The sequence below is a fragment of the Crotalus tigris genome, unplaced genomic scaffold, assembly GCF_016545835.1.
Source record: "Crotalus tigris isolate CLP2741 ecotype Arizona unplaced genomic scaffold, ASM1654583v1 scf7180000018956.110367, whole genome shotgun sequence".
NCBI lineage: Eukaryota > Metazoa > Chordata > Lepidosauria > Squamata > Viperidae > Crotalus > Crotalus tigris.
This window is the reverse complement of record NW_024097295.1, coordinates 37,840-109,761: the sequence shown is the minus strand read 5'-3', so window position 1 is coordinate 109,761 and position 71,922 is coordinate 37,840. Positions and strand designations below refer to the sequence as shown.

The 71,922-nt window shown below is 42.6% G+C and overlaps 1 protein-coding gene across 3 annotated transcripts; it reads left to right on the top strand.

Annotated features, from left to right (window-relative positions):
- Positions 1–32,225: 32,225 nt before the first annotated feature.
- On the top strand, positions 32,226–61,363 carry LOC120314619 (testis-expressed protein 10 homolog). Of its 3 annotated transcripts, none has more exons than XM_039357893.1 (6): positions 32,226–32,346; positions 33,796–33,984; positions 45,988–46,697; positions 53,539–53,782; positions 55,806–55,918; positions 61,249–61,363. In XM_039357893.1, exons 1-6 carry the CDS (start codon positions 32,269–32,271, stop codon positions 61,346–61,348), a joined length of 1,434 nt encoding a protein of 477 aa, XP_039213827.1. In that variant the 5' UTR covers positions 32,226–32,268; the 3' UTR covers positions 61,349–61,363. The 3 variants fall into 3 exon arrangements, with proteins under 3 accessions (XP_039213827.1, XP_039213829.1, XP_039213830.1); XM_039357895.1 differs by having other exon boundaries at positions 32,265–32,350; XM_039357896.1 differs by lacking the exon at positions 32,226–32,346 and adding an exon at positions 32,668–32,818.
- Positions 61,364–71,922: the final 10,559 nt, after the last annotated feature.

Here is a 71,922-nt window from a genome sequence, read left to right as displayed (position 1 = left end):
ACTCCAACTGTAGCATTTTTACTTTAAAGGCTCCCCTGTGGGTCACAATGGTCTGAGCTATGGCAGCATCATTATCAACAGGCAGCTGTTGATATGCTTGAGCTAGGTCAAGCTTTGCAAAAACACGCCCCCCCTTGAGAGAGGCCAGGATGTGAATGACCACAGGAACAGGATAGGCATGTTGCTGCAATGCCTTATTGAGTGTGCATTTGTAATCAGCACAAATGCGAATGTCACCATTTGCCTTTAGAGGCGTGACAATGGGGGTCTCCCATGGGCTGGAATCAACAGGTTCTAGGATTCCTTGTTGGATTAGTTTGTCTAATTCAGTGTTCAAATTCCTTACTTTTTAAAGCAAAAAGGGGGGGGACCCCTTCTTGCTTTACTCCTTAATGGGAGAGCCAGTGACAGTGGGGGTTCTGCTTTTAGGGACACAGGTGGTCCTTGAATGTGCACCCAGCTGGGGCTGAAAACATCTGCAAATTCTGTGCAGACTTCCTGTAGGTCGAGTGTTTGTAAGCTATTGAGTCCTGTGACGTGTATCCCCAGGGCCTCAAACCAATCGAGTCCTATGGGACTCGTTCGTTCACCCCCTACTACTAATAAGTCTAGTGGACCTTCAAAACTCTTGTATTGCACGTTAAGGGTGGCCTCCCCCTTAACACACACTCTTGAGTTCTGAAAATCTGTTAATACAATATCAGAAGGCCTTAACTTTGCCTTAGACCCACTTCTGGAACAAATCTTCCTAAATGTATGCAATGAAATGATGGACAGGGCAGACCCTGTGTCTAGTTCCATAGATCATGGAACCCCTTGTAGCTTCACGTTGAGTGACAGCTTTTTCTTCATGGGCTTGTGTGTGCCTGTTCTACAGATGCTTCTTCGCGAAGCGCAAAACCCTACCCTATTCTGGCTGGGGAATCTGGTACCTTTCAGGCGTTCTTATTGGGGTTGTGCCTTTCGTCGGCTCAGACACACAGCTGCAATATGCCCTTGTTTGCCGCATGCCCGGCAGGTAGCGGAGCGGAACTTGCAGTCGGTTCTCCTGTGGCGACCTCCAACAACCGATGAACTTGGCGGAGCGAAGAGCTTCCCCTTCTGGTTATCTTCCTTCGCGGGGTGTAGACGGTCGGACTTCCTCGTCCGGATCCTCCCTCGGAGTTTCGCGGACGTTCTTCCTGGTGCACGGGACGCACCCTCTGGCACTGTTGTCTGATCGCTGCATATTTTGACGGCGCCGCCTGCTGCTCTTCTGCAGTGGACTTCCCTTAAGGGCGTCTTGGAAGGGATAAATTCTTCCTTTGCGAAAAGGTCTCTTTGTAGCTCTCGATGCCTTAACCGCCACCACGAATCGGTCCCTCATCGTTCCTCGAGGGCCTTGAACTCGCAGGGCTTGGCGGCCTTCCGTAACGCGGCGATGTATTCCTTGGCTGACTCACCGGACCGTTGATCCCTCTGTTCGAAGATGTGGCGCCATGAGATAACGGACACCTTGGGGTTGAAGTGCTCCTTCAGCAGCTTCTTCAGGTCTGCGTAGCTTACAGACTCTACTGGAACAGGTGCTGCAAGGGTTTCTGCGATTTCGAAGGCGTCTTGGCCGCAAACGCAAAGCAGGGTGGCGGCCTTCAAGCTATCTTCCCTCACTTGGTTTGCCTTGAAGTAGTTCTCCATTCTGGATACGTAGGACTCCCACCGCTCTGGCTGTGAGACGTCGAATTCCGAAAAAAGCCTTTCGATTTTGCCATCTCGGTCTTCAGGAAGACGGGTTATCAGGCAAGCATACCCCGGAATGGCACCGGATTGGCGGGCAAGCTGCCGAGGTGGACGCGTTCCTCTTTGCCGCTTCAGGACTCCTGGGTAAGCTTACAACTTCTTCCTTTTCAGGTAGAGCAAGGCATCCCACCTTCGTTCGGCCAGTGTTGAGTCCGTGCGGGGAAAACAGACACGAAAAAAGCTAGCTGGAGTTCTCAGTTTTCATGTATTCAGCGTTCAGCTACAGGGAGATGGCTTCAGCCTCGCCCAACCGCCTCGCAGCCTCTTATATAGGCAACTCCCGGGTAAATGGGTTACTTTTCCCGCGCCAGCACCCGCGCATGCGCACGGCGCTGGCGACAGCCTGTCTGGTCCCGGGCAGCTTTGCACCTGCCCGGGACTGCCTGCAAACGCCCGAGCCGTTTGCAAGGCTCGGGACATAACAGTTTTGTGACCTGAACTGGTCAAGACAGGCTAGTCCCATCAAGGCAGGATCCTCTTGTGCCATCTGCAACTGTGTAAGGAGAGATGAGAATTTCTTCAGCTGGGGAGGTTCGTTGATTCTTATTCTAGGGAATTTGTGAACACAATCCAGGAGTGAGGACTCTGTTAATGTAGGTGTCCCGTATTGCTTATTGAGTTCAAGCCACACTTTCTTAAGACCGATATCTGGATTGCTCAATGGGATGCGAAGATGTCCTTCACTGCGTTTGCGGATTCTGGTCCTAGCCAAGCTGTCAACTGCATGAGCTCCTCCACCGGCCCAACCCTTTATTTATTTATTTATTTATTTATGAGACTTATATACCGCTTTAAGTGCGAGCACTCTCTAAGCGGTGTACACCAGTAAGCAATGTATATACCGTATATTCTGGCATATAAGACGACTTTCTAAACACTTAAAATCTTCGCAAAAGTGGGGCGTCGTCTTATACGCCGGAAAAATATTACTCAGCAAGTTTTCTCTTCCCCCCCCTCTCTCTCTCACTCAAAAAGAGTCCTAGGGTTATTATTAAAATCAGCCGATCAACTAAAGATATCTCTGAGAGTATGATAGGCATTATCTGGCTGTTGTGACGGTAAGATTTCCTGGAGGTTTAATCCCCATTCTATAATGCTACATTGCAAACCGTCTCCTCTCTTCTTCCTTCCCTTTTGCATCCCAATTCCTTGCCCACCCCTCCAGAACTGCGGATTGGTAGTGGCCATCCCCTGATTAATTCATTCAAAGGAAGTAGAAAGGGATGGCCCATGTAATGGGGAAGGGGGGAAAAGAATTGTAACCTAAGCATCTGCGTCCATTCGAGGCACTTCTCAGTGCTTCTTCATGCAAGCTTTTCAGCGTTTACCTCTCACTGCCGGTGAGAGTAGCTTGGGGGAGGCGGAGCTTATGGGTCTGGAAGGGGAGGGGTGTCATCTAAATTCCTCTCGGAGTTAAGAAGCAGGAATGGAGTGGGGACAGAAAACAGCTACACAATCCTTTTGCCCGAGCTTATGCAAGCAGTTTCTCCCCCCCCCGCCTAAATAAACTTGCATGGTGCATTTGTGGTGTTATTTATGACAGATCCTGGCTGGTCAATCTGGCTTCCATCTATAAGTACTGTAGTGCACTGAGTTTCAATAACAAATTAAAAGGAAAGCATTTACTCCCCCCCACCATTACCTGAAAAGGGGGGAACTTATCACATTTATGGAAATGCAAGTTTTCGAAAGGCGAATGCCTTTCTTACTTAGTTTATTAACTGCTTCCTTTCCTTCTTCCCTAAACATTCTGGCTGTCTCCAATTTCATACTTGGTAGTGTTGCTTTAAAAAACTGCTGAGAAGTCCTTTTGCAGGCAGGGCAATTTTCCTCAAGGTGTGTGTGCAATTGATAAGGCAGAGCCTTTGACAAACAGGCAGGCTTTCTGCTCACTCAGCTTGGAGAGGCTGTGGAGGATTCGCAGGGTGGAAGACTGAGAGGAGGAGATCCCTGTGTGCAGCCTGCTTGCTCCAAGCCAAAGCTTGCTCCTGGGGGGAGGGCAATGGAAGGGACCCAGGGAGTCACACGCATGCCTACATGTGCACGCACACACCCTGAGCTACTCATTTGGACTTACAGGTGGCCAATGAGAACTCAGAAACTGTGCTCCCTTTCCCCCTCCCTCATGGAATTAGCTTGTCCATTTTTTCCCTAGGGCCTATACAGGAGTAGGCAACCTTGGCTCTTTTATGACTCATGGACTTCAACTCCCAGAATTCCTGAGCCAGCATAGCTGGCTCAGGAATTCTGGAAGTTGAAGTCCATGAGTCATAAAAGAGCCAAGGTTGCCTACCCCTGGCCTATAAGATGACAGGAAGGGTTGGGCAGGCAGGGAGAGCTGATCCACCCAATCCAAGCAGGCTTTGTATACAACAACCAGCTAAGGTTCATCGCTTGCTGTGATTGGCTGGTTGTTGTATACTGGGTACATACAGTACAGCACCAGTATCTGTACCAGTTCATACAGTACAGCACCAATACATACAGTACAGTATACAAATGTCCAATAGTCAAGACCCCATCATGGCTCCACCAGCAAGAAGAAAGAAATATGAAGCCAGTTTCAAACTTAAAGTTGTAAACTTTGCCATGGAACATAATAACTGCGCTGCTGCAAGACAATATGGAGTAACAGAAAAGATGGTTCGGGACTGGAAAGCAAATGAAAAAGCATTAAAGAGTATGCCAAGGGGTAAGTGTGCATTAAGAAGAGGCACCCCACATTGGCCAGAACTTGAAAAACATGTAGCAGACATGGTGAATGAGCATCGCCAAAACGGTTATGTAGTGACATGAAATAAAATACGTTTGTTTGCACTTCAGTGGGCCAAATCTAACCCAGATCACAGCAACAGATTTAAGGCCACTGCATCCTGGTGTACTAGATTCTTGGAAAGGCATAATATGGTACTGAGGCAAAAGACGAAAATTGCACAAAAATTACCTGCAGATCTTGATAGCAAAGTAATTAGTTTCCATCAATACATAATACAACAGCGCATTAAACATGGCTATGCATTAAGTAGTATTGGAAATATGGATGAAACTCCAATGAATTTTGATATGGTTGGAAATAAAACTGTCCATCAAAAAGGTGAAAAAACAATTTTAATTAAAACAACAGGACATGAGAAGTCCAGTTTTACAGTGGTACTAGCATGCACAGCTGATGGTGCCAAACTGAGACCAATGATTATTTTTAAAAGAAAAACAATGCCAAAACTCAAGTTCCCTGTTGGTTGTTTTGTACATGTGAATGAAAAAGGCTGGATGGATGAAGAAGGGGTAAAGCTATGGCTTGATAATGTATGGAGCAGGCGACCAGGTGGACTTATTCAAAAACGTAGTCTACTGGTGTGGGATATGTTCAGGGCTCATTTAACTCCCAGCACCAAGCAAAAGCTTGCAAGACTAAACACAGATGTGGCAGTTATTCCTGCAGGATTAACATCGTTAGTACAGCCACTGGATGTATGCCTAAACAAGCCATTTAAAGATCGCATTCGAGAACAGTGGAATGAATGGATGGTTAGTGGCGAAAAGTCATTCACAAAAGGAGGAAACATGCGTGCTCCACAATTGGATGTTTTGTGCAAGTTTGTCATAAAAGCCTGGAATGATATTGATGCAGAAACAATAATCAAGTCTTTCAAGAAGTGTGGCATATCAAATTCATTAGATGGTATGGAGGACGACTACTTGTGGCAAGATGAAGAGGAAGCCGAAGCTGAGACCACACATCTGATACGGAATTCGATCCATACGATGACTGCCTTGCAAATGTATCACAAGATGTCATTGATATTTTTATGATATCAGATGATGAACAGGATGATTTTAAAGGCTTTTAAAGGGAAAGTATCATGCCAGCAACACCTATAAAAATAGCTTGCAGTTATGATGGGCGTTGCTGACTCGCCAGGGACTTGCCCGGCACTTGCTCTCTCTATTGTTTGTTATCTTCCTCCTATCATCATCAGTTCCAGTTTGGTTGACAGCTTAGAAAACAAATAGCATGGCAGCTCCCATGGGTTTATTGTCTTATCCTTCCTTTCAGCTTTAGAGTGAATTAGGAAAAGTTTAATCACTTGCACTGTTTTATGTTTACATGTTTGATGACAAACAGCCTTATGTTTATAAGTGACAGTTTTCCTGCTAAGTACCTTTATGTCATAAGCATTTGAATTAAAATTACCATATTGAAATCAAATCTGATGTTTTTTAATTTTTATTTGGTGTGCGTTGAAAGAGGGGTAGTCTTATACGGCGAGTATAGCCCAAACTCTATATTTTAACTGGAAAAGTTGGGGGTCGTCTTATACGCCCAGTCGTCTTATACGCCGGAATATACGGTATATATTTACATTGCCCCCAACAATCTGGGTCCTCATTTTACCTACCCTGGAAGGATGGAAGGCTGAGTCAACCTTGAGCCGGTGAGATTTGAACCGCTGACCTGCTGAACACGGTCAGCTAAAGTGGCCTGCAGTACTGCACCCTAACTGCTGCACCACCTCGGCTCATTGAGGATAGCGCGTTTGAAGATGTACTTCCACAATAAGTACTCTCCCCGATTTGTCGGAGAATTTCTGCACGCCTCTGGCTGCCATGTCCACCCATCTTCCAATGAATGCTGGAGGATGCATCAGTCCCATATGTGGGCTGTAGTTAGGCTGAGGTGATGCATTGCTACCAAGAGTGGGGGCATGTGCCAACTCTGGCTGGTTACTTTCTCCAGCGTGTTGTCCGTGGAGGGTGTTTTCCCATGGCACTTACAAGGGAAATTGTGAGTTTGGTCTGAACTCCTCTGCCCTTGCGTTGAGCTGGGGGGACCTGACATCTTGTGTGCTTACTTGTTGGAGGGTCTCTTGTCTTTCAGGGTGGTGCGTTGCTGGCTCCCTGGTAGGCTGGTGGTCAAGATTCTCCTCCGTGGTCAGATCTGGTAGCGGTGTCTTGGGATGCTGTCTCCTGTTGACGCAGTAGGGACTCTAGTGTGGGTCGAGTTCTTGTAATCTCATATCCAAGCGGCAGCTGTTCCTTCTGTGGGGGCGTCACTGTTGCAGGTGAACCTATTCAACGGGTCAACGATATAGCAATGTGGGAAGACCTTGTGATCTGGGTGTAGCGATGTCAACTCTCTGGCAGTTCAACACCTCTGGTTGTTGGGATTCATCTCCTCACCTACTCAGTCTTGGGGGGCTTGCAGATAACTGGCACTCGTACCTGCTCACTTTGAAATGCGCTTTGGTTGTCCACGTATGCCTGCACATGGCTGCGTCAGTCTTCATTCTCCCGTTCCTAATTGGGCAAGAGGGTGGTATGTTGGAGAGTTCTCTGAAAGCCTTTCGCTCTTACCGTTTTGTCTGCCACTTCACGTTGGCTTCGTATGAACTCGAGCTTGTCTTGAGCAGCTTTCATTCTGGCCTCCATTTGAGCTGCTTCGGCCTCTTGTTTGGCCTCCATTTCAGCTGTTTCAGCCTTTTATCTGGCCTCCTCGGCCTATCATCTGGCCTCTATCTGCGCTGCTTCGGCCTTCTGTTTGGCCTCCTTGGCCTGTCATCTGGCCTCTATCTGTGCTGCTTTGGCCTTCTGTTTGGCCTCCTCGGCATGTCATCTAGCCTCTATCTGCGCTACTTCAGCCTTCTATTTGGCCCTCATTTGAACTATGTCAGCCTGTATCTTTGCCAATTCCTCCTTTTGCAGTTGCTCCTCTTCTAACATGTGAAAGACTGCGTTGGCAGTCTCAGCATTGATGTGTGCTTGCTCTGCTTTTGAAACTTGGGATGCTTGGCTATGATGAGAAGACGCTTTTGAATGGTGGGAGGCGCCTGTAACGTGAGATTGTTGTGACATGCTGGAATGCGCCTTGGATATATGGTGAAAGAATGAGGCTTTTCCAGAGGCATGAGATGGACCACATATGACCGCTGGGATGGTGCTTGTGAAAGGCAGGAAACTTCAGACTCAGCCCTCTTGACTGGTCTGCTCTCTAGAAACTAGAAACTTATTACGCTCTCTAGAAACTTATTACGCTCCTTGTTTTTTAATTTGAGGCTTTGCATCTTGCTATCGACTGTTGGGTCTCCGAATTGCGTCTGAATCTCTTTGAGACTGCGTGCGAAGTCTGTCCATTGTCAGAAAGCATCTTCCCTATCCTCTTCTAATGAGGGCGCACATTCAGGAGGAAACCCCTCTTCGGGCATTTGGTAGAATTCCTGTAATCTCTTTCAGACTTTCTTGGGGTCGTAGAACGACTGCCATCTGTCTGTCAGATACAACTGCATGGCTTCTGTAGGCTTTCTTTGTTGCCTCAGGTCATAGGACACCTGAAACATCTTTGGCCTCACTGAGGCTTCTGTGTATAGGTCAAGGTTGGTTGTTTGCAGCATTTCTCCTTGGCCGACTGGTTGGTGTGTCTCATCTAGCTGGTTGGTTGAACCCCTTCTTCTAAATCAATGAGACACTCTGTCATGGCTAGGACAGGTTCAGTAAACTTCCTAGTTATTTTGAAGTGAATTCAATGAACTTCACTCTTTGACCACTAGGGGTCGCTACTTGCAGATCAGCTACTGGGGTGCTGTCTGGGTACATTCTTCTGTGTGCGTGGATACTTCAGCAAAGTTCACCCTTTGTCCACTAGGGGTCACTGCTTGCAGGTTAGTCACCAGGCTGCTCTTCCTTCAAGGTTCACCCTTTGTCCACTAGAGGGCTTTCTCTGCATGTGATTAAAGGCTTGCATGGAGTTTCTCCTCTTTTTTTTAACAAATTTTATTGATTTTTTAACTTTTACAACAGAAGACACACCATGGTGGTTAGGTGATCAATCATCCAAAAAAAATCATATCATAGCTCAAGTAAATACATTAAATGTTCTCTATTTCCTTCAAATAATATAACCTATTTAACATAATCCATTTCTACATTACATATCTATAAATCCTAATCCTGTTTTGAACTTTATTATTTACAGTTACCATAGTCCAATTTAATCTTAGATAAACATATTATCACTTCAGGTATCCCTTCTAAAATACTAATCCAAATATATTCTAATTCATAATCTCATAAATCATTAATTTTATCACAAATCTCTCTTATCTCTTCAGATAGCATTTACATCTCATTTAAATAATTATCATGTCTAAAAAAAACCCACACCTGTTATTACACAAAACATCATCTTACTAACTTAACACACTCAATTAGTTGTTAAAGCAATCCGAATTTCTAAAAACCTCTTTCATATTCTTATTCTCATTCCATTACAAAATAATTTTCATACAAATAAATATATTATTCCAAAAAATACATTCTTACTCTGTTTAACATATATATTCTAATAATCACAAATTTTCTACTCTAAATCTTAGTCCTTAAATCAATCCATATTTCTCAAAACCTTTTTAATCCATTACATATAATTTTAAATTTCTCTTTTTAGTCTTATTCTGGCTTTCTTTTTATGCTAAGCAGGTTTCCATAACAAAGCCTCTATTTCAGCAAATAGATCTCCCGTTATTGCTTGTAATGTCATTTGGGTCAGTAAAACACCTCCCATCCTCTGTTTTTGACACCTGGCTCCTGTCTGCTGGATAAAACACTCGATCATGTCCAATTTTATAATTAGTAGATGATTATCAAAGTTGTCATAATTCTCCAACAGTTGTAATTTCAAATCCATTTCTGTTAGTTTTGCAACTGTAGATAGTTTAGTTACAAACATTTTCTGGTCATCCAAAGTCTCCATAGGTTGTATTTAAATTAATTCCTCTTATATTGCTTTTTGGTCTGTAGAATGATCAAATATAGTCTGAAGATCAGTTTGTAAGTTCACAGTACAATTTCTGTTTATTATTTCTGCACTTCTCTTTCTTATTTGGGAACATATTTCCTCAGTAGCTTCATAAATTTTTTCCAGTATGAGTTTACATTGAGTTGTGAAAATGGTTTCTCCATTTCAGTAGTAACACAAACAAGAAACGGTTGCAGTTAAATTTATCCACAAGATGTCCTCAGTAAACTATGAAAGTCTCTTCCAGACACCAAGAATGAGATTAGCAAAGTCAAACAGCTATGAAATCTCTTTTCCGGCTTCTCATAGAATTGTTTTTTTTTCCAACAATAAAGATTTATCCCTTTAAAAAATAAGTCCAAGACATAAGAAAACAATATTCTCCAGCTTAGAAGATATAATAATAAAGTTTTATGATAAGGACTTTTCCAGGGCCCCCAAATAACCAAAAATAAAAATAGTCAATAAAAAGTTTTTTCCTTTGTTATGGAAGGCTCTTTTCCCCAGATAAACAAAGGCAGCTCTTTCAAAGCAGGGAAGTAATTCCAAAAGGTTTTTAGCAGGAGAGTAGTTAGGCAAAAAGAGAGAGGGAAAAGTCTCACTGGGATCATCCACGATGGTTTCTTAATGCTTAGATGTTCTTTTGACTTTTGGCTGGAGCAGCTAAATGATCATCCATGTTACTGGCTGATTTTTTTCTCCGTCAGCCCTGAGGAGCTGCCTCGGACTGCAGAGGGAGCTGCCTCCTCCCCCCGCAATCAACAAGAGTCCTCCTCATCGGTAGTCACCCTGGAGGACCCAATTACTGGCAGAGGAAAAGCAGATAATGAAGAGAGAAGCCTCTTCATGTACCTGCAGCCACTGCAACCCAAAACCAGAAGTCACATGGAGTTTCTCCTTTAACCACTAGGGGGCGCTTGGAGAAAGGTTAGCTAAATTATTTCTTCTGAAAATCACGTTGCACATCTGTGACCACTGGGAGAATGCTGAGCTTCTACTAGCTCCCATAAACTCCCACCTGGTCATTAGGTTGCAAGCTGGGAACTGCTTGGGAAATTACTGAGCTTCATCTAGCTCTCTAATATCCATTTGGTCATCAGCTTTGTGATAATAAGCAAGGTTAATTGCTGCCTTTTCTTCTCCTTAATTTGCCCTCAGCATAGTCACCTCTAGAGGTAACTGCTTGCGTGAGTGATTACTTTGGGTGAAGTTCACTCTGTGCCCTCTAGGGGGTGTTGGTAGCTTTGGGTGAATTCAAGGAACTTCCTGTTTAACTATCAAAGATTCACTCTGCATAGTTAGAAAATTTCGGTGAAGTGCCTTCTTTCCCCTCTAGGGAGTGATCTTAAGTTGGGTTGGTGCAAGCCTGCCACTTGGTAACCAGTTGCCACAGTGTGTGTGTGGGGGGGGGCTTTTCTTTCAGCAGGGCTAAAATTGCTGAATAAGTGTAGTGTGCAGATTGGCCACCAGGGGATGCTGCTGCACTGCTATTGGAGTTGGTTGAACCCCTGCAGACCCCTTTCTTTCCATTGAAATTGCTGGAATTCCAAGGGGAGGGGGTGAATTAATCTTCCTTCACCAATGGTTGGGAGATAAGAAGATTAATTACTTTATTGCTAGCTTTATTGTACTGGGGCCCCTTCTGGGGTGTGGAATTCCAAGCAACATGCAGACAAAGAAAATGTGATTTGAAATCTTTTGCACAAGGCATGCAAATATGCCACCAAATAGCTCTCAAACTATCTATTGCTAGAATCCTCTTAAATATGGTTTTGTAAAAAAGGAATCAGCCTTCTTTGGCTAGCAGCTTTGTAAACTCTTCAAGCATAAAGACTCAACCTATTTCTAGACCAGCGGTTCTCAACCTATGGGTTGCGACCCCATTTGGGGTCGATCGACCATTTCACGGGGGTCGCCAAACCACGCTGTCCACCATTTTTTTCCCTTTTCCCTAGCTGTTCTACTCCCTCTTATTGGCTTTCAAAAGTACCATTCCTGCCTCCCTCCTCTTTGCACATGCGCAGCTTTTTTCTATATAAAGTTAGGAAGTTTCAGTTTCAGAGCACGTGGCGGAAAGCGAGAGAGAAACAACCAAAAGCGGTAAGTTTCCTCTCTGGGGGAAAGGGGTTAGCAAAAGGGTGCCACAAGCTTAAAAGAAATCGCAATAAAGAGGACGACGAGCATGCATACCGTCCACCCAAACACACACCAAGTCTTGTTGCAGCAACATTAAGCCACGACTTACACGCCTTCTTTTAGTCTGCTTGTTCAAATGCCTTCGCGATAAGGCAGCAGAATCAAAACTCCCTCTCTCTCTGGCGGCATTGAACCCACAGCAATGGTGTGTGTGTGTGTGTGTGTGTGTGTGTGTGTGTGTGTGTGTGTTTAAACAGCAGCAACAAACAATAAAAAGTATGTGTGTGGGGGGAGAGGGGAGATAATGATAAAGGTGACAGACCGGGTTTTCAAGCCGATCTCTTTCGCGGTGTATCCAGCCTGACCCCATTCAGAAGAAAGGCAGGCTGCAGCCGGAAAGAAACGGGGGAAAGACATCTGCACCTTTTGTTACACTCCCTGCACCCCCCCTCCCGTTTCTGAGTGGCCTCTCGCGCAGATCTGGTCAGGGAGCCACACAATTCCGGGAGGCGAAAAGGAGTACAGGGATATTTCCAGAAACGAGCAAATCCAGTACACACAGCGACGCCCATATTCTCCCCGGCAGATTCTACCTCTCGCTGCAAGAAAATGCATTTAAAGTTTCTCTGCCCCTTTAAACCCAAGACCTGCCTCGTTTGCATACTAGAGCGCTTCCCTGATTAGCCCAGCTTAAAACCTTAAAGCTCCAGCATCCCTCAAAAGCCGCTTCTCCTGAAGCCAGGATCAAAGAGAAAGCTGTTTAAACTTCACCTATTATTTTCCCCCACTTCGGAAGGTAACTTAGGTTCCTCCATATCGCGTTCACCCAAGCCAAGCCACCATCTGAAAATGGGCCTTGGGTTGGGCATTGATTGCGCCTGCAGTGAGGGGGGGGAGCAGGGACCCTGCGCGCCCCCACTTTCTTTGCTGGTTTTCCCTCCCCCCCCATCCACCAGCTCGAGTACGTTCGCATTCCCTGAACCAAAAAAGCCGCACTCAATATATTCAGCCGAGCGGGAGGTCTGGGATCAGCGACGGGGCTGGGAGGCTGGCCATTCCCTTCTTTTCCGTGCTTCCTTTTTGGTGATTTGTACAGCAGGAAATATTATCTTTCTAATTTTATTTAGGGTAAGTTTCCAGAATCTGGCATCTGCTTTTCTGATTTAATTGCATAGTGGCTCTTTCTGTGCACGTTGTTGACTGAGTCCTAGGCCCACTCCACTTGGGGCTTTATAAATAAGAGCCCTTGATCTTTTTTACCCGTCACTAATGTTCGGATCTCATCTTCAAAATGTCTTTCCCTGCAGCGAATGAAATTGATTAGCATGATGTCCTTGCTGTGATTATAGCATGGATATATGACTTTTCAGAGGTAACCAATCAACTGTGTGTAAACTTCCTCTTCATGGTCTGGATCTGGTTTTCCTTTAGGGAACATTATAGTGGCTAAATGAATGAAAACGGAGAAATATCTTCTACTCAACTTTGCATAAAAAGTTAAATAATCTTATGCTTGTAATATTGATGTCCTAAATGGCAATTACACTGATAGAATGTTTTATTTTCAACACTTTTTTAAAAATGTTAACAATTTTAATCATATTGTTAAACATTACTTCACTGAAATTTGCATTGAAATAATATATTGTATCAATAATTATAATAAAAGGGGGAGGAGCAAAAAATTACCATCCCATACATTCAGTGAGAAGAAGTGTTCCCCTGCAGTGGCTAAAGAGCCTGGGGTATTATGATTTGATTCACCCAGCATCCAAAGCAAACCAACAAATCTTATCTTGGTTTTGTGGTTGTTAAACCATGATTTACTGTGGAAGCTGCTGTTATGGTTTATTCAGCTAATAGAGTTCATCAGGTGCCTGGTTCGGCATAAAGGGGAGCCCTTTGCAAGCAGCAGTGATATAGTATTACTAATGGATTTTTGTTTTTTAAGCATAGTGATAAAATCCTTTCTGGTCTGAAGGCTTGTTTTAAAGGGCTTTCTTTTTTTTTGACTTTGTTCTCTTCCAAAAGAAGCTTGTGGTGCATGGTTTACACTTGGCAACTTTTTCATCAGTAAATCTTGGCTTAGGTTGAAACTCTTTTGACTATTTTAAAAGTAATTCCAGTCACCGTTGTAGTTTTCCTAGAAACATCCAGAGAAATGGTTTTTTTTTAATTACAACCCGTGTCATTTGGGGGTGGCCATGTCCACCAGATACAGAGCTGCAGATGCCCAGAATTGGTTCTGCAACCTTCCATTGTCTCCCACTGACTCAGATCCACTTAAAAATATTCCTCTACTCTGCTTTTTTCCAAGTACAAACAAATGCTCAAAGAAATTAGCTTGGACTTTGGAAGGAGGTAGCATCAGTATGTTGATGGCATTTTGCTTGCCTTGTGTTTGGCCCAGAATCAGTGTCTGAGATCAGTAAGGGGTTGGGAGGGAGCCAGTCAACTACTGAGCTGATTGTGCAGTCAAATGGTGTCAGTCTGCTTTCCTTTCCTCCTGAATGAATCTTCTTCACCTGGATGCCCTCTTGATGTGTGGATTAGAATTTGCCTCAACTGATGCTATCAACTGGTGATCTGGAGATACAGATCTTTGATACAGTTTTGGTAACTTCTGCAATGTATTGCCTATGACTTCTGGTTTGTGAGTTGGTGATCTCTGTGTTTTCTTGCAGATGTTTCATTACCAAACTAGGTAACATCAAACTAGGAAATACCATATTTTCCGGCCTATAAGACGACCCCCAACTTTTGAGAAGATTTTCAGGGTTTAGAATCTTCTCAAAAGTTGGGGGTCATCTTATATGCCGGAAAATACGGTATTCCATTTCTAGTTTAAGTTTCTGTTACCACTAAATCTGTTTTAAGACTTTATCAATTTACAATTTCCATAATCAAATATTGTTTTACTTCAACAGATTATCACTTCAATTATCTCTTCCAGATATGTTCAAGTTCTTAATCTCTCTCATCCCTCTTTTAATCATCAGTCTCATTTATATCTTCTTCCAATAATAACTAACTTAGTTAAAAAAAGAAACAATGTTAAACCTTACTTCATTTCAATTCATTACACAAATTTCAAATCACATCCAAATAATTATTTACATTGCCATTCAGAACAGTAGCAAAATTACAGTTATGAAATAGAAACTAAAATAATTTTATGGTTGGGGGTCACCACAATATGGTGGCCACGCCCACTTGGTGGCCACACCCACTTGGTGGCCACGCCCACTTGGTGGCCATGCCCACTTGGTGGCCACACCCACTTGGTGGCCACACCCACTTGGCCAAGCCCCTGGGGGTCACCACAACATGGGGAACTGTATTATGGGTTCACGGCATTAGAAAGGTTGAGAACCACTGTTCTAATCACTTAAACACAGTTCTATTCATTTTAAATCTGCGATTTGCATCAGGCAAGCTAAGGAGAACGTTCTGTGGTTCTTCCCTTTTTAAGCAGTTGTTAATTGCCTGCCTCTTGGCTTCTGACGACAGAAAGGAGGAGAGGAGGGGGGGTGGCTGCTTCAGTTCGAAGAATCTTTAAACAAAGTTTCTCGCAACTAAATAACATTTTCTTTCTCTTCTTTTCAAATGCGAAGTGACAAAAGATGGGGGCTAAGTTGCATTCCATCTCTTCCTTTGGCTTGCGTAAAGACACAGCTTCAGTGTTTCACTCCATTCTTTCTTTACTTTAACAAAGAGAGATGCATGCAGATGAAATTGGTGCTTAGGGAAAGTGAAAACTTTTCCTCTTCTGCTTTAAACCTTGGTTGGCAGACAGAAAATGCTGGCAAGGGTGCAGTCTCACAGTATTATTCTTTGCCAGCAGATGCTTGGAGAAAAGGCAACGTCCTCTTTATTTCAAGGAAGAGAGATACACACAATTCCTCATTTCATGCAACAAAGACACAAAGCTCTTTATAACTATTACTTATAGCGAATGAAACAGGCAGATGAACTTTAGCAATGCAGACAGATGGAGACTTCTTGTAAAAGAGGAAGATTAGCCTTATCAGGCAGATCAACTCAATAAGAATGATTTTAAAACAGACATTTTATTCAGAGATACTTGCAGTTGTGGTTGTTGCTTCTGGATAATACACATCTGTTCATTCTTATAGGTAAGAAATTAATACTTCCTCCACACCAACTTCTAACATGGAAAGAGGCCATCTGAGTCCTCCGGTGGTTCCATGCTTAACTCAGATAAAGGCATTCCAAACTGGCACATGGCCAGGATATGCTGTGATGAACTTTAGTGGCTCCTCCCACAGATCTGATAACATGGGATTGCTGACTAGCTAAACTACATTACCCATAAGCCATCCCTTAAGGAGACAGCACTTAACCCAATAAATGACAAACATTCTGACATACAGATCTACATGCTCTAGTCAGGGTTACACGATCCAGAACACCCTCAAATACTGGACTACTGCTATCATGTCACCCCTATTTCTTCTTTTCTTTAGACTAGTCAAACCCAAGTCCTGTAGCCATTCTTCATTTGTTTTAGTCTCCAGGCCTTTGATTATTTTAGTTGCTCTTCTCTGAACTCTCTCCAAGGTCACAACATCTTTTTTGTAGTATGGTGACCAAAATTGGTTGCAGTATTCCAGGTATGGTCTTAATAGGGTTTTATAAAGCAATACTAATACTTTGCATGATCTTGATTCTATGCCTGTGTTTATACAACCAGGATTGTATTAGCTTTTTTGGCTGCTGCTACACACTTCTGGATCATAGTCAAGTGATCATCCACTAAGACTCCAAAGTCCCTCTCACAGTTACTGTTTTTGAGCCAGGTCTCACCTAATCTGTACCTTTACCTTTCATTTTTCCTGCCTAAATGTAAATTGAGGGCATTTGCTGATGATCTGATTATAGTCATCTAACTCATTAATGAAGATATTGAAGAGTACTGGGCCTAAGATCGAACCTTTTGGTACTCCACTACTTACTTCTCTCCATGTGGATATAGTACCTTTGAGGACTACTTGTTAGGTACAATTTGTCACCCAGCTACAGATCTATCTGATGGTGTTATTGTCTATGCCGCTTTTTTCTTACTAAGCAGCAGGTTGTCAAATGCCTTACTGAAGTCTAAGTATACTATGTCCACAGTGTTTCGCTGGTCTACTAATTTAATCACTTTATCAAACAATGAAATAAGATTGGTTTGGCATGATCTGTTTTTGACAAACCTGTGCTGGCTGCTGGCTATAACTTTGTTTGCTTCTAGTTTTTCAAGATCTGTTTTTTGATTATCTTTTCCAAGATCTTCCCAGGTATTGATGTTAGACTGATTGGTCTGTAGTTTCCTGGGTCTGTTTCCCCCCCCCTTTCTTAAAGATGGGAACTACATCAGCCCTTTTTCAATCATTAGGTACTTCTCCAGTACTCCAGAATTTTTGAAAGATATGGTACAATGGTTCTGAAATAAATCTGCTAGCTCCTTCAGAACTCTGGGATGTAATATGTCAGGTCCCGATGATTTATATTCATCAAGATCGGATAGATGTTCTCTTACCATTTTCTTGCTTATTTTAATTTTTGTTTCTGGTTTGTCTTTTGTAGTAGTTTTTTTTTTTTTTGTATGTTGGGCTATAATTCCTTTTTGTGTGAAGACTGATGCAAAGAATGAGTTAAGCAATTCTGCTTTCTCCCTACTGCCTGTTATTTCCTTGCCATCTTTTCTCTTTAGTGGACCTAAAGTTTCTTTGACTTTTTTTGTTATTAATATGTTAAAATAAACTTTTTTTATTGTCCTTGCAAGTCTTCATTCATTCTGAGCCTTTGCTTTCCTGACTTCTTCTTTGCATGTTTTGGCTGTCTGCTGATAATCAGCTTTAGTTATGTGTCCCTCTTTCCATTTTTTGTACTTATCCTTTTTGTCTTTCAGTTTGTCAGAGAGAGCTTCCATGGATTTTCATCATGGAATCTTTCCTAAGTTTGAGTTTTGCCATATATGGCCTCTTTGACTCCTTTTTCAAATCAGCGGTTCTCTCTGTCCAAAATATGGATGTTGTTGTCTTCAAAAGAGTGGCCTTTGTCTTTTACATGCAGAAGGACTGCTTAATCTTGTCCTGATGGATTTGTTCTCCTATGTTGTGCCATAGGAGTTGTTTTGTTTCCCCAGTATACAGATCTGCACATGTCTCACTGCATTGTACTACATATACCACATTGCTCAGTTTGTGTCTGGATGTTTTATCCTTGGTTTCTTCTTGCACTTATTTGCAGTTAACCAGGGACATGGTTTTATTTCTAATAGAAGTTTCCTTTCTCTCATTAAGTTATATTATTGATATGTCCAGTTTTTATTGTTTATTGAAACCCAGTTAAAAAAATCATTACAAGTGTGCTGCTACATTGGGCCAAAGCTTTACTACAGCATTCTGCATTGCATAGCAAATGTCTCTGAGAAGTTTGAAAACATGATATAAGGATGAAACTGTTCATTTATTCCCTAGCAACTGGGATTTTTATTCCTAGTAACAGATTAAAAATAATCTAGTGATACTATTCTTCCAAGCGTTGGGGGGAGTAATTTGACTCCTGGAAATTAGCTTTTTCAATTGCTCTCTTGTCTAAGGATTATTGGCTTAAGATGAATCTTACTTTCATCCTGACTGTGAGAAATAAAGAAATTTAAAAACAAAAGATTTCAATTGTTTAACAATTAAGGGATTAGTCAAGCTGAAATTGCACATAGATGCTAAATCCCAGGAGGCTTGGCTATCCACGAACAATTGATCCTTAAAGAGGAACAGTAAACAAAAAAAAAGGGTGGGGAGAAATTTGAATCAATATAACCAATCAAAGGTAAAGTGAGAGTGGACTCCTGAATATGAGTTTCCCTACCTCCGTGAGGAGATTGGCTAGAAAAGGAGGAAGCAACTTGTTGAAGTGTAAGATGGTCTCACTGGGTTGGTAAGGATAAGAGAACCAGACAGTAACCACTGATGGGCAATAGACCTTCAAAGAGGCCACAAAAGGATCAAAGAGGGGACTCCCAAGGCCAGGGACAAGGAGATAAAGATATGGGAAAGGGAAATAATGTTTTCATCCCTCCTCACAGTCTCCTGGGGAAGATCCTGGCTGGATGGAATCATCCTTCTTATAGTAGAATGGCAAAAGATTTAGATAAAGACCTGATGATTCAATATTGTTATTTTATTTGGGGACAAAAACAAATAGATGAGGGAACTCAGTGGCCATGGTTAGGTAGTTTTAATTACTTCATTTGAGGGCAAGATTGGTAGGATAAATTATATAGTTGAGGTAAAAGTAAAAGTATTATGATAAAGTATTGCTGTTTTAAATACTAGGAGGATGGGATGGATTCATCTGGAAAATACATCTGGGATAAGAGTAAAGGTACCATGACTCAATATTGTTATTTTGAGTGGCCAAGAAATCATATTAAAAGCACTAGTGCATTTTGCTCAAAATATGGAAGTTTTAAAAATTGGCTATGTCAAGCACTAAACATATAGGTTAATAAAAGAAGTTTATATGCCTGTTGGATCCCATGCAATATATAGTCCATTTTTGTTAGAGGAGTATGGAGGTAGTGTATGTGTGTCTGTCTGTGTTATGTCTAATAATAATAATAATAATAATAATAATAATAATGCCTTATTTACAAAAAAGAAGGAGCCCATTAGCTTGTGAACAGCTCCTTGAAATTATAATAATAGTTATTGGTTTGTCAGGAGAAAGTATGAAATGAAATATCTATATGTGAAAGTGTTTATGCAAGCAGTATGAATGGAAGTGAATGTGTGGATATGCTGATCGTGTGTGTGTGTGTGTGTGTGTGTGTGAGTTTCTCCCTCACCCCAGAATGTGAAAGAAACAGTAAACTGCAGATTTGTTGTTGTTTGTTGTTGCTGCTGTAAAAGTGAAATGGAAAGGCAATAGCTAGTGTTTGCATGGGAAGAGTCCCATGGAAGATATGTGAGAGACTTCATGGAAAATGCATGTGAATGAGAGAAAACTATTTTGTTAGTGGTGAATTTTTTGTGTAATTTCTTCTTTTTTTTCCTGTCTCCTTTTTTTTGTTGGCTGTATTACTTTAAGAGTGAGAGAGACAGAAAGGAAAAGGGGGGCTGCTTGTTTTAACTATTTTTTTTCTCTGCTTAGAATTCCGGTTTGAGAAAGGTGGGATGGATGTGAAATTTAATGCCCATTTTTGCCATTTCAGCTTGCAATGTTTTTTCTGGAAAGAGGAGACAGTAATTGTTGGACAATCTTTTTTGGAAATCTTTGAATTTTAGTTAAACCATATATTCATCAACCAAAAGAGATAACTCTCAATTGTTTTGCTTAGGTTTGTAAATGTTTTAATCTTCTTAATGGAAATTTGTTTCCATCTGAATGGAACCTGATTAAATTGGAATTTGACTAAATTTATATTGAAAGCAAAGAGTTGATACTACAATTTGATACAAAACTATTTCAGTAACTCAGAATATCTTATTAAGCTTGTTTGTTTATTTTTTGTGGAGTTGCTTTTTGTTGTTGTTTTATTTTTTATGTTTTTATGTCTGTGTGCAGGACACACTGATAGAAAACAATACCTAAGAGAATTGAAGGAATTGTAATTCAACCCTTGTTTAAAACAAAAGAGTTGAGAAAATTTTGGGGATTATAAATGAGCTATGTTGTTTTGAATAAAGATTTGTATGCAAACAAACTCAAGCAGAGTTTGGTGAGTGCTCCTTTGTTGGCTCTTTGCTAACCAATTTGTTTGTAAATACAGACAAAGGAATGGCTAGGAGGGGGGGTTTAACCCAGAAGTGGGGGGGAAGAGGTAGCTAGTGGCATTTCTGTCTAAAATTGACATTTGGGGAAGTTTTGGTAGTTAGGATTTGTTATCAAGTGTGAGTAATTTTAAATCAGAAAGCTGAAAGGAAGTAAACACTTGTTCATAGCAAAGTAGTTGGGGAGAAAAAGAGAGACATAATGAAAATGAGAAGTAGAAGAATGTGGGAAGTGAATGTTGCCAAATGGGAGATGGATATTGAATAAAGCAATAGCTAGGACATAGAAGCAGCCACTGAAGGGAGGGATGGTTGATACTTTTTTATGGTTAATATATGGTTGGTTAATATATGATATGTAAATAAAAAGCTCTATAACATCTAATGGTGAGGCTATTTCAAGGCATTCAAATTGATTTTAAATTACCTCAAGTGGGAAATTTCACAATATGAAACTAATGACATATTTATAAAGAATTAAATAGTGGGGCTGTGTTCTGCTTTGTCTTTTCTCAGGAAACAAGAATTGCTGGCACAAACACCACTCTTGGAGTTTCCTGTCTGTAGATTCCAGATCTATTCCAAGTGCTGCTAAAATCCGAAACAGCAGTATGAATGGCGGAGAAAGGCTGGACCCACTATACCCATGTGAAAAGACCATTAGAAGCTCCACCGAGTGAAGAAGTGTGCCTCAACCTGATCCTTTGAAGTTGATAATAAGAAAAAACAAAATATAGAAATATTAGTAAGAAGGGAGAGTTTAAATGTGTTGGTTTTGTGACTGTAAATGTTGGTGTAATTGTTATTGTTGTACCCATTGCTCAGACTGTGCACCGATACATGGAGACTGCAGAGAGGAGTGTGATATAGTGATCATTGAAGACTAGTGTCCCGAGTACTGATCTCCGCCCCTGCTGCAGACGGTGGTGTAAAAAGGTGGAAGGGAGGAAGTACCTTTCCAGGGTTGGACAGAATTGGAATAATATTTAACTTCAATATGACCTTGGTTACAGGAGTAATTAAAATATGGATTATAATGGGAGTAGTAGGGTTCGGGAGCATATGCAAAGGCCAAAGTACAAATAACTCTGGTAACTGCAATGCCTGCATTAAAACCACTAAAATGGGTAATAAGATAACCAAAACTCTGACATATCATACTCAGATGAACTGCAAGAAGGTGGTGGGAACCTGTGTTCATAATACCACCCGATTTTTCCTGTGTAATGAAACAGGAAGGGTTACATGTGTTGACCCCTCTAGTGTGAAATATCAAATAACCATTCAGGTATTTACCTTTCAAAGTGGAAAGAATCTAATGCTATTATTATTAGGACAGAACACCAGTACCTCTGCTAATCACAAGAGTAGAATCTGCTTCGATGCTGCTATGCAATGAAGTCCTTGGACCACCTGTGGGGGCCTGAGTTGGCAGCGGAGTTACCTCACACAAAGGATATACGTTTACAATCAACAACAGAGAGGAAGCTTCTACAGGGCTTCCCAGACATATTGGTACTCCAATGGTAGAGGCCTACCCAGAGTGTGGGCAGAGAAGAGCAGTTTAATTTAACCAAGGGTGTCAGGCAATCTGATTGTTTAGAAGACCATTGTATTCCCACATACTTGCATTTTGTGGATTCCGACGAAGGATCACCGGAATACGGATTGGGAATTGAGAATACGCGAAAGGACCCAAGCACCCGCATCATCATTAAAGTAACCAGGAAAAATCTGACCCCAATAGAAAGAACATTATTCCACTCCTTTTATGAGGAGCTTGAAAAGGCCGATCACCCTGATACCTACGGACTCACCTTTCTCACCAAAAATCTATTTATAGATCTGGGTGAAAAAATAGCTACCACCCTGGGAGTAAAGAATTGTTATGTATATGGTGGAACAAATATGGGGGAACAATGGCCTTGGGAAGCTAAAGAAATTGATATCCAAGACACTAATATTATATCTATTTGGACTACTAAATTAACAAAGAAAAATGAGCTTTAACTACATCCATTATAGTTCACTTTTGCTTTCAGAGAAACTGCTCCGAAAACCAGGAGGAAGTAGGAACCATGATATTCGAGGGCCAGATATCTTACAGGGGCTCAAGTATTCAGAATTGGGGAACCATGCATAATATTAAACAAAATCCTTTTAATAACACAGTTTTACAGGGGCTTTGAAACAAAGCATCCCAAGAATGGTTCACCCCACAAGGATTCTATTGGATATGTGGACAATTTGCATATACCAGCCTACTTAGTAATGGGTGTGGTTCATGTGTATTGGGAAATATAAAACCTAGTTTTTTCCTACTTCCCATTCCTCAAGGGGAAAAAATTGAAGTAGCAGTATACGGGGATAAGGGAGTTAGGAGAAAACGACCATTGGAAATTGGAAGGATAATGAATGGCCACCTGAATGCATAATACAGGTGTATGGACCTGCTACTTGGGCTGAGGATGGATCATGGGGATATAGGACTCCAATTTATATGCTGAATCACATTATTAGATTACAAGCAGTCCTGGAGATTGTTACTAATGAAACAATGGTAGCATTGAATAAGTTGGTTAAACAGAATATCCAAATGAGGACTGCAATTTACCAAAATAGGCTAGTATTGGATTATTTATTGGCAGAAGAAGGAAGGGTCTGTGGAAAGTTTAATTTAACTAACTGTTGCCTACAAATAGATGATGAAGGGAAGACCATTGAGGAAATAACAAACAGAATGAGGAAAATAGCCCATCTACCAGTCCAAACCTGGACTGAAATACTGAATGATGGGGGATTCTTGGGAGGAATTTTTAGGAATTGGAAACAAGCTTTATTTATGTTAGCAGTGGTATTTTTAGGGTTAATGTGCTTACCCTGCTTGATCCCTGTAATAAGAAGTATTGTACGAAACACGGTGGAGGGAATGGTACTGTAAGGACCTACCCCACTTTGCATCTTAAGAAGACAGAACTCTTGGAATATTTCTTCCAACAGGCATCTTTATTAAGAGAAAATAGTTGCAGGCGTTCTAGACAGAACTTGGGGGCCAAGCCCTATGGTTCAAGGTTTTAAGGGGTTCTCAGCAACCCCACCCCACCCCACCATTCTTCTAGTGATAATCCCAGGCATTACATTTCCACCCCCTTTTTCCTCCCTGCCGGCGTAAGGGAGACTTCAGAGGGGAGTAGATGAAAGCTGATGGCCCCATTGTTATGATTAGTCCTTTTGGCGGTATCCACATTCAGTCCCTTTTGAAGATGTGCCAAAAGAAGTGAGGGCCATAAAACCCCTTTGTTCACCCCCTTTCCCCTTCATCGTATGACAGAATCCAGAGAGGGCAGGAATGGGGTTTTCCATAGTCGATAACTAGAAATGAAATATAATTGGATTCTGACATCCTGCCCTCTTAAAAATATGGGTTCGACTTTGATCTCTAATTTGTTTTAACAAATTCTCATCCTCTCTAAGCAAGCCCACATTATAATCTATTTTCCACCTTTCCAATAGTTGTCTATACTGAAACCATGAATAAATAATATTTTCTTGTGCTAATTCATCCATAGATTTTAATTGCCAATTTACCAATTTTTTTAAGTAATTGTGTATAAGAAATAGTATCCATCTTAACTCCTCTTCTTATTCCTTCTATTGCATGCCATGGAATAGCCCATAATGGAATTCTTGAATCACTTTTATAATATTTCTTCCAAACCCAAAGTAAAGAAATTCTTAAGATATGAGATCTAAAAACCCTATCAACCTTTTTATTATAAATTAAATAGGCATGCCATCCAAAAAGTAAATCCCATCCCTCCAAAAGGAGTATATCTACATTTGTTAGGTTAACCCAATCACTAATTGATGTTAAGACCACAGCATCATAATACAATTTCAAATTCGGTACCTTAAGTCCACCTCTCTCTCGTATATCTTGTAAAATTTTAAGTTTTACTCTTGGTTTTTTCCCTGCCCAGATAAATTTATTGATACCTTTCTGCCACTCATCTAAATTTGCTTCTTTCTTTAAAATAGGTATCATTTGAAATAAAAAAAGAAATTTTGGCAGAACATTCATTTTAATCGCTGCTATTCTCCCCAAAAGGGACAATTGCAGCTTTTTCCAATTGTCCAAATCCTTTTGTATTCTAACCCACAGCATTTCATAATTATTTTTATACAGTTTTGCATTGGAAGCAGATAAAATAATACCCAAATATTTTACCTTATTAACGACCTCAAAGCCTGTCAATCTAACCAAAGTCTCCTTATCCAAGTTGGTCATGTTCTTAGGCAATATTTTAGTCTTATTATTATTAATTTTAAAACGTGAAACTTGTCCATACTGATTTATCAATGATAACAACTCCGTTACGGAATGAATTGGTTGAGATAAAGTAACAACCAGATCATCTGCAAAGGCCCTTAGTTTATATTCTTTTTTATTAATTTCTATTCCTTTTATTTTCGATGATTCCCGAATTTTGATCAATAAAATTTCCAAAGTTAAAACAAACAGCAATGGGGACAATGGACAACCCTGTCTGGTCCCCTTTTCAATTGAGAATACCTCTGATAAACCTCCATTAACTATAAGTTGTGCCGTTTGTTTTTGATAAATGGCTCAAAGAGCCTGTAAAATTTTATCTCCAAAGTTCATTTCTTCAACCAATCTTAACATAAATTGCCAATTTAATTGATCAAAAGCTTTTTCAGCATCTAAAAATATCAAACCTGCAGAGATTTGGTTGTTCTTATCCAGATATTCTATTAAGTTAATAATTTGTCTAACATTATTTTCATATACCTTCCAGTTATAAAGCCAGTTTGATTCATATGTACTAGTTGATTCAACACTATCATAAATCTATTAGCTAAAATTTTCGAAAAAATCTTATAATCTACATTCAAAAGAGATATAGGTCTATAATTCTTTGGTAGAGTAAGATCTTGGTCTTCTTTTGGGATCAAAGATATAAAAGCTCTACCCCAAGACAAGGGGGTCTCTAAACCCTGTAATATATTATTAAAAAGTTCCCTTAAAGGTTCTATCAACTCATCTATCAAAGTCTTATAATAAATTGATGTCAATCCATCAGTACCAGGTGCTTTACCTAACTTTAATTCTTTAATTGCTGTCATCATTTCCTCTATAGTAATCAATCCATTAATTTCTTGTTTCTGATCTTCTGTTAATTTAGGAAAATGAGCATCTTGTAAATATTTATCTATATTTGAAACCTGTACTTTCCTGCCCATATATAATTTCTTATAATAATCTAAAAAAGATTTCTTAATCAATTCCTTCTGGAATACCAATTTACCATTATAATTTATTTTTTCTATAATTCTCGACTTCTGTTTCTTTCGCAGTTGATAAGCCAGCCATCTCCCTGGCTTATTAGCGTTACAAAATGTATTATGTTTCATATACAATAAATTAGTTGCAGTCTGATCTGCCATTAACATATTAAATTGCGATTTAAGCAATTTTATGGATTCCATAACCTTCTCATCTGTAGGATTCGAAATTAAAACTTTTTCTTTTAATTTAATCTCATCTTCCAACTCCTTACGTTTCTGCACCTGTTTCTGTCTATAAGTCTTATTCATTTGTATCAAAACCCCACGCATGTAAGCTTTACTTGCATCCCATACCATTGACATTGAAGTTCCCTTATGCATATTTAAAACAAAATATTCCTTTAAGTGCTCTTTAAGTTTCTGAACATTCTTTTCTTGTCTAAACAAATTTTCATTCAACCTCCAAGATCTCCTCTCCTCTTTTTCAGTGTCCAATTCCATCCACACTGGACTATGATCTGTCAATGTCCTTGGAAATATCTTTACATTCTTTACCCTAAAATATAAATCCGTTGTGATCAGAAAAAAGTCAATTCTTGAAAAAGATTGATGTCTGTCCAAAAAAAAGGTGAAATCTCTCTCTTCCAAATTATGTTCTCGCCAATAGTCTCGCAACTCCCAGTCCTCTTTCAAATCAAAAAAGGCCTTAGGTAATTTGGCCTGTTTAAAAGAAGTAGAAAGTCCTTTTTTATCTCTATATGTATCTAAAACTCCATTCCAATCTCCCATTAATATAACAGATCTATAATCCAGTAAAATCACTTTTTGATGTAGCAACCTATAAAATTGTTCCTGTTGTTGATTTGGTGCATACAAACCTACTATTAAGTATTTTCTTACCGTACAATCCCACTTCAATCATAACATATCTCCCTTGAGGATCAGAATCTACTAAACGAGCTGATAAATTTTGCTTAACATAGATAACTACACCCCCTTTTTTCCCAAGAGCAGAAGATACAAAGTGAGATCTCAATCGAGCATTAACTAAATATTTTTGATCCTTAGAGATAATATGCGTTTCCTGCAAACAAATAATGTCATTATTATGTTGCTTCAAATAGTGAAATATTTTCTTTCTCTTCTGAGGGGAATTAAGGCCATTAGCATTCCATGTCAGGAGCTTTACCATCTCCCTCATCCAAAAGCCTGGAGAAGACTGCTTGAAGATCTGCCATTGAAGATTGTACCGAAGATCTCTTAGGTCTTGCTCCTCCCACAGGCTCAGAAACAAATTCTTGTGGAACTTCTTTAACATCTTTCTTCTGTTGTTCCTTTTCCTTACGTCTATGCGCTGCCCGAGTCATTCTTTGCTCTTTCATCTCAGCTTGTTGAAACCACTCAGCCTGTGATTTTCCAGCTTTCATCAATACAGCTTCTTCAGACTGCTGTTCAACCTCTTTCCCATCCAAGACTTTAGACATTATAGGTGGTGATGAGCGTGCTCCCAGGACTGAAATATAAAAGTCCTTTGCTTTAAAAACAGTATTAAGTCTATAACGTGTCCCCGCATGGCTCACCACGATTCCAATCGGAATATCCCATCTGAATGGCATCAGCCTTTTTTTAAGTTTGTCTGCTAAAAAAGCAAACTTTTTTCTTCTTCTTAAAATTTTAGATGGGATCTCCTTTAAAATTATAACATCTTGTGCAGCAATCTGAAACCTCTTATTGTAAAAAGCTTGTATGATTTCATTGCGCAGAGATCTTTTCCCAAAGTAAATTACCACATCTCTTGGTAGGTTTCTTTGCTTTGCAACCCAGGAGTTAACTCTAAATATTTTTTCAACTTCTCTAGATATTTCCTCTTTTTCTCTGCCCAAAATCACAGCAAAGTCATTTACTACCATCTCTTTCATGTCCTCTCTCAAGCCTCTGATTCTTAAAGCAAATTCCATCTCTCTATATTGAGACATAACAATTTCATCTTGAGAAATTTCAACCTTTTTTTCCATTCCTTCAAATTTTTCCTCCAACACCTCCACTTTATCTTCAACTTCTTCAACTCGAGAGTCCAATTTTTCAACCACAGAAGCAAGTCCTTTTAAAGCCAGAACTATATCTTGCCTCAAAATACTATTATTCTCCGCTAAAAGCTCTTTCACTTCCCCTCTAATTTGAGATATAGCTTTTCCCATTATATCTTGCATATCTTTTACCGTTATTGGTTGCAGAGGAGGAGAAGATGGTGGTGTAGCTTTAGGTTGTTGTGCTGGTAATATTGCAGGAGAAGAGGCCACCTTGGGTACTGTAGAAGTCACTTGACGCTTTGAAGCCATCTTCAAAGATTTATTTCTTCTTTCCTCCTTCTTGAAAAAAAAACAGAAAAATACAAAAAAAAAATCCCTTAAAAAAGTGACAAAAAAAAGTTAAACAGAGAGGGAAAATACTCCTCCTAAAACCCAGATCCACCTTCAAAAAATCATTATAAATAATCAAATCCGTTCCGTTCCAATCACTTAAAAAAAACAACCTACTGATCGCCATTTTACTTTCCCTCTCAGCAAAAGAGAAAAAAAGGGAATAAAAATAAATCTTTAAACTTAAAGTCCCCAAAAAATAAAATAAAAGTAAAATCCTCTATTCAACTCTGTCCGCTTTTAAGATAACTCACCAGATCACTTTAACAGCGGAGGTGGGAGCGGCGTCTTGCTTTGTCCCTAGAGACAAAGACAGCTGAGAAGCGGAGACAATCTGAACTCTGTGGGAGCACTCTTTTCTCCCCCCGCCCCAAATTCTTTGGGGGATTTCAGAGGCTCTACCACTATTCAGATGATACTCACTATATTTGCCCGGGAAGGAGGTTTTGAACCGCAGAACAGCTGATGCCTGCTGTTCTCAGCGGTTCTAACACTTTCTCAGGAGGACGGATACAAAGTATCCGCCATCGCCAGCGCAAATCCACCGGAAGTCCTTGGCGTGTGCTTTGTATGCCTGCCTAGGCATACAAAGCACAAGCCAAAATGAAGGGAGCATCCTCAATAAAACCTAGCTAGCCACTAATATGGACAATGGAGTGCCAAGCAGCGTTTGAGAGATTAAAGAGACTTTTTTCTGCTGAACCAGTACTGAGGTACCCAAACATGGATAAACCCTTCGTAATACAGGCAAAGGCAAGTGATGTGGCAGTGGAGGCTGTACTATTACAAAAAAACGATGAAGGAGTATTGCAACTCTGTGTGTATACATCCAAGAAACTAACGGAAATGGAACAGCGCTGGCCCGTATGGGAGAAAAAGGCATACGGGATACGTTGGTCATTATTCACGTGGTGCTAGTTCCTTGAAGGCAACAAAATCCCTTTCCAGGTGTGGACTGACCACAAAAATTTGGAAGCCCTGAAAACACCCAGGAAGCTCAACCCCAAGCAAGCCCGCTGGTCCCAGCATTTTCACCAGTTCCAATTTACGCTCAACCATTTGCTGGGGGGAAAGAACTTCCTGGCAGATGCACATGCCCCAATAAAACAGCACGCGAGCCATAGACTCTAAACCGATGATGGTAGAATCATAACTGGCAGCGTCAGTAACCACCAGAGCCCAAGCTATATTAAAACCACAGCTGGGTAGCCAAACCAAAATTGAATTGTGGAAAAGTTTGGAAACAGATGAATAGTTCCAGAAAAATAAACACATGTGCACAATGAAAGATGGGCTGCCTTGGGTGGGGGGAAAGTTATATATACCAACAACACAAAGAGTCACATTCATGCAGCTTTGCCACGACACAAAATCAGCAGGGCATTTTGGATTTGTAAAAATGTTACACTTAATTAAATGGCAATTTTGGTGGCCATCCATAAAAAAGGACATAGAAAGTTACGTGGCCAGCTGCCCAAAGTGTGCAACTGCAAAGAGGTTGCAAGGGAAATTGCCCGGACTGTTACAAACAGTGGCAAATCCCTCAGCCTCCTGGAGGGAAATAGCCATGGATTTTATATTGGAATTACCAGAAAGCAATGGGAATACTGTTGTCTGGACGGTCATGGACTTGTTTTCCAAACAGATGCACTTTATCCCTTGCCAAAAGATTCTCACTGCAAAAGCCTTAGCGAAACTTCATCCAGCACATTTACAGATTGCATGGGGCACCCCAACGCCTCTGGGCAAAGGAGGGGATAAATTGGTGGTAAAAGTTTGGAAAGCCCAGGAAACTTTGCAGTTGCTTTCTTGTGCAGGGTGGTGTCCATTCTAATACTGCTCTGCCCTTCTCAGGGTCCATTTAAATGCCCTGTGGGGATACGCAATAACCTAGGTAGTCTATCCTTTCCTGGTGGAATTCGCATTTCGAGAGTTTGGCATATAGGTGGGTGGCTCGCAGTTTCTTTAAGACTGCTCTGACTAGGTTGACATGTTCCTCTTTTGATTCGGTGAAGATAAGAATGTCGTCTAAGTAAACCAGGACCCCCTTAAATAGGTGCTCCCTTAGAACGTCATTAATTGCATGGGCCCCCTTGTAATCCAAATGGCAAGACTTTGAATTGGTAGCACCCCGTGGGACAGTTAAATGCGGTCTTCCATTCATCCCCTTCCTTAATTCTCACGTGATAGTAAGCTTCCCTTAGGTCTAGTTTAGAAAAAAAATTTCTCTCGGTGTGACAACATGTCTTTCATGAGGGACAGAGGATATAGGTTGCTTTCACTGATTGCATTCAGGGTCCTATAATGTAGTAATCAGTGCTCAGTCATTGCAGGGTGCCAAAAATGGCTACTCCCTACGCAGCTTTTATTATTTATATACAGTTTACAAGAAGCAAAAGTTTCTACATGAGAATAACATTTCATTGGTTAAGCTCCTAACCAATCCTCAAGAATATAGAAGCCAGAGGCCAGAAACAGGGAATAGTAATGGCAATAACATCTTGTTTATGCGAGCTAGCTATTATCAGACTGGCAAGGTCAAACAGAGCTGCTGTCAGAATCCAATTATATTTCATCTTTAGTTATCAAATATAGAAAACCCCAATTCTGCCTTCTCTGGATTCTGCCATAAGAGGGAGAGAAGGGGGAGAACAAAGGGGCTTTATGGCCCTCACTTCCTTCAGTATACTTCTAAGGAACTGAATGTGTGTATTGCAAAAGAACTAACCATAAGAATGGGGCCATTTTCCTTTCATGTAGTTTCTTTGAAGTCTCCATCCAGCCGGGCAATAATGAGAAGGGGGTGGAAGTGTAATGCCTGAGACTGTCGCTGAAAGAGGGGATTGATTGGGTGGGGCTACTGGGGAAACCCTTAAAACCTTGAATTGGAGAGCTTGGACCCCAAGTCCTGTCTAGCACGCCTGCAACCACTTTTTCTTAATAAAGGATTCCTGTTGGAAGAATTATTCCAAGAGTTCTGTCTTCTTAAGATGCAAAGTGGGGTGGGTCCTTACAGCTGCACACTTTCACATCGCCATGTTGATGTGAAGGGGGAAGATAGATCTAGAGAAGAAGAAGCACACAGGCGTTGGAGGGGCAGTTTTCCACACAGGACCTTTGCCCGGCCCCCACCTCTACATCACAAGTCAATTAGACAAGATGCAGACAATAGTATGATACTCCTGTTATGTATCAGACATCAGTGTTAACATTTCTTTCCAACTGAATTGTTATTCTACTCAGTTATGAAATATGAAGATCTCACCAATTATACTGCAATGAAAATGGCGTTGTAAGTTTCATTTTCCATCACTTTTAGAACTTTATTTTATCAGCCAACATATTCCTATATAATCTAGTCAGTTTCTTAACATGAATATATGTCTTGACTTCTTGTTTAAATAAGATTAACAACATCCCACAAAGCAGAACTATAGAACCATTGCCTTGAAAAACATTGTGTCAGTAAAAAGATTTTTTTTTGTATTTGTCTTTATCCCTGATGTGACATATTGTGCAGTTTCTGCTTTCTTCTAAATCCACTATGAAAATTAAATGCCACTTACATATTTTACATCACAATGGCACAAGCACAAACCTGTATGAATCTTTTTGCTTGTTCTGTAATTTGAGAATGATAGTCTGAAATTTATTTCAGATGAAACCTATTTAAAAATCATGTTACATTTTAGTTGACCAAAGACCCATGATTGTTATGGCTGTAAGCACACACACTATGTTCTTTGAGGTTGGTTTCATGTGAAACCATTAGATCCTTATGTAGCCTTATTACATTCTTGAATGAGGTTATGAAGAAACCGTTTCCTTAGATTAATATTAACAATAGCTTTGGTATAACTGTACACTTCCCACGTAAATTATACTACTATTCTTCTGTTCCTGCTGATGGAACCCGAAGAAACTGGTATGCCGCTTGTTCCCTGTTCCTTTCCGCCCAATCGCAAGAACATGCAGTTTCGACAATACAATCATTGACTGCTGCGATCAGCAGTAATGAGAAAACATTACAGTGACTTCCGGAAAACATGACCGGATGCGGGATTTCGACTCGGAAGGAATCTTCGAAGCCAGCTATCGTTGCCGCGTAGATTGTTTCATCGATCGGAATAGGGTAGGTGAGTAGCTTTGCGCGTGGTTCGGAAAGGAGGAAAACTAGACGAGGATCAAACTTTCCTTGGTAGATAAGAACATTTATCTTTTTTCGTGTTTAGGAGTTCCAAAGGTTTTTCTGACTGAGATCCTGTTGAGGCTCTTCCTCTATACCAGGGGTAGGCAACCTTGGCTCTTTTATGACTCGTGGACTTCAACTCCCAGAATTCCTGAGCCAGCCATGCTGAGTGGAAAGGGAGAGGTTTTCAAGCTGAGCCATGCTGGCTCAGGAATTCTGGGAATTGAAGTCCATGAGTCATAAAAGAGCCAAGGTTGCCTATCCCTGCTCTATCCCATACCCCGTTTCCTGTTTTATTTGCCTGCCGCCGAGTGGAACTTCCTTTCCTTTGAAAGGAGGTTGTTCTGAAAGTAGCTTTACAAAAGAATAAATCTTTGGATTCTTGAGATACACGAGGTCTCTGCTAACCGTTTAGGTATGTTTTTGGCGGTAGGCCACGGCTACTCAGTCCTATTGGAGTATTTAAACATGGTGGATATTTAGCCAATGCGGAGAATTTCTGTAACTGAGTTTAAATTTAGATTTTTCATCAGGTTATCTTTAGGCTGATTTAGGCTATTCCTGTTGATTCGGGGGAGTGCTCCTTGGACTCAAACTTTTTAACCTAAAATGAATTTGATAATAATTTTTCCATTCATGCAGAAAAATAGAAGCTAGAATACCATTTCAATAAAGTGTTTACTATTTCCAATAGATAAGCCTTTAAAATATCATCTATAATATGTATGTTAAACAGGTCAGTTTTAACCATGACATTGTACATTGTCAGTGTTTTTTAAGCAGTTAAAAACTGATTCTAGGTTTGAATAAAATATTAGAATAAGAAAATGAGTTAGACATAGATCTTCTATTCAATTCTATTATATTTGTAAATTAACACTGATAGTGAATATATCTTTTCAATTCTTTCTTTCAACCATCTTTTAGTTCCATTTTATGGAGTAGTGTTCAACCAGACATCATTAAAATTAGTACCTCTGTACCTTTTATATCTTGTTGTGTAGCTTGGATTTTATATTATTTTATGATTTTAATATAATTTTTTAGAGGTTTGCATTGAATTAGTTATGTATATAAATGTAATATAAATTTGTTATGGTAATGTAAAATTATTTTTTAATTGTCTGGTGTTTTTCCTGCTAGAATCTCTAGTATGACACCCAAATGCAATGTATTTTAACTCTCAGGGTAGCCTTGTTAGTGGATATTCAGATAACTTATGTTGGGGATTGGGTAAGAGACAATAAAACTGTCCTTAATTTAGATTTGATATGAACTAAGAGATTTGGCTATTCAGTTTTAAATGCAATATCTCAATGAATTTTTTACTTTATCAGTGCAATTGGAAGTATTTTTTCTCTCTAAGAATGTTCACATTTTTTTTTTTTGCAGAATTTCAAAATGACTAAAAAGAGACAACATCAAGAAGATTTTCATAAACTCAAATTAAAAGTTGGGAAAAAGAAGTCTCGACTAGAAAATACAACTGACACAAATTTCAGAACAAAGACTATACATCTTCCTGAGCAGCTGCAACAGGGTAGTATACTTCCAACAAATAATAGGAAGCTTAATATAAAGGTAAAAATAAAAGTTTGAGTTCTCAGACTATTGTTGTAGTTAGTTTTAGACCAATTTTATCAGAAAATTAACTTTTGTAAAACTAAGCATTTTACCAGACATGGAAAAGAACATTTTTCCATATATACAATAGGGAGAAACTTATTTGATCCCCTGCTGATTTTGTATATTTGCCTGCTGACAAAGAAATGATCAGTGTATAATTTTAATGGTAGGTTTATTTTAACAGTGAGAGATAGAATAACAACAACAAAAAAATCCAGAAAAATGCATTTCAAAAAAGTTATAAATTGATCTGCATTTTAACGAGTGAAATAAATATTTACCCTGTTGCAAAACATGACTTAGTACTTGGTGGCAAAATCCTTGTTGGCAATCACAGAGGTCAGACATTTCTTGCAGTTGGCCACCAGGTTTGTACATATCTCAGAAGGGATTTTGTCCCACTCTTTGCAGATCCTCTACAAGTTATTAAGGTTTTGAGGCTGATGTTTGGCAGCTCAAACCTTCAGCTCCCTCCACAGATTTTCTATGGGATTAAGGTCTGGAGACTGGCTAGGTCACTCCAGGACCTTAATGTTCTTCTTCAGCCACTCCTTTGTTGCATTGACTGTGTGTTTTGGGTCATTGTCGTGCTGTAATACCCATTCAATGCCCTGGCTGAAGGAAGGAGATTCTCACCCAAGATTTGATGGTACGTGGCCCCATCCATCATCTCTTTGATGTGGTGAAGTTGTCCTGTCCGCTTAGCAGAAAAACATCCCCCAAAGGATATTTCCACCTCTATGTTTGATGGTAGGGATGGTATTTTGGGGGTCACAGGCAGTTAAATTGATGCCAAAGAGTTCGATTTTGATCTCACCTGACCACAATTTCACCCAGTTCTTCTCTGAATTATTCAGATATTCATTGGCAAACTTCAGATGGGCCTCTACATGTGCTTTCTTTTCTTTTTTCTTTTTGTACAAGTTTTATTAGTTTTTCAAGTTTTTACATCCAGGTGCTTAGGAAGCAGAGTGGTGATAGGGTAATCAATAGTCCAATAACAAAATCATTCATGTATATCTCAGGTTACATCAATAAGGATTCCCTCTCTGGTTCCCTTAAATCACGGATAGGCAACCTTGACTCAGGAATTCTGGGAGTTGAAGTCCATGAGTCATAAAAGAGCCAAGGTTGCCTACCTCTGCCTTAAATATTATATCATGTTCATATTAATACATTTCTAACTACAGTTCAGTCAATCAAAACATTTATCAATAAGATTTTACTTATACATATCCAAGTCCTGTTTTTAAGTTTTGCTTGATTCCAATTCCATGTTTCAATTTAGCCTTTTATAACCAATATTTAAATTTTGGATAACCTTAATTTCCCTCATTTCATTATAAGATACTTAACTTAACTAAAATAGACATGTTAATCCAAAATTTGCCTTCTTACTTAGGTTGTTCACAAATATATTCTATTTCATTTACTAACAAAAATCTTCCCTTATCACAAATGTATTTCCATCTGACAATCAATACTATAATCTAACAATTAATTTTAATTTCCCTTGTTAGCCTTAATCCTGGATATTAAACCAATCACTCCAAAGAGCTACTTAGCCCATTAAGTGAATTTTTAAATCCCATTTTTAAATCCAACTCTGGCTTTCTTTTTGTGCTAGGCAGGCTCCCATACCAGTGATTCTGAATCCACTGATATGTCTTCCTTCATTCCCACACATGTTGTTTGAACCAAGGGAGAATATACAGTTATCAATTTTTCAAAGGAACTGGCCACTTTGTTGTAAGTAGGTTGTTGCCCTAATAGTTCAAATCTTTGTTCTTCTTCCAGTTTTGTCTGAGTAAAGTAAAAGATCATATCCAGTGTTGTAGTTATTGTTTGATTAGCTAAATTGAGTTCTCAATGTGGTATGTTTGTTGATCAGTTCCTGTTGCCTTTGGAGTTGTAGATACTGTAGTTAAAGTCAGTGTTGGATTACCAAAGTTCTTAATAGGTTGTGGATATTATTGTTCCTCTTCTGTTTTTTGGCTTGTAGGTTGATCATCTGAAGTCTGGGGTTTGCTTTGTAGTATTGTGAAAATATCCTCAGCTTTCACTTTTGACTTGATTAGCTCAGTAGCTTTAAGAATTTTTTCAAGGATAACTTTGTAGTTAAGTTGTGGGTAGAGTTCCTCCGTTTCCATGGTGATTAGAGATAGTCCTTTGGTGGAGGCTATATTTAATAAGAGTCAGCCAATGTTCACCTCTGCACTTTTTAGAAGTTGTTTTCACCAGCCAGCTGTTTCCAATTATTATCTTTTGGGTAATACGAAGGACAAATCAAGGGAGTCAACTGCCACAATTGAGAAAATAAATAAATAAATTCAATTGCTATGCCAGGTTTCTCCACAAGATGTCCTCAGCAGACCACAAAATCTTTTCCCAAATGCCAATTAGCTTTTTTATTTTTCATTAAAGAAAACGGAGAAAAAGATATTTTCCAAAAATAATAGTTTAGGTCAGTGATGGCAAACTTTTTAAAGATCGAGTGCCCAAGCTGCAACCCAAACCCCACTTATTTATTGTCGGGTGCCGGATGGACATGGCCCACTGGGTGGGTGTGGTCCACTGGATGGGTGTGGCCTACTGGGTGGGCATGGCTGATATGGGCGTGGCCTACTGGGTGGGTGTGACCAGCTTGCCATCACTCGTGTCAGGGGCACTTGTGCGGACCTGGGCAGAACTGGGCCAGATCTGAGTATCTCCGGCAGAGCGGGGTGGGACTGGAGCGAGCACCGAGGCATGGTCCATTGGAGGAGCCTCATTGAGCCTCAGGCAATGCAGGGGGCCCATGGACAGTGGCACGGACTGCCTGGAACCCTGGGCAGTAGAGCTCAAGCACCCAGCTTGGCCCTTGAGCTCCCATGGCACCAGGACCCCACAGCCCTGCCTACCCTAGGTGCACTTCCCTGAGGGGGTGCCCAGCTGCGCTTACGTCCTCAAGGATATTGCTTCTGTGCTCGCTCTCCTTAGCCAAGTTGCTCATGGTGAGTGCAGAAGGGCAAATTGTATGGGTCAGAGGGAGGCCCACTCCCTCTCCATGTGAGGAGACCTGGCTTTGTAACCAAAGCATCCTCAGCAATAGGATGAGAGACCACCAGGGGATGGCAAAAGGGCCACAGGGCTGCTGGTGGCCAAGTGCTAAGGCAGGACTTTCCTTAGGCCCTCCCTCTCATTCCAATCTCCCTGCCTCCCTCCCTCCTTCCATTCTTCCTACCCCCTTTTCATTCCCATCTCCTTCCTTCCTCTCTCCCTCCCTCCTTTCCCTCTCTCTCTCTCCTCGCTCTCTCTCTTTCTCTCCCTTTCTCCAAAGTCCAAACGTGTGTGCTACTTTCCTCGCTCGCCCTGTTCATGCTGTGCATGCCCACAGAAAAGGCTCTGTGATAGAAGATTAAACAGCTGGGTGATTTTGGGCCAGTCATTCTTTCTCAGCCCAATCCACCTCCTAGGTGTGTTGTGAGGAAAATAGGAGGAGAAAGGTATGTTGGATATGTTTGTTGCCTTGAGCTATTTATAAAAATAGTATAGACCAGATATAAATAAAAATAAAATTCAATAATTCATTAAATAAATACTGGATTTCAGGACCTGTACTGATTTTCTAGACATGTAGGGAAATCAATCCAAAGTAAGCAGCAGGTTGCCTAGAACAGTGATCCTCAACCTTTCTAATGAGGTGACGGCATAATACAGTTCCCCATGTTGTGGTGACCCCCAAGTGGGTGTGGCCACCAATAAGAGGGAGTAGGACAGCTAGGGAAAAGGGAAAAAAATGGCGGACAGCATGGTTTGGCGACCCCCGTGAAATGGTCATTCGACCCCAAATGGGGTCCCGATCCATAGGTTGAGAACCACTGGCCTAGAAGAAGACTCCACTTTACAAAAGATGAGAGAGAGAGAGAGAGAGAGAGAGAGAGAGAGAGAGAGAGAGAGAGAGAGAGAGAGAGAGAGAGAGAGAGAGAGAGAGGAGATTCCAAGTGCTCATCTGTATGGAAATTCATCTTTTCCATCTCCAAATGTAGTGATGCAAATATGAAAGTTGGATTAATTGAATGAATAGGAAATTAAAATGTAGATTCATTATAAGAAGCTACTTTGCTTTATTTACTGATAATTCATTTGTATTGAATTTAATTTGGCCTGTACCGTAGGACCAATGGAGATGGATATTAATTTTAAATTAAAGAAAAATCCATCTCCATTGGTCCTTCAGTACAGGCCCAATCATTGTTTCCTGTTCTGCAATAAATAACAATATGCATAAACTTGTACATATAAGGCTAGCTTAAGTGGCATCTGGTTTTTTAAGCAGTGTGTGCAAGGTAATGGGACACTGATCCCTTTGCTGGTCTTGGGAATCTTGGCAAGCACCTAATCTTGAATTTACTGTTCCTATTTGGTTCTTGGGCTGCCCATGTCCCATCACTATGTGGTAGTACTGATCTTCCAGCAGAAAAGATTAATATATTCCTAAGGATGCAGCCAAAAACTGGTCTCAGAAAGTGCTACTTTTGATTTTGTATGAACAGATTGGATTTGTTTGAATAGAACACAATTAGTTCCTGCTCCTTTATCACTTCTTGAAAATAGAAGGCAATAAGAAATTGCACAAGCAACAGTCCATGGGCCAACAAACAGATTCTTTTTGAAGACTACCGGTACTAAAACAAGTCATGTCTTAATTACAGACTCTAGATTTAAACAGTCTTCCAAAGAGGTTCGCCATCTTAGACATCTTGAAGGCACCACTGCCAATCAAACGATTGTACAATTTATTGCACACCTGCTTTTGGTGTCTTATATCCCACCACTTCTCCACAGCAGCCATAGATCTGTCCTCCTCTTGAGGGTTACTCTGTGGGAATAATGATTATATTCCCAAAATGCAAAAAAAAAAAAAAAAAATTGTGGAAACCTTCCTGGTTTGTCTTATACAACTCCCACAGCTCCCAGACCAGGTTGGGAATTGCAGGCCATGCTTAAAGGGCTGCCTTTAAACAAGGCCTGGCCAGTTTGTGGATTGTAGGAACCAGTGGAAACAGGGTCGGTCTAGCATTGCCAAAGCGAGTGCTTAGCCCAGTCTACAGGACAAGATGCACCAGGTACATAAACAATCTTCCCTCTCAGCAGGATCTACCGACTCCGGTTTGCGCTGAGTTCTGCATATAAAATCCCTGGAGTTTTGCAGCTGAGAGTCGAAGTCCACTCAGCATGGGGTCCCTGAACTGCTCGGCTCCTGCCGCAACAAGTAGGGAAGCCAAAGATGCCAGCCACAGTGCCGATGGCGACTGCTGCTTTAGCGCTGTCAGCAAGTTTGCATGGGAGTGGACCAGCAAGGAGCACATGGCAAGGCTAGTGCTCCCTCTGCCATCGGCCAGCCCTTAGCAAGCACTGAGCAGAGAACAGACTTGCAGCAAGACAACCCCCACGGCTTTGACAAGACACTGAATATGTCTCTGCAGAGGAGAGACATATTTCAGGGCTTCTAAATTTTTGTGATCGGTCCACACCTGGAAGGGGATTTTGTTGCCTTCCAGGAACTGTCGCCACGTGAGTAATGCCCAACGTATCCCATAAGCCTCCTTCTCCCATACGGGCCAGCGCTGTTCTGTTTCCGTGAGTTTCTTGGATGTATATGCACAGGGTTGCAATACTGCATCATTATTTTCTTGTAATAGCACAGCCCCCACTGCCACATCACTTGCATCTGCCTGTATTACGAAGGGCTTGTCCATGTCTGGGTGCCTTAGTACTGGTTCGGCAGAAAAAAGTATCTTTAGTCTCTCAAACGCTGCTTGGCACTCCATTGTCCATGTTAGTGGCTGGCTAGGTTTTACTGAGGATGCTCCCTTCGTTTTTAGTAAGTTAGTGAGGGGCAAGGCTATCTGGGCAAATGAGGGGATGAATTGGCGGTAAAAGTTTGCAAAGCCAGGAAACTTTGTAGTTGCTTTCTTGTGCGGGGTGGCGCCCAATCTAATACTGCTTTGACCTTCTCTGGGTCCATTTCAATGCCCTGTGGGGATATGCGATAGCCTAGGTAGTCTATCCTTTCTTGGTGGAATTCGCATTTTGAGAGTTTGGCATATAGGTCGGCGGCTCGCAGCTTCTTTAAAACCGCTCTGACAAGGTTGACGTGTTCCTCTTTTGTTTCAGTAAAGATAAGAATGTCGTCCAAGTAAACAAGGACCCCCTTAAACAGGTGCTCCCTTAGAACATCATTGATTAATTGCATAAAGACTGCAGGGCCCCCTTGTAATCCAAATGGCAAGACTTTGAATTGATAGCACCCCATGGGGCAGTTAAATGCAGTCTTCCATTCGTCCCCTTCCTTAATTCTTACGCGATAGTAAGCTTCCCTTAGGTCTAGTTTAGAAAAAAATTTCCCTTTCGATAGGTGTGACAGCATGTCTTTCATGAGGGGCAGCGGGTATAGGTTGCTTTCACTGATTGTATTCAGGGCCCTATAATCCACGCATAAACGTAAAGAGCCATCCTTCTTCTCTCTAAAAAGGACCGGGGCAGCCACTTTAGGCTTGGCTGGCTCAATGAAACCTCTCTCCAGGTTTTTTTTTATAAATCTTTCCATTTCCTCCTTCTCCTTTGGGCTCATGGAGTATAATCTGGGCTTCGGGAGTTTTGCCCCAGGCTTGAATTCAATGGTACAGTCTGTGGGTCGGTGGGGGGGAAGCTCATTCGCCCTCTCCTCACTGAAGACTTCAGCAAGGTCCCTATATTCCTCTGGTATTTCTGTTAATCTTTTTTCCTCTCCTATGGATGCTTTTTCTATTCTTGATTCTGGTAGCCTCCCTTGGGGTTTTAAGTCCATAGGGTCCCCCTTCGGGAATTTGATTTCTGTCGTCCTCCAATTTACCCAGGGGTTCCATTTTTTCAACCATTCCATCCCTAGGATCATTGGGCATTCCATACCTGGGGTCACCACAAACGTTATGTCCTCTTCATGTTGCCCAGGGAGAGGTGTATTGGTAGAGTGGCTAGGGTAGCTGGCACCCCCCCTGCTATGGATCCATCTAACTGGCCAAATGAGATTGGTTGTTCCAGTCTCCTGGATGGATGCCCAGATTCCCCACTAGTGTTGGGCTAATGAGGCAGCGGGTGCAGCCAGAGTCTATTAAGGCTTTCACCTTCACAGCTTCGGGATGGGGGGGATTAATATAGTCACTGTTTTGAAGATGGGTGTGATGCATCCACTTACCAGGGGTTCGCCCTCCGAGCTGTCATCTGAGGCATCCACCGGCCCTGTGGTGTAGGCTGGAGTTCTTTCCCCTTGGTGAGCAGAAGGTGGGGGTTTCTGCAATTTCCATCATTCTCATGGCTGTTTCTTTTGGCTTAGCTGAATACTTTCCGGGTTTGTTGATTGGGGATCTGTCTGGGTTGTGCTGGGGGGCCTTTGAGCGGCATTCTACAGCTCGATGCCCTTCTCTTCCGCACTTGAAACACCCCATTTGCTTCTTGGCTGTATCCGATGATTTCACCGGTTGGTGTGTCAGCTCAGGCGGGGGGCGGCTCCATTGTTTTCCTCGGCGGTGCCTCTTCAATATGTCGATCTCTGCTTCCTCTGCCAAGACGTACCATTCCTCAAGTCGATGTGGGTCCCCTCGGGGCAGGCAAGCATCATATAGATCATAGTTTAGTCCGTCTTTGAAATGGCCAAGGAGGATGTCTTCTGGCCAATTCAGTTTGCTGGCAATGGCCCGGAATTCTTGTGTATACTCAGCCACTGGGTGTTTGCCTTGCCTCATCGTTTTATCCTTTCACGGGCTTTGCGATCAGCCAGGGGGTCTTCAAATCGTCTTCTCAAAGAGGACATGAAACGGTTGAAGTTACTGAGTTCTGGGGCATTGGAGTCATGCAAGTTCACCACCCAATCTGCAGCTGGTCCATCCAGGGCAGATTGCACGATCCGGATGCGGGCCTTGTCGCTGGGAATGTCCTGCCCATATTCCTCCATGTAGCTGAGGACTTGGGTTAGGAAAAACCCCAAGCTTGTTGGCTCCCCTTTGAATTTACCTCCAACGGTGGACGTCTTGGAATGGATCGGTGCCTCCGTTGTGGGTGGTAGTGTCTTCCGTCCAGATTGCCATCTGTGGTCTGGTAGGGGGTGGGGGCTACTGGATCAGTAGATGTCCCTGGGGTTGCAGGTTCCACATCCCCCTCGGTGTCTCTCCCTTTGCGGCTCCAGGAGCTGGGGCGGCCATAGGGCTCAGGATTCTTCTCTCCTAGGAAGCTGAGAGTTCTCTTCATCAGGTCAATAGCTTTCTCTAGGATCCAGTCTGAGTACGGTGCCCAGCTTCCTCCCTCTTCACTTGCGTGCAGGGATTTCTCCATCTCCTGCTTCCATTCTGGTTGCTTGGTCCCCCGTCTCAGGGTCACCTTTCTTGATTCCTTTCCGCACTCACTTTTCTTTCCAACGCGAGGCTTGTGGTCCCGTGTCTCCACCACTTCTTCTCCTGAGGAATCTGACCTCTCGGATCCCAACATCTGGCAAGGTTCCAACTGGATCAGCGGCTCTCTTTCCAGGGAGTTTTCCCCCTCTCTTGCTCCATTGTCTGACATGGTAAATTTTTGCAAAATCCCCCGGCAAGGGTCTCCCTTCCAGGTGGATTAATTTTGCAAGTCCTGTCTAATGTAAGGACCCACCCCACTTTGCATCTTAAGAAGACAGAACTCTTGGAATAATTCTTCCAACAGGAATCCTTTATTAAGAAGAAGTGGTTGCAGGCATGCTAGACAGGACTTGGGGTCCAAGCTCTCCCATTCAAGGTTTTAAGGGGTTCCCCAGCAGTCCCACCCAATCACCCCCCCCCCCTTCCAGTGATAGTTTCAGGCATCACAATTCCACCCCTTTGCTTCTTTCTTCCGTCTGTATAGAGACTTCAGATAAACTACATGAAAGGTAATTAGCTCCTTTTGTCAGCGTAAGGTTCTTTGATGCTAGTTACATTCAAATTCTTTCTTTGATGTGCAATAAACACATTCAGTTTCTTAGAAGTCTACTGAAGGAAGTGAGGGCCATAAAGCCCCTTTGTTCTCCCCCTTCTCTCCCTCTTATGGCAGAATCCAGAGAAGGCAGAATTGGGAGTTTCTATATTTGATAATTAAAGATGAAATATAATTGGATTCTGACACCAAGGTTCATTCAGCAGCTGGTGGGTGTGCTTATCGCAAGTGAGTTTGGGAGGAGGAAGAGGGAGGCTGGCTCCCTCCCTCTCTAATCCTACTCCGCACAACAGCAGACCCCTGCCGCCCCCCCCTCCATTGTGCATCTTCCATGGGAGTCATGTTGGGATTTAATAGCAACGTTACATTTTCCCCACTTAGTCATTCAGTGAATTCATGTCAGAGTGGTGTATGTGTGTGTGTGTTTGCATTCTGTGTTTCACAGCCTCATGAGTTTGATGAGATTTATTCCTAGATATAAATGTGCAGGACTGGTGTCTTAAAAATTGCTGTCCTCTCGATGCACACAGATTTGAAATGTTGGGTAGCGTTTGATAGACTAGATTTTTCCTTGTTGCAAAGGATGGCTTCAAGTAGGAATGATGCAAGAAGCCCAATAATCTTCCCTCCTTTCTTTTTTTGAAAGCAGAACCAGCCTTTTATGTTAAGGCTCTGCTCGCCTTCCCAAACTCCAAACTCGCGTGTCCTACTGCTGGCCTTTCCAAACTCACGCGTCCTATTTTCCTTGCTCGCCTTCCCAAACTCCAAACTGGAGTAGGATGAGGAATGTAGGACGCACGTGCGAGTTTGGAGTTTGTGAAGGCGAGTGTAGAATGCACAAGTTTGTTGTTTGGGAAGGCAAGTGTAGGACGTGCAAATTTGGAGTTTGAAAAGGCAAGCTAGGAAAGTAGGACGCGTGACTTTTGGAGTTTGGGAAGGCGTCCTGACACTTTTGCTTCCCTGCTGGCTCAATCTTTATTTCTCTCTGCTGCTTGTGCCGCCCAGGCAGCAGAAGTGTTTTCGAAGCCTCTGGAACTTGCATCCATGGCCGTGGAGCGATTTTATGGCACTTCAGCGGCTCATTGTGGGCACCGGAGGCCTGGAAAATGCAACGGGGGAGAACGGCAGCCGTGCAATCTGCATGGTAGATGGGGGGAAATGGCGGCAGGGCGATCTGCGCGGCGGGTGGGGGATTTCACCCCCCCCACGGCCGATCCAGGCAACAGAGGCCTTTTCCACCATCCAGCCCGGATCCAGTCAGCCCTTGCAGTTCCTTCCAGGCTCTCAGTGCAGAGAGAAAGAGAGCCAGGAGTGCAGGTGCACGTGGAGAGGCAAAAGGGAGCAGTCTGACCCCACCTCTCTCCAGGGTGATGGCGGGCCTGCCCACAGGGATGGCTCTGCGTGCCATAGGTTCGCCACCACTGGTTTAGGTAAATGATAAGTCTCTATAATAAATTTTGGAACCCCAAGGTATTCACAGAGCAAAGATCCAATTATCTAGTTGTTAAAGTTAGTTATTCTTTTCTTTCCGAAGCTTAAATTCCCAAGTATGCAAATGCTGCTGAATTGAGAGCAGAGAAAGAGTTTCAAGGAGTTTTCACAGGAAGGTAATTAGGGTAAAGAGACAGAAAAGGAAAGGTGTCACCCAGATTTTCCACAGTGCTTCATTGAGCTTAGTAGTGCTTTTGGCTTTCAGCTGGTGCAGTTAGATGGTCGGCCATGTTAATGGCCGACCTTTCTTCCGTCAATCCAAAGGAGCTGCCTCAACTCAAGGAGGAGGGCTGCCGCTTTTCCAACCTCAGACGAGGATCCTCCTCAGCGGTGGTCGCCCTCCTGGGTGACTTTTGACCCTTTCCAGGATCTTTCGATGGAGAGAAACCAGACGGGGGAGGAAACTTTTCCCATGAGTCCGAAGGCGCCGGAACTGGAAGCCACTACATGTGCTTTCTTGAGCAGGAGGACCTTGTGGGCACTGTAGAATTTCAGTCTTTCACAGTGTAGCATGTTCCCAATTGTTTGCTTGGTGACTAAGGTTCCAGCTGCCTTGAGATCATTGTCAAGATTCTCCTTTGTAGTTCTGGGCTTATTCCTCATCATTCTCATGAACATTGAAATTCCATGAGGTGAAATCTTGCAAGCCCCAGACCGAGGAAGATGGACAGTTATTTTGTGTTTCTTCCATTTGCGAATAATCGTACCAACTATTTTTCTCCTTCTCATCAAGCTGCTTGGTGATAGTCTTGTAGCCCATTCAAGCTTTGTGTACATCTACAATTTTGTCCCTGACATCCTTGGACAGCTCTTTGGTCTTAGCCATGATGGAAAGTTTGGAATCTGATTGATTGATTGCTTCTGTGGACAGCACTTTAAGAGAGTGCTCCTAATCTCAGCTCATTACTTTTATAAAAGATACCTGTGAGCCTGAAATCTTGCTGATTGATAGGGGATCAAATACTTACCTCACTCATTAAAATGCAAATCAATTTATAACTTTTTTGAAATGCTTTTTTCTGGATTTTTATGTTGTTATTCTGTCTCTCACTGTTAAAATAAACCTATCATTAAAATTATAGACTAATCATTTCTTTGTCTGTGGGCAAATGTACAAAATCAGCGGAAAATAAGTTTTTCTCTCACTGTAGTTCGGATCTTTACGTAATCTAATAAGTATTTCATTTCCATATATAGTCCAGATCTCTATATAATTTTATAAGTACTCCATGTTTTTTTCATTTAGAATGACCCTGGGATAATTTTTAATCACCATAGTTTATTATCTGTTATAAATTATAGCTTTCTCTGCTTTATGTCAGTTGTATCCTGCATATCATATTCAGCTCTTTATGTTACAATTTTCAATCAATTATCTCACTATTTTTTTAAAAATATGCTTTCAAGAAGCAGTTGCAGAGGAAAATGCTTAAATATGTTATATATTTAAAATATTTTACAATGAAAAGAGTATTAACAGAAATGTTTTATGTTATATTTTAGGATCTGCTTTCACAGATGAATCACTATAGTGCAGGAGTTAAACAAAGTGCACTTTTTGGACTCAAAGATCTACTGTCTCAGTATCCATTCATAATGGATGCTCACTTTTCAAATATACTGAGTGAGTTAGCAGCTGTGTTTACAGACAAGGATTCTAGTGTGCGAAAAGCAGCAGTTTGCCTTCTTCAGTTCCTGGCTCCCAAAATACGAGCTGAGCATATCTCTCCATTCTTCCCTTTAATGAGTGCTCATCTTTCTAGTGCCATGACTCACATCAGTGAAGAAATTCAGGAAGATTCTTTGAAGATATTGGATATTTTTTTGAAGGAATACCCTACTCTCCTGAAGGATCACAGTAGTGTATTACTGAATAACTTTGTGGAACTTATTTCTCATCAGCAACTGTCAACACAGCAGAAAACTAGAAATAAAATGAGTTGGATGATTTCTGTTCATCCTAATCGCAGAATGATGTCTCAACAATGGAGGGTGAATGTTCTAGTTAGACTTCAAAAATTCCTCCAGATCTTGGTAGAAGATTCTAGTGTACTAAAAATTGACAGTGAGGGGCAAAAAGAGCGAACTCATAATGTCGGAATTCAGAAGTCCGTATGTGTTAATTGGCAAGAACATGTCACCGGTCAACAGCACATCCAGTTGTATGAAAATAGTGACTTATATCCCAAAATTAATTCATTGTTTACACTAAGGTAAGAAAATTGTATGCTTGGAACTAGTTTAAAATGCTACACTTAGTAGTTATTGTTTACCAAACAATTCAGTAAAACTTGTAATTTATTATATTCTTTTAAAATTTAGTTATGCATTCTTTGTTGAAAACTTAAAACACTTCAGTGGTAATTTGCTTTTGTAAAAGATTAGAATGTATTTATTTTTTCTCTGATTCCAGAAACAGGTGATTCCTGGAATCCAGCATGGGTTTGTTAAGAAGTATAAGTCATACCAAAAAAATCTTACTGTTTTAGATAAAGTGACTAAATTAGTTGACAAGAAAATGCTGTGGATATAGTATACTTAAATTTCAATATTTCATAAAGTAAGCTATATTCTGCTTCTTGGTAAAATAGAACAAAGTGCAGAAGAGACATTACCACTACACAAAAGATCTACAGTTGGCTGACCAACCCCGCTCACCATGTGGTCCTCAGTGGATTATATTTGGGTGGAGGGAAGCATGTAGTGGAGTTTTTCAAGGTTTTTTTTAAGCCCATTGGTCTTCAATATTTTCATAAATGACCAGGACAAGAGGATTGAAGGATGTTCATCAGATTTGCAGATGATATAAAGCTGGACAGGTATTGCTAACACTTCGGGAAAAAGATCTTGAAAGACTTGAGCCCTTGTTGGGCCTTATTCAATAAGGTACAATTCAGTGGCAAGAAAAATAAAATGTTGGACTTAGGCAGGAAAAACCAGATGCACAGATACAGGATAAGCAGTATATAGCTCATAATAATGCCTCTAGGACAGTGGTTCTCAACCTTTTTAATGCCGTGACCCCCAACCGGTCGTAAGTCGAGGAATACCCAGCTGGTCGTAAGTCGAGGACTACCCAGCCGGTCGTAAGTCGAGGACTACCCAACCGGTCATAAGTTGAGGACTTTCCCTGCCCAGGAGCGCCGTGCCGGCTGAGGCGTAGCTGGCAAGCGGCAGAGACGGAGCAGGCTGACCACGGGCTGGGCCACCAGCTGGCCCAGCCCAAGGGAGGTAAGGCACTGCCAGGCCCCAAGCGCCAGCAACCCTCCCTGCGCCCGCCAGCCTCCCACCTCCCACCCCTGGCCCTCTTTTACTTACATTTTTAGTAGTTGCTCAGCAGGGAGGGGTGGAAACTTCCAGACAGTTCGCCTTCACTGCAGACAACTTGCAGCACCGTTTGCAGAATGGGACTTTTGGCGGACTCAGCAGGGCAGAGACAGCCTGGACAATTCCTATTGGCTTTTGAAAGAATTCAAGAGAGTCTATTCTATTGGCTTTCAAAAGCCAATAGAATAAAAGGGAATAGCACAGCTAAGGAAAAGGGGAAAAAATGGCGGACTGTGTTGTTTGGCAACCCCCGTGAAATGGTCGTTCGACCCGAAATGGGGTCGCAACCCACAGATTGAGAACTGCTGCTCTAGGAGGTATCTAAATGTCCTGATGGACATCCGCTTACCCATGTTTTATCAGAGTGTTGCAGCTGCCCAAAAAATCAATGCAGTCTAGGCTGCATCAACAGAGGGATATATCAAGATCAAAAGAAGTGATATAACGGCTGTATGTTGCCCTGATGAGGCCAAATTTGGAATACTGTGTCCAGTCTAGCCACCACAATAGAAAGAAGATGCTGAGTAACTGCAGAGAAGAGCAACAAAAATGAAAAGGGATCTGAAGGCCATATCCTCTGAAGAACAGTTAAGGTTACCAGATATGTTTAGCTGAATGAACAGAAGGCTTAGGGGACACATGATATCAGTCTTCCACTACTTGAAGGGCTATTGTAGGAAGAGAACATTGATTTACTCTCCATAGAACCTGAGGTAGGACAAGAAGCAATAGGTAGAAGCTCATTAGAGAGAGATCCAATCTTAAAATAAAAATTTCCAGACAGACAGGAGATTTAATCAGTGAAACAGCTTGTTTCTTGAAGTTGTGGGTTCTCCATCACTGGAGGTTTTCAAGAAAACATTGGTGAACCATTTTTCCGAGACACCATCAGGACTTCTGCCTTGGGCAGCGGGTTGGACTAGAAGCCCTCCAAAGTCCCTTCCCACCCTATGATTCTATGAAACTATACCATACTTGATAGTGACTGCATTAAAAGCTCTTTTATTCTACCCTTGAAGGAAAAATATTTCACCAGTGGGTAAACTTGGGAATGACTCTGTTATGCTTTGGAATAGATAACAATCTGTTGCATAGAAAACACTGCATGAGTGAAAGAAAAAATAGATTTAATTAAATATCAAGATATCCTAGAGTCTAATATTCCACAATCATTGAAAAAATTGAAGCTAAAAACTAAAAATTAATTATATTTCCGCAGTACAAAAATATATAATTAATAGAGATAGAATCAAGATTGCGTGAAGTTCTAGTACCATTTTACAAAACCTTAGTACAGCGGTTTTCAACCTGTGGGTGGTGACCCTTTTGGGGGTCGAACGACCCTTTCATAGGGGTCGCCTAAGACCATCGGAAAACACATATTTCCGATGGTCTTAGGAACTGTGACACCGTTCTGCATCCGTCTCTGCATGGCCTCCACCATTTGCAGAGAGAGAGAGGCACTTTCGCTTCTCTTCTCTCTCTCAGGCGGACTTACCTTTTGTAAGGCTCCTGATTGGCCCTGCGCCTGGGTGCCCTACCCCCTGGGAGAAGCGCGGCCCGGGATCCCTGCTGGGAGCAGCCCGCTAGAGGCTCCACTGAGTGGCCAGCTCTCCTGCAAGCCGCGGCCCAATGGAGAGCAGCCCCTGCGATCCCCAGCCAGCCCGACCATTGGATCCGCTGGACAGGAAGACGCGCCGGAGTACAGGCTGCCTGGAAGGAAGAAGGAGGAGAGGAGAGCCGCCTCTTGGGGCCCAGCACTGGCGGCATCTTCCTTGCCATCCTCTTCCTCCTCTCCTTCTTCCTCCTACTGCCCCAAGGTGGCTCAGGCGGGCACTGGGGCAAAAGGGGTGCCTGGGGGGAGCAGCCAGGCTGCAGAGGGGCTGGCAGGGGCCACGCGGCACCAGTCCCCACCGCGGCTCCATCAGATGGGCGGAGGGTGAGGCCGGGCAGCGCGGAGTCCCAGCTGGGGCGGCAGCAGGAGTTTTCTCGCCCTTCTCTCCTTCCTCATGCTGCCCCCAAGGTGACTCGAGCGGACGCCAGGAGGAAGAGAGGTGCTTGGGGGGGAGCAGCCAGGCTGGCGGAGGGGCTGGCGGGCCGCGTGGCTCCAGCCCCCACTGCGGCTCCAGCAATGGATGAAGGACGAGGCCAGGCAGTTCGAATTCCCAGCGGGGGGGCGCCGGGCCGGGGGCAGCGGGGATCCCCGACGATGCAGCAGTGGCTGCCATCACCGGAGCTGCTACTCCTGTCCTGCTCCCCCTCCCTGCCTGTTCGGCTGAGGACATGGCGGAGGCCGGGCCGGGGGTGAAGGGGATCCCCGACGATGCTGTCATAAGAGAGAAAAGAGAGAAATAGAGGAAAAGAGAGAGGAAAGAGAGAAAGAGAAAGGGAGGAAAGAAAGAGAAAGAGAGAAGAGAGAGGAAAGAAAGAGAGGAAAGAGAGAGAGAGAAAGAGGGAGAAGAATGGCGCTTCTCCAACCAGGCTGGGTGGAGCCAGTGGAGCGGCCTTCCTGCCCCCCCTCCCTGGACAGCTGGATGGGGGGTTGGGGGGTCACCACAACATGAGGAACTGTATTAAAGGGTCGCAGCATTAGGAAGGTTGAGAACCACTGCCTTAGTAAGACCACAGTTGAATACTGCATCCAGTTCTGATCATCATAATATAAAAAAAGATGTTGAGACTCTGGAAAGAGTGCAGAGAAGAGCAACAAAAATGAACTGGATGATATGAAGAATGATTACAGGGATTAGGTATATCTAATGAAAAGAAGAACTAAGGGAGACATAGCACTGTTCCAATATTTGAAGGGCTTCTGCAAAGGCAGGGTGTGTGTATGAAACTATTTTCCAGAGCACCAAAAGGCAAGACGAGAAACAAGGATGGAAACTAACCAAGGAGATAAGCAATCTAGAAGTAAGGAGAAATTTCTAATGGTCTGAGCAATCAACCAATGGAACAACTTGCCTTCAGAAGTTGTGGATGCTCCATCACTGGAGGCTTTCAAAAAGAAACTGGGCAAACATTTATCTGAAATAGTATAGGATCTCCTACTCGAACAGGGAGTTGGACTAGAAGACCTCCAACGTCCCTTCCAACTCTATTATTCTACTAGCTGTTGTTTTTCACAAAAAGCCTGTTTTTACCTGTCACAGGTGTGACATCAATATAATATAGGTATATAAAAACACACGCGTATTCGAATGCAACGGTGTATCAAAATTTCAAAGCAATCGGTGAAGAACTTTTGGAGATTTAAGATTTTGAACAAACAAAATTTACATTTTTATTTATATAGATCAGTGGTTCTCAACCTTCCAAATGCCGCGACCCTTTAATACAGTTCCTCATGTTGTGGTGACCTCCAACCCCCCATCCAGCTGGCCGGGGAGGGGGGGGCAGGAAGGCCACTCTACTGGCTCCACCCAGCCTGGTTGGAGAAGCGCCATTCTTCTCCCTCTTTCTCTCTTTCTTTCTCTTTCCTCTCTTTCTCTTTCCTCTATCTCTTCTCTCTTTTCTCTTTCTCTCCTCCCTTTCTCTTTCTCTCTTTCCTCTCTCTTTTCCTATTTCTTTCATTTCTCTTTCCTCTCTTTCCCCTTTCTCTTTCTCTTTCCTCTCTCTCTTCTTTCTCTCTCTTTCCTCTCTCTTCTCTCTCCCTTTTTCCTCTTTTTCTCTTTCCTGTCCCCATTTCTCTCTCTTTCCTCTCTTTTTCTCTTTCCTCTCTCTCTCTCTGTTTCCTCCCTTTCTTTTTCTCTCTTTCCTCTCTCTTTCTCTCTCTCTCTTATGGCAGCATCGTCGGGGGTCCCCGCCGCCCCTGGCCCGGCCTCCGCCGTGTCCTCAGCCGAATGAGCGGGAAGGGTGAGCAGGACGGGAGGCAGCGGCTCTGGTGACAGTGGCCACTGCTGCATTGTTGGGGGTCCCCGCCATCCCCGGCCCGGCCGCCACCCCAGTTGGGACTCCGCGCTGCCCGGCCTCGTCCTCTGTTCATCGATGGAGCCACGGTGGGGCTAGAGCTGCGCGGCCTGCACAGCCCCTCCGCCAGCCCGGCTGCTCCCCCCCAGGCACCCTTCTTCCTCCAGGTGCCCAAACGAGCCACCTTGGGGCAGCAGGAGGAAGGAGAGAAGGGCGAGAAAACCCCTGCCACCGCCCCAGCTGGGACTCCGCGCTGCCCGGTCCCCTCCTCCGCCCATCTGATGGAGCCGCGGTGGGGGCTGGTGCTGTGCGGCCCCTGCCAACCCCTCTGCCAGCCCAGCTGCTCCCCCCCAGGCACCCCTTTTGCCCCCGCGCCCGCCCGAGCCGCCCTTAGCCCCCCTTTTGCCCAGGTGCCCACCTGAGCCGCCTTGGAGGCAGCAGGAGGAAGGAGAGGAGAAGGGCGAGAAAACTGCTGCAGCTGCCCCAACTGGGACTCCGCGCTGCCCAGCCTCGCCCTCTGCCTGTCCAATGGAGCTGCAGTGGGGGCTGGTGCCGTGCAGCCTGCCAGCCCCTCTGCCAGCCCAACTGCTCCCCCCTAGGCACCCCTTTTGCCCCAGCGCCCGCCTGAGCCGCCTTGAGGCAGTAGGAGGAAGAAAGGAGGAAGAGGACGGCAAGGAAGCCGCCGCCAGCGCTGGGCCCCAGGAGGCGGCTCCTACCTTTGCTGAATCTCCTTCCTTCCCGGCAGCCTGGACTCCGGCACGTCTTCCTGGCCAGCGGATCAAATGGTCAGGTTGGCTGGGGATCGCAGGGGCTGCTCTCCCTTGGGCCGCGGCTTGCGGGAGAGCTGGCCCGCTCAGGGGAGCCTCCAGCGGGCCGCTCCCAGCAGGGATCCCGGGGCTTCCCTTGGCGGCTCCAAGGCCACAAGGCCCTGGCCGCGTTTCTCCCAGGGGCTGGGACACCCCAGCGCAGGACCAATCAAGAGTCCTATAAGACTTAAGTCAGAGAGAGAGAGAGAGAGAGAGAGAGAGAGAGAGAGAGAGAGAGAAGGGAAGCGAAAGTGCCTCTTTGTCTCTCTCTCTCTGCAAATGGTGGAGGAGGCCATGCGGAGACGGATGCAGAGTTGTGTCTCAGTTCCTAAGACCATCGGAAATATGTCTTTTCTGATGGTCTTAGGTGACCCTTGTGAAAGGGTCATTCGACCCCCAAAAGGGTCGCGACCCACAGGTTGAGAACCGCTGATATAGATGTTCTATAAAATCTACTTCGAAATTGATCTTGAATTCTTACAGAAAATAAAGATTTTGAATGGCCCTTCGAGCTTCCAGACTTGGCTATTGTAGAAAATATGTGGGAATATGTAGGGTATATAGAATGTTTTAAATATTCCCATTCTTCCTTGCAAAATATGTTTGCAAAGAAGACAATTTGTGACAATATTTCCAAAGTAAGAATATAAAGACTTTATCTGTTTGCTGGAAATGTAAAACATTATTAATTCTGCCAGAAAAGACATATAGATTGAAAAACTCCCCAAATTTCTTATTGTGAATCTAATGTATAAACAAGCGCACATATTTATTAAATTTCTATGCTGCCCATTTTCCCTAGAAGGTGACTCTGGGCTGCTATTAGTAAACTGGACTATTTACTAACTAGTTCTGAAATATTTAGTGTGCTGATGTATTTTGTATGTATATGCTAAGTCTTGCTCTGGTTAATATGCTTAGGAATGACCCTTAAATACATTTGATAATGTTTGGTTTTAAGTAAACATTTCGGACACAAAAGAAAAGAAAAACTGAACTCTTTGTTTTTTAGGTCTTTAAGCATGACAAGTAGTGATGAAAAAGGTCTGACATCCATGAACAATTTAAAAGGTTTCATTCGAGTAATAATACCATTACTGCTTGATTGTTGGGTTGAAGCCTCTCCTATACCACTTGCAACTCCAGTTCTTGGAAATATTCTGGAACCTGGATCTCAGCAAATTATGGAGGCAGTACTTGGTATCATTCATTTACTGTGGAAATTTGGAAGACAAAACAAAGATCCATATGAAATGGTAAGAAGTTAAATTGCTGAAACTGTATGAATATTGGAAGTGCATATGTAAGGACCCACCCCACTTTGCATCTTAAGAAGACAGAACTCTTGGAATAATTCTTCCAACAGGAATCCTTTATTAAGAGAAAATGGTTGCAGGCGTTCTAGACAGGATTTGAGGTCCAAGCTCTCCAATTCAAGGTTTTAAGGGGTTCCCCAGTAGCCCCACCCAATCACCCCCCTCTTTCAGCGACAGTCTCAGGCATTACACTCCCACCCCCTTTTCATTACTGCCGGCTGGATGGAGACTTCAAAGAAAACTACATGAAAGGCAATAGCCCCATTCTTATGGTTAGCTCTTTTGGCAATACACACATTCAGTTCCTTTGAAGTATACTGAAGGAAGTGAGAGCCATAAAGCCCCTTTGTTCACCCCCTTCCCTTCCTCGTAGGGCAGAATCCAGAGAAGGCAGAAATGGGGTTTTCTATAATTGATAACTAGAGATGAAACATAGTTGGATTCTGACAGTGTTGTCTGCTATATAAATATAATGAAAAAATATGTTAGTTTTTAATAGACCCTTAAAGTTTCTCTGTTTAGGTAGTAAATTAATTTCAAATAGTCAGAATGTATAATGTGAATTTAAGAGAAAGATTATTTCCTTTTTAAATATTGAATTAAAACTAAAATGTTCTTTCCTGAAAAGGAGAAAAGGCTACATAGCCTATATGAATTGTACAATATAATATTCATTTTAAATATTTCAGTTATAAATACCCATTTTCCTTATACTGCTTGTCTTGTACTCAATAGAAAACAATTTTAACAAGTATTATTCTGAGGATTCTATCAAAATATAGATGATATTTTTTTTAACCAATTCAGCTTCTAATTGAAGCAGCTTTTTCTTGTAATAGTTTCTTAGATTGTCTGAAAATTTGATGTTAAACTGACCAGAAAGTGTTTTTCTTCCTCAAAATAGGCAAATTTTATGTGGGGAGCAGGATTAGGATTTCAAATTTCAGGCTGAAAATTTATGGGCTGAACCTAAGAAAAAATAATTAATTAGAATTATAAATACTATTACTTAGAGTTAGGAATGTTTTATTGCATATTTACTAAAGTAGTGCAAAGAACAATTATGGGTGTGATCAGGAAACAAGCTAAATGAGCATTATGGTCAGAGATATCTCAGACAACTCAGAATTCAAAGTCCAGGGGATCTGAGTGTTCGGAGAGCAAGAGCTGGGTTACATACATGCTGCATGGTTAGAAATAAGGTTGTAAAGCCACAGCTCCCAGATTCACACACAAGCCCCAGGTACAAGAATTATTAATCCTTCAAAGAAACCTTCATTTTAAAAAAAAATTATTACTTCTAGGTAAATAGCATCTTTTGCCTAACATTCTCAGGGGCAGACAACAGAGGCTTTTGATCGAATTTCAGCATAGCTTTCTGTGGCCTCACTGTAGTCCAAGTACAGTGTAATTGTAAGGGCTTTGCAGGATCGAATTTGGGTCGGTCACTTGGACCAGGGTTTTAATTTTCCAAGCTTTTGGACTTGTGCTGAAGCCCATCCTCAAGGGACTTCTTTCTTAACAGAATTCCTCAGGGAATTTCTCTCTCTCACCACATGTTCTGGTAAGAGAGAAGTTTCCTGAGGATAGGCTTCAGCACAAGTCCAAAAGCTTGGAAGACTAAACCTCTGGTCTAATGATTGACCCAAATTGGATCCTGCAGCATTATCCTGGGACATGTACAGTATATTTGCTTTCATTCGTATAAGGGCTTTTTTTTGTAAAGTGCTTCTTCTACCGTATGCTTTATAATGTTTGGCAGAATTAAAAATATCATTTTTTTCAGTTGATTAAAGAAAATAATGAGCATTTATATAATTTGTGTTATACCTAGCAAGAAAACTGTTTAACTTGTTGCAGTAGCTTATGAAAATATTCTGCTTTTCATAAAACTTAGTTGGGACTGCTTAGATAGAATGATTACCATAACTTATTCCTTGATATGTAGTATTTTTTTCAACAGGAAATATGGCTTCGCGCAAATTACCTGATCGATTTCAAGCATCATTTTATGTGTTGTTTTCCTTACTCTTTCCAAGAAACAATCAAACAGAGAAAGAAAGATCATTTGAAAAGGTATGAATGAGACTGTTATATAGCAAGGAGAGAGTAGCGTGGTGGCTGAGCACAGTAATTCCCTTACATTTGAATATTATCAGTACAAATCCCAAAGTATTACAACAACTAATTCCCTTTCTTTCCCCCATAATATCTACTATCATATTCGAACCAATAAATTTCTTATTCTATCAATCAGATAAAAAATACCTTTCTAGTATTCATCAATAATCTTCAGTCTATACATATCTTAATTAATTTGATATTCCATCTTTTAGACAATAACCTAGTAAGTCTTTCTTAACTTTAATTTCCCATTGATATTTAAGTAATGTTTAATCTTTATCATTTCCCGATTTTAAAGGATCCCAATTTCTAAGTCTCCTATCTCATATTTGGGGCTAATAATTTTTTTCTTTTCTTCCTTCTACTTCCTTCCTTTCTTCCTTTCTAGAAAAAAAAAAAATAAATCCACCAGCATTTGTACCACAAACCCATATACAAATGTAATTATTAGTATATATACTTCTAGGTTTTACTTAACCTTTGTCTCAACTCAAAACAGTATCTTAAATTCAAATCTTAGTTATTTGTAAACATCCAAACTTTTAGTCAATCAGTGACCTGATGGTTAATTTTCCCTTAATATTTTAATTTAACATTTTATTTTTATTTTTTTTCCAAATTTTTAATTAAGCACAATTCTTTTATCACAATTCCTCATACAATCTAATATTTAAAGTATACCCCTTATATATAAATTCTACCATCTATCTTAACAAACTAATAAAACAGTATATTCTTATTTCAATATTTATATTTCTAGATTTTATATGACCAAAATTTTCTTTATCTCAAATCATTACAATATCTTGTGTTCAGAATACATATTCTATGCATTTAGATATATTTTATTTTAGATCTCATGTGTAGATCAAAACCCCAATTTTTTTCAATTTTATTCTAGCCTTTTTTCTCTGCCAGGTCATTTTTCGTATCTTTGCTTTTAAATCATCAAAAAGATCTCCTTGTATTATTGTGGCTATTGTTTGATGTTGATAAGAGCGTCCAGTTGAGGTTTTCTTAAGAGGACCAGCTGATTTAGCAGGTTGTCTCTTTGTTTTTCCAGTTCGATGCAGTTGTCCCGAGGTATTTATCTTCTCTTTCATCTGTTTTTCTTTTTTATCTTCAAATTCCTGATTTATAAGAAAAGTCCTTTCCTTGTTCTCTATTATCAGTTTCTTTTTTGTGTTTTCCATTGTCTGTATTTGTTGAGTATCTAAGTCAGTGGTGGCAAACCTTTTAGAGAGTGCCCAAACCGCAATCCAAAACCCATTTATTTATCGCTGGGTGCCGGGTGGGTGTGGCTGACTGGGTGGATGTGGCCTCGATGGTCACGGCCGACTGGGTGGGCATGGCCACGGTAGGTATAGCCACCCCGATGATGCTTGTGGGGAGGGATGCTTGTGGGGGCCGGGCAGGGTTGGTGGTGATCCAGGGGTCTCTGGTGGGTGGGACGTTGGACCGGAGGCTCATCCTGTGGGGTGAGGCAAGGTGAAGCAGGGCAGGTGTGCCAATTGCCACAAGGCAAGGCAAGGCAAGGCAGGGGGTGGAGCAGCTGCTGCCTGATATCATCAGCCCCCACACACACAGAGGCCAGTGAGCGCATGGGAGCCGCTGGTGTCCGTCAGCAGCCACAACCTCCTGCATCATGGCATACCCATCAATGTGAGTGGAGACAGCTCCAGGATGGCTGGGAAGGAGCCCTCACCTGATGCGGGTCCTGTCTACAGAGTAGCTGTGACGGGGGTGGCGGCTGCTCTGTGCCCCTTGACTGGCCAACCACACAGAGAAGCAGGAGGCGATGGCCATGATCCCTGCAGCCAAGGTGGCTCCAGACCCCGGTTGCCCCTCCGCCGCTTCCTGCTTCCCTGCAGGGCTGACTGGTCAGAGCAGCAGCAGAAGCCACTCCCATCAGTTCCGTCAGATGCGCCCAGGCCGGACAAAGGCTTTTTTCTGGCTATCCCGGAGTGATTTCCCGCCCGCACCGATGGGGTGCTATGGCCAGTCTGCCATTATGCAGGACAGCCAACATGCTGTGGCTGCTGACAGACACCGTCAGCCCCCATGCGCTCGCTGGCCTCTGTGTGTGGGAGCCAATAGTGTCAGGCAGCAGATCCAGAAGCAAAGCTGTGCTGACTATCCTCGCTCTGGCGACGGTGGCAGGGGGAGGCAGGATCTGGCATGCAGGCACCCTTTGCTGCTGCTGCCACACATTGTCCCGCGTGCGCCTCCAGGCGGGGAGTGGAGGGTGTGTGCCACAGCTCACCTTCCCCCACCACTGCCCCCACCAGTGTGAGGATGGTTGGCACAGCTCTGCTTCCAGATCTGCAGCTGGCCGGGCTTGGCCATGCAGGGATCACCGCTGCTGCCTCCTGCTTCTCTGTGTGGTTGGCCAGTCAAGGGGCTCAGAGCAGCCATCCCCATCAGAGCCACCCTGTAGACAGGACCCGCATCAGGTGAGGGCTCCTTCCTGGCTGTCCCGCGGCCGTCTCTGCTCATGCCGATGGGGCTGCGCTGCGGAAGGGAGATGGCTGCTCTGATTTCACTCACTCTCCCGCCAAAACTCCTTTTAGGTTCCCTCACCCTGCCCAGCTCTTGCAGCTGTTCCCGTACTGCGCACACACAGGGAGGGGGAGGAGCCCAGCAATGGCGTGCACGCCCACAGGGACGGCTCTGCGTGCCGCCTATGGCAAGCGTGCCATAGGTTCGCCACCACTGATCTAAGTCTTCTGTCATAGCATTTGGTTGTTTCACTTTCTCTATAGAATTCTGTATAGATGATTCTTTGGTTGAAATCATAATTTGAGTTTGCATATCCAGACTTATACATAGAGTTTGGATAATTGCTTTTAACATACAAAGAATTTGTTCCTGTGCTTCCTCTGTAGTAGAAATAAATTCCTGTTCTTCTTCCATTGTAGTATATTAAACTAAAAAAAAAAAACTTATAGTCAGAAAGTCCACCAAGTGAGGAACTGAGCTGAATTTCTTGCAGATGGTGCTTCAAGGTTGCTTTATATGTTATCTATTTTCAAAGCTGTCAACAAGTCTCTCTTAAAGAATAACAGGTTACATCTCAGAGTTAGTTGTATCTTTTCAGTCCCCCCCCCATTTTAAGGGGAATAAACCCCAAATCTTCAATAGTAATTGGAGTAAAAATCAGAGAAAAAAAATACAGAGAGTAGAAAGTTACAAGTCTTATAATCCACCAATTTTAGGAACTAGAATTCCAATTAGGATCCCAGTATTTTTCCAACGTTTTAAACTCCCAGGTGGATCATTGCCGCTGTTTCTGGAGGGAGGGTTAAAAAACCCTTTCCCTCACCACAGGGGGGAAAGTACTTTAGCAGCTTATGCAGGTAATTAAGTAATTAGGATGTAAGAGAGGTAAACCTCACCCACTTCAGCTGTTAGCAGCCTAGGGACGAGCCATGTTTCTATGGCCGGTCCTTTCGTCCGCCGGTTTGGAAGGATCGCCTGTGCTAATGGGAGAGTTGCTGCTCTCCCACGATCCAGCAAAGCCCCTCCTTGCTGGTCACCTTTTCGGGGCGACTTTTGGCCCTTTTCAGGGTACCCCAGCGAAGCAAAACTGAACAGGGGAGAGAGAGCAAGTCTCCCAGCCTTCCATGGCAGCCGCATGACGAACCGAAAGTCCTGAAGGCTTAGATTCTAACCCTGTCTATACAGGTAGTCCTTGACTTACACCCTCAATAGGGATCAGAATTTCTGTCATACATTATGGTTGTAAATCAAATTGGACCTGATTTTACAATAAATTTTATGGTGGCCATTAAGCAATTTATACTTTTTAAGTGAATAAAGCAATTGTTACACAAATTCAACTTCCCCAATGGGAAATCGGCAAAAATGGTCATAAATCCCATTCAGATTACAGAATAATAAAGTTGGAAGAGACCTTGAAGATCTTGTAGTCTAACCCTCTATTCAAACAGGAGATCCTGTACCAGTTCAGACAAATGACTGTCCAATCTTTTTCTAAAAGCATCTAGTGATGGAGCACCCACAACTTCTGAAGCAAGCTGTTCTACTGGTTAATTGTTCTCATTGTCAGGAAATTTATCCTTAGTTCCAGGTTACTTCTCTCCTTGATTAGCTTCCATCCATTCTTGTTAATGCCTTCTTGTTATGCCTTCTAGTGCTTTGCAAGATGTTGTAATCTGTCATAAATATGAGCTGGTTGTCAAGTGCCTCAGTTGCAATCACATGACTGGGGTGATGGTGGTGTGATGATCATAAATGCAAATACAGATTATAAGTCACTTTTTTCTGACGTAATTTTGAACAAACATCAATGAATGGTTGTAAATTGAAGATCACTGTGATCACTGGGCCTTTTCTATTTGCCCCATTTGTATTTGTGATCACTGGGCCTTTTCTATTTGCCACATCCATGGTAGAAACACTTTTATGATAGCAAACAGTCATTTTGTACCATTAGCCAAAAAACATTAGAAATCTCTTTTTTATACAGTGGAGGAAAGTAGTTAATACTGAGTTTGCAGGCGGGACCAAACTTTTAAATGGCATTCGTCTCTCCAGTATTAATCAGGCCCAATTATAATTTGCAGTACTTTATTGCATGCCCTGCCATAGGACTCTTTATTTTTCCATTCCTGATGATCAGGAGGGGCAGGAGAGAGCTAGCTAGCCCAGCTATACTGACTCAGGAATTCTGGGAGTTGAAGTCCATGAGTCATAAAAGAGCCGAGTTACCCCTGAGCTTGTTGGAAAACAGCTTGAAGCCAGCTTGCCAGGTGAGCAGGAGAGGGGGAGGGGAGAGAGAAAGAAAGAAAGAGAGTGGGGGAAGAGGACTGGCGGACCAAGGGCAGAAAGAGAGAGAGGGAGGGAGAGAGAGAGACACACACACAGAGACCCTTTTGACATCTAAAATGAAGATAACACTGCATATATCCTTTTTTACCTTTATGATATGTGTGTGTGTGTGTGTGTAAATATATATGTATTCCCTCCCTAACACAGCTGGCAAAAGTGAGAAAGAGCCTGTGGCCTAGAGGTTTAATACAGCTGCCTAACATGCAGACAGCCCAGGTTCAAATCTCAGAAGGGTATGTCTGGTTGAAAAGAACTAAAGAGTTCGAAATAGCTATTCCAGTTTTCCCTTAATTCTTTGCTAGCAATCCAAATTTTAGAAATATGTATATGTATATATATAGAGATATACACAGTGCTTTTTTTCTTAAAAAAAAAAAAAGGTGCCAGAACTCACACATGTCATACAATCCGCCTTGCCTACCCACCAACAGGCTGCTGGATGTGAATCAACTTAGCACGTTGCAGAGTAATACAACTAATGGGCCGATTATGAGCTCGAGAAGCCGGGTGCAGAGACAGGTAGCTATATAGGCAAGCTTTCTAATCACCTAACATTCCAACCCTGATGATGTCAGCAGTCGGGCCGATGAAAGCTTGTAATTCTTTTACTTACAAACTTGTTTGTATTAAATAGGTTTGTTTTATTTTTATCCTGGTGTTTGTTTTTTCTATATTTTATTGATATATACATACATACATACATACGTACATACATACATACATATATATATATATACCGTATTTTCCGGCGTATAAGATGACTTTCTAAACCCTGAAAATCTTCTCAAAAGTCCGGGGTCGTCTTATACGCCGGGTAGCTGTTCTCTGAATTTAAAACCAATGTGCCCCCTAGTGGCCAGCCCTATTTTTTTTTTTACAGAAATAAGCACTAACACAGTGAATAAGCACTAACACAGTGTTTCTCAACCTTGACAATTTTAAGGCATGTGGACTTCAACTCCCAGAATTCCACAGCCAGCAGGACAAAGCATTCAAAAATCCCATTTTTCTACATTGTCCATCACTTTATTCTTTTTCAGGAAAAGCAATTAAATAGTAGAAAACAGTAAGCTGTATAAATTAAGGACATTACATCTACAAAAAAACCACATTTGATTTACTTCTTATACCTATAGCAGCAGTCATGAATATATGGAAAAAAATTTTGATTCAGCAAATCAATTGATTAAGAAAGATACTGGTCAAAGTGAAAATTAAGAAAATAGATGATGGGATCTACCAGAGAGAATATTTAAAAAAGAAACATTTGTTTGAATATGGTTAAAGAAACATAAAAGATTCTGAATACATATGTCATTCTAAGAGAGATGAATTCCTTAAATAATACTGTATGCTTTCCCCCCCTTTTATTTTATTTCTTGATATAAGTAATATAATACTGCTGAAATGGCCTAGATGAAGTAATGTTTTAGATAATTAAATGTGTCTGAATTTAGGGAAATTATAACGTATAAAAAAGAAAAAATGTTTTGAATAAGACCTAAAGGATTAGCTGACTAGGCACATTAAATGGAATATTTAAAGATTAAATATATTTTATCAAAATAATAAGAACTATATTATTTCAAGGTTTGCAAAGAAGACATTTTGGGGAAAAGGGGAAATCAACTAAATGTACTATGTGGATTATAGATTATAGAAACCAATTGTTAATGATTTTTCTTTACAAATGTAAACCCAGCAAACACACTGTTTACCAACTATTAAGTGATTTATATTTTAAAAAAGCAATAAAATATATGGGGAAAAAACTACCAGCTGAGTTCAGGAAGCATTAAGGAAGCAGTGGTGGGCAACACTCACTTTCTAGCAGCAAAGGAATGGAGCTCCTATTGTGCTCATCTATAAACAGAAATTCAGTATTGTACCATATTTTCCGGCGTATAAGATGACTTTCTAAACCCTAAAAATCTTCTCAAAAGATGGGGGTCGTCTTATATGCCCAGTCGTCTTATACGCCAGAATATACGGTGTATGTATGTATGTATGTATGTATATTTGTTTTAGTAGATTTTCACGGGTATAGGTATGCAAGTCTTGGTGTATTCAGGTCTTTTCCTGTGTAAGATTGAGAGTATCTTGGCGACGTTTCGACGAGGTCCCACTCGTCATCTTCAGGCTGGGGTCTTCGGCTTCGTGCTTATGCGAGCAAAGTGTGATCGGAGCTGCTGTCTCTCTATATATATTGGTGGGGGGTTGTGTGGAGTGCTGGCTTAGTTGCTGTAGGTGGATTGGTTGGCTGTGTTGGAGTTATTGTTTGTGGATTGTTTGGCTGTTTTGTAATATCCTGAGTAGTTGAGGTGCTGGCTGTGTGCCCATTAGTCATTTGTGTTGTAATGACCTGGGTAATGGGTTGTATGGTGACATCCTGAGATCTACTGTAGCAATATCCTGAGTTCTGTGTTGCACCATCCTGGGTGGTTGGCTGTGTTGTAACATCCTGAGCTTTAGCGTTGTAGCCTCCTGAGTTCTGTGATGTGATGTCCAGCCCAACACAGTACGCCACCACCATTCACCCTCACCAGACCCAAGCTCAAACCCATCCCTCAGACGAAATGCAACCACCATCCAGAAACCAAACCATGATAACATCACCAGCTACTACACCTCCCTCTGACCCCCACACAAAGCAAGCGGACACACGCCATGAACACAGAGCTATACCGCAAACCCGGAGCCAAAGCAAAGGCCGGTATGTTACTTCACAGCCTTCAGCCCTGGACATCACATCACAGAACTCAGGAGGCTGCAATGCTAAACTCAGGATCTAACAACACAGCCAACCACTCAGGATGGTGCAACACAGAACTCAGGATATCACTACACTAGATCTCAGGAGGTCATCACACAACCCATTACCCAGGTCATTACAACACAAAAGATCAATGGGCACACAGCCTGCACCTCAACTACTCAGGGTGTTATGAAACAGCCAAACAATCCACCAACAATAGCTCCTACACAGCCAACTAATCCACCTACAGCAACTAAGCCAGCACTCCACACACCCCCACCAATATATATAGAGAGACGGCAGCTCCAATCACACTTTGCTTGCACAAGCACGAAGCCGAAGACCCCAGCCTGAAGATGACGAGTGGGACCTCGTCGAAATGTCACCAGGATGCTCTCAATCTTACACGGGAAAAGACCTGAATACACCAAGACCTGTGTGTGTGTGTGTGTGTGTGTACATATGTATATTCAAGAATATTGGTAAAAATGCGACTCCCGGGCATAATTATGAATAAAAGAATAAAACACGATCACCGGGAGGGTTGAAGTAAGAATACTTTACTAAAAATATACTATACTTATACTAAAAAGTTACCAAGCTTTCACTGGGGGAACTCCCCAGCATCGTCAGGGCTAAAAGGCCATTGCAATAAAGGTGGTTTAAGTAGGTTCAAGTAACGTTTGCGCACGGCTCCTAGACCGTGTTACTGGCCCTAATTGGCCAGCTGATAACCAAGATGTGTCTATAACATTATGTTCTTTTCTTCGGATGCCCTTCCCTATCCCTCCACTGTTGGTCTTTGAAGGCGTTAGTAACCTTACATCCCCTCCTCTTCCGATAATACCAACGCCTGCCGTATCGGGGGGAGGATTCGATCTGATGTTTTCTTGTGTCTTATGGGGATAGGGTTCCACTAACTGTGGGTTAATATCCCTTCCCAATTGTATACCTCTCTCCTCCTTTGTCGTGTCAACAGCTCTTATCTGAGTATGGTATGCCTCAGCAATCATGTCTTTATTCTCCACCCCAGTCTTCCTTACATCCGTTCCCTCCCGTTGTTTGGCACTCAAACCACTCTCATTACTCCTCCCCTTACTGATCAAGCGGGTTGTCATTCTATGCTTTCTCTCCCCTCTCCATGTGGGACGCTCCTCCTCGTTGCTATGGGCAACCGTACACTCCGAGATTTTAACATTAAGTCTTTTAGGTGTTCCGGCTCCACTTATATCGCTTCCTCCCTCCTGGGGGGGTGTGAGCCTCACATGGGGTTGTTGGGCAGTGCGTAGATCGTCCGTATCGGGCGCCCCTCTCTTTCTCCGTGCACGGGGAGTCCGCAGCCTCTATTCCAGCGTCCACATGCTGGGGTGGGAGACTCTCTCGCCGCACGATTTGGCGCCGGTCACCTGGCAAGGGGGTGTTGATGGTATAGTTATTTACGTCCATATGTAGGCGTTCCCGACGGCGGGGGCGATGCGGCTTCCTGTCCATAATGCCGCAAGTGTTGGTATGATCGTTTGCGATGTAATGAGTGATAATTTGAGTCCCATTTCCACAACGCTTGTTGCGCTGGATGCAAGTCAATGCGACGATTAATTGAGCTGTCATTCGAGAACCAGGCCTCTTTCAGTAGCTGGCCTCCCTTCGTGGCATCACTGGCTACAATACAGGTATTAGCAAAGTCAAATTGGTGGCCCTCCTGCGCCATATGCATCCAAAGTTGTGAATGCTGCTCGCCCTGTTTTATAGCCAATTGGTGTTCATGGAGACGAGTCTTCAGGCGTTTGGCTGTTTCCCCCACATAGTTGCCTTGGCAATTCCTACAATTCATCTTATAGACAACAGATGATTTCTCCATAGGAGGTAGGGGGTCTTTTGGGCGCATGACTTTAGACCGTAGAGTTTGATTTGGCTTGTGAGCCACCTCTATTCCATGGGGGGCCAGCAATCTGGCCGTGGCCTCTGAGATATTGTTAATGTATGGGAGGGAGATGCGTGTTCTCTGTAAGGAGGGTTCTTCTCTACGTTGGTTGGCCCGAAGATGGGTTGTTACACTATGCTGTCTGATGAATCTTAATGGGTAACCGTTATAGCGGCATATGCGAAAGAGGTGTCTCCTCTCTTCATTCCTATACTCATCCGTACGTAAAATGTAAATAACGTTTTAATGCAGCTGATTTTATGGGAAACTGGATGATTACTCTGATAATGGAGGATCCTGTCTGTGTGAGTTGGTTTGCGGAACACTTTTGTATGTAAGGATCCATCCAATTGGCGATGGATAGATACATCCAAGAAGGCAAGGGTGTTATGTTTTTCCTCCTCCACAGTAAATTTTATATCAGAGTAGATGGAATTCAATATTCCCATAAATGCAGCTACATGTTGTCTTTTGACAACAGCGAACGTGTCGTCCACGTACCTCACCCAAAATTTGGGTTGGTATAAAGCCATAGCCTTATGTTCAAGTTGCTGGAGGACCACCTCAGCCACAATACTGGAGATGGGGGAGCCCATCGAAAAAATGTATTCAGAAACATCGACAGCGTTGTGACTCAGCATTATCGGAACAGCATTTCCAGGCCTTGAGCTACCACATCAAAATGGTGGCAAAAAGAACGAGTCAGAAAACAACAACACATCTCCAACGCAAGATGGATGCTATACGTAAGTCCCAATATAACAGTTTTGTTAATGAGTTGGTATGTAATCTCTCTTCAAAACCTTTAACTAACTCACAACTCACCCTACTGCAGCGTGATATTAACCATAACCTTATGGACGCTCAGCCATTAGACTTTGTAGCCACACTAGAGCCAGTCATGCTTCACATGGGGACAGATGAGGATACCAGGAGTTCTATAAGACAACAGATCACAGGGCTGCTTACTAGCCACAGGTACCATCACACCCTGTCTAGGGAAGAAACTGAAGCCCTCATACAACTCAAGAGGGATGATACCATCGTCGTACTTCCTGCAGACAAAGGTAGAGTGACTGTTGTAATGGATAGAGAGCTATATGCAACTAAGGCATTAGAACTCCTGGGTGATAAATCAGCTTATAGAATAGTTGAGAAAGACCCCACGGTAACACTCAAAAATAAAATCAACAAATTGCTAGATAGCTTGAAGCGCTGTAAGAAGATTGGGGATGACATCTTGAGGAGGATACGCCCTTGTGATACGGCTCTCGCCCGTTTTTACGGACTACCAAAAATTCACAAGGGAGGTATCCCCCTTCGCCCCATTGTATCGTTCAGGGGCACCCCCATCTCGGGACTAGCCAAATGGCTTAGTACCGGTATCAACCATCTTGTAGATGGGAGCAGCACGATGGTCAGGTCTGCGGAAGAATTTTTAACTAGAATCAAGACTCTCAGAGTGGAGGATGACGAGACAATGGTGTTGTTCGACGTCACCTCCCTCTTCACCTCCATTCCCCAGGACTTAGCCATCTCAGTCCTGAGAGAACGGTTGATGTGCATGGGAGGAGGACACCATCAGGACTCCCTGCAGACAGAGGACCTCATGAAACTTATAGAAATATGCCTCCAAACCCATTTTACATTTCAGGGCTCCATCTATGAACAGATCAAGGGAACTCTGATGGGCTCCCCCATCTCCAATATTGTGGCTGAGGTGGTCCTCCAGCAACTTGAACATAAGGCTATGGCTTTATACCAACCCAAGTTTTGGGTGAGGTACGTATGTATGTGTGTGTGTGTGTGTTTGTTCGGGTTTTCTCCCGCGTAAAATTGGAAGTGTCTTGGCGACGTTTCGACGAAGTCCCATTCGTCATCTTCAGGCTGGTGTTTTCAGCTTCGTGCTTTGAGCAGCAATGTGTGGTCTTAGCTGTTTCTTCCTTTTAACTGCCAGTGGGGGTATGAACTGATTGGGTGGGAGCTTGGCTGTGTTCTGATTGGGTGGATGTGTGTTCTGAATGGTTAGGGGCTTGGCTGTGCTCTGATTGGCTGGGGGAGTGTTCTGTTTGGTTGTGCTCAGGTTAGTCTGAGTTGCAGAGGGGTTTAAGATTTTGGGCTGCCTTGCTATTTCTTGGCTTCGCGTTCGTGGTCGTGCCTCCTCTTCATGGAGGGTGTCAGTTTGCTTCATGTATGGATTGGAGGGGTCTAATGATGCAGCTGTGGTCTGGCTTCTGGTTTGTGGTCGTGCCTCGTCATCGGTGTGGCTTTGGGTTTGTTTTTTGCGTGGATGTGTGGTGGTGACATCCTGTGTGGTTTTTGTGAGTGTGGGTCTGGTATCATTTGTTGTGTTAGGGAGTCGTTTGTCAATAAGGGCGGGTTTCCAAATGGCTGGTAGGCGGGAGGTATCATCTCGCTTGTTCATGCTGTGTGGGCGTTTTTCTATCTCGATGGCTTCTCTGATTATTCTGTTATTAAAATGTTCACTTTTGGCAATGGTTCTGGTATTTTTAAAGTCAATTTCATGTCCTGTGGCTTTAAGGTGTTGGACCAGGGAAGATGTTGGTTCCTCTTTTTTGACTGAGTTCTTATGTTCTTCAATGCGTGCACTTATTCTTCTGTTGGTTTGTCCGATGTATGTGGTGGGACAAGTGGTGCATGGGATTTCGTATACTCCTTGATTTTCTAATTCAATTTTATCTTTGGGGTTTCTAAGGATGGTGGATATTTTTCTGTTTGTGCAGAATGCTGTTTTGATGTTGTGTTTATGGAGGATCTTACTGATTCTGTCTGTGGTGCCTTTTATGTATGGGAGGAGGGCTTTGCCGTTTTCTTGTTCTTTGTCTTGGATTTTAGTGGGGGTTTCTTTTTGGATTAGGTTTGTAATCTTATTTCTATGGAATCCATTGGATGTTAGTACATTGGTGAGAGTGTGTAGTTCGGGTTTTAGGTGTTGTTCGTCAGCTAAGCGTTTTGTTCTGGAGATGAGTGTCTTGGCTACAGAGTTGATCTGTGCTGGGTGGTGGTGTGAGAGAGCGTGCAGATAGCGGTTTGTGTGTGTTTTCTTCTGGTAGATGGTGTGTCCTAGGGAGCCATTGGATTTCTTGTAGACTAAGACATCCAGGAAGGGAAGTTGGTTGTTAGCTTCTGTTTCCATGGTGAACTGTATTTTGGGGTGTAGGCTGTTGAGGTGTGTGAGGAAGTTGTCCAGTTTTTCTTTCCCATGTGGCCAGATTATGAAGGTGTCGTCTACGTATCTGAGCCAGAGTTTGGGTTTGTGATCCGATTTTTCTAGAGCTTGGGTTTCAAAGTGTTCCATGTAGAGGTTGGCAATGACAGGTGAGAGGGGTGATCCCATGGGTGCTCCTTCTGTTTGTTTGTATTTTTGTCCATTATAGATGAAGTATGTGTTGGATAGGCAGTGGTTGGTCAGATCTAAGATGTGTTTGGGGGGGTTATATTTGTTTTGAATAGCTGTCAAGGCTTCTTTGATAGGCACTTGGGTGAAGAGGGATATGACATCGAAGCTCACTAGTAGGTCGCTGGGCTGTAAGTTTTGTTTTTTTATGATCTCTATAAACTGGAATGATTTTTTTACGTGTGAGGTGATGGATTCTGCATAGGGCTGTAGTTGTTTGGCGAGAAATTTGGCTAGGTTTTGTAGAGGTGAGCCTATGGAGCTGACTATAGGTCTGAGTGGGGTTCCTTCTTGTGTATCTTGGGGAGACCATAGAGTTTGGGGCATCTGGATGATTTCTCTCTGGGAATGATTCTTTGCTGGATCTCTTCGCTAATGGGGGAGGCTTTTATTTTGGATCTGGTGGTTTTTTCCAGGTAGGTGGTGGGATCTGTATTTAGGGGTTTGTATGTGGAGTCTTGGAGTAGGTTGGTTAATTTGGTTTGGTAGTCAGATGTGTTCATAACCACCGTGGCGTTGCCCTTGTCTGCTGGTAGGATTATTATGCTGGTGTCTTCTTTAAGGTTACGTAGTGCTGTCTGTTCCTCTTTGGGTAAGTTGCTTTTGGGTGGCTTGCTGGTGCAGAGGATGTTGGTGATTTCGAGTCTGATTCTGTTGGCGTCGTCGGGGTTGATTTTGGTCAGGCTGGTTTCAACTCCACATATAATGGTTTCAGTGGGGATGTGTTTGGGAGCGACTGCAAAGTTGAATCCTTTGGAAAGGACATTGGTTTCGGCTTTGGTGAGGATCCTATCTGAGATGTTATGCACTGTTTGTTTCATGTGTGGCTGTGAGGGAGGAGGGGTTTGTTTCTGGCGTTCTTGTAGTCTTCGGAGTTTGTTGGTGTGTGTATCTGTCTTGAGGGTGGTCTGTGTTTCGGCTCTCCAGACGGCGAGTTGTTTGGATTTGTCCCAAAGTGCGGGGTGGATCTTGTTGCTGAGTTTGAGGTGGAGTGTGAGGAGATCTTTGTTAATTCGGTCTAGGAGGAATCTTTTTGTGTGAAGTTCATTTCTGATTAGGGCCAATTCTGTTCTTTTCAGGATCCGTTTGGTGGCTGCAGAGTTGGAGTGGAATTTCAGTTGGAAACATGTGGGGATTAGATTTTGATCTCGGCAGTTACGTAGGAATGCGAGGTCGCATAAAATGGAAGCTCTTTGGACTTCAAGTTTTTCATAGGTCCTGGTCAGATGGTGGATTTCCTCCCCGTAGAGGTTCGATATTTGTTTTCTGAGGTTTTCGCGGGTATTTGTATGTAGGTCTTTGGTTGTTCGGGTTTTCTCCTGCATAAAATTGGAAGTGTCTTGGCGACGTTTCAACGAAGTCCCATTCGTCATCTTCAGGCTGGTGTTTTCAGCTTCGTGCTTTGAGCAGCAATGTGTGGTCTTAGCTGTTTCTTCCTTTTAACTGCCAGTGGGGGTATGAACTGATTGGGTGGGAGCTTGGCTGTGTTCTGATTGGGTGGAGGTGTGTTCTGAATGGTTAGGGGCTTGGCTGTGCTCTGATTGGCTGGGGGAGTGTTCTGTTTGGTTGTGCTCAGGTTAGTCTGAGTTGCAGAGGGGTTTAAGATTTTGGGCTGCCTTGCTATTTTTTGGCTTCGCGTTCGTGGTCGTGCTTCCTCTTCATGGAGGGTGTCAGTTTGCTTCATGTATGGATTGGGGGGGTTTAAAGTGGCTAATGATGCAGCTGTGGTCTGGCTTCTGGTTTGTGGTCGTGCCTCGTCATCGGTGTGGCTTTGGGTTTGTTTTGGTCATTTGTTTTTTGCGTGGATGTTTGGTGGTGACATCCTGTGTGGTTTTTGTGAGTGTGGGTCTGGTATCATTTTTTGTGTTAGGGAGTCGTTTGTCAATAGGGCAGGTTTCCAAATGGCTGGTAGGAGGGAGGTATCATCTCGCTTGTTCATGCTGTGTGGGCGTTTTTCTATCTCGATAGCTTCTCTGATTATTCTGTTATTAAAATGTTCACTTTTGGCAATGGTTCTGGTATTTTTAAATTCAATTTCATGTCCTGTGGCTTTAAGGTGTTGGACCAGGGAAGATGTTGGTTCCTCTTTTTTGACTGAGTTCTTATGGGCTGTAGTTGTTTGGCAAGAAATTTGGCTAGGTTTTGTAGAGGTGAGCCTATGGAGCTGACTATAGGTCTGAGTGGGGTTCCTTCTTTGTGTATCTTAGGGAGACCATAGAGTTTGGGGCATCTGGATGATTTCTCTCTGGGAATGATTCTTTGCTGGATCTCTTCGCTAATGGGGGAGGCTTTTATTTCGGATCTGGTGGTTTTTTCCAGGTAGGTGGTGGGATCTGTGTTTAGGGGTTTGTATGTGGAGTCTTGGAGTAGGTTGGTTAATTTGGTTTGGTAGTCAGATGTGTTCATAACCACCGTGGCGTTGCCCTTGTCTGCTGGTAGGATTATTATGCTGGTGTCTTCTTTCAGGTTACGTAGTGCTGTCTGTTTCTCTTTGGGTAATTTGCTTTTGGGTGGCTTGCTGGTGCAGAGGATGTTACTGATTTCGTGTCTGATTCTGTTAGCGTCGTCGGGGTTGATTTTGGTCAGGCTGGTTTCAACTCCACATATAATGGTTTCAGTGGGGATGTGTTTGGGAGCGACTGCAAAGTTGAATCCTTTGGAAAAGACATTGGTTTCGGCTTTGGTGGGGATCCTATCTAAGATGTTATGCACTGTTTGTTTCATGTTGGCTGGTGAGGGAGGAGGGGTTTGTTCTGGCGTTCTTGTTAGTCTTCGTATTTTGTTGGTGTGTGTATCTGTCTGAGGTGTCTGTGTTTCGGCTCCTCCCAGACGCGAGTTGTTGGATTTGTCCCAAAGTGCGGTGGATCGTGTTGCTGAGTTTTGAGTGATGTGAGGAGATCTTTGTGATTCGGTCTAGGGGAATCTTTTTGTGTGATTCATTCTGATTAGGGCAATTCTGTTATGTTTCAGGATCCGTGTGTGGCTGCAGAGTTGGAGTGATTTCCGTGGAA

What these genes read in the sequence shown, in the direction of transcription:
- LOC120314619 (XM_039357893.1), top strand. Translation starts at nt 32,269, where the DNA reads ATGCGGGATTTCGACTCGGAAGGAATCTTCGAAGCCAGCTATCGTTGC. An exon ending in GTTTCATCGATCGGAATAGG is followed by an intron (nt 32,347 to 33,795) that starts GTAGGTGAGTAG and finishes TTTTTTTTGCAG; the next exon opens with AATTTCAAAATGACTAAAAA. An exon ending in AAGAAAGATCATTTGAAAAG is followed by an intron (nt 55,919 to 61,248) that starts GTATGAATGAGA and finishes ACCCACCAACAG; the next exon opens with GCTGCTGGATGTGAATCAAC.